The following is a 71426-nucleotide window of genomic DNA, read 5'->3' as shown; positions in this document are numbered from 1 at the left end:
GTGAGAGTGCGCACACATGCACATGAGGCAGTATTAAGGGTCCAGTGACTACTGATGAACTTGCACAGCGAACACTGCAGATTGCCCTGCAAGGCGGGGGATCACATTGGCCAGCGGCAAGCGGCAGTGGCAAGCGTAACGCAATGCTCAGACCATTACAAGTTCTATCTCGTTCCTACTGTAAGTAACACAAACGGTTTGCCTAAACTGACAAGTGAATACGCTGAAAGTTGAACCAAGTTCATAACGCTTGCCGTTGGTCACTGTGATCCCCGCCTAAGTGCTGGGTTGATTGTACTGTAAGTGCTGTGTTGGTATGAGAGAAGGATAAGGTACAGTACAGTATATGCCTAATGGAACATTAATGGCACCTAACGTGCTGCTACTGTAAAGGTGATGATACACGGGGCAACTTTTAGGGCAATAATAATATAATATCCCAGAAAATAGTTGCCCAACCTCAATGAGAAAGTCTTTCTCGTCCACATTGCCTTGTCAACATTGCCTTAAAAGTTGCCCCGTGTATCATCACCTTAAGTGTAACAGATAGTTCTACAAGAGAGCCAAAATAATTGACCCACTCATCATTCATGTTGTCTGTCCTATGTGATATACAAAGCTAAATGATTGTAAATGAAGGACATTTGTAGGCTATGTGTCGATATTACATTCAAGTAGTTCATCTTATTACATCTAATTACATTACGTTATATTCCAACTAATAATTAGAGGCTTGCTGTGTAATTTATTTCAATGTAAGGCTGATCTAAGATGTAAGCCTGCCCTACAGAGATATTGATGGGGCATGATGAAGTGTGCACAGGGCATTGGAGGGTTTGATAAGCGTAGTGATCACAAGGTTGGTGAGAGGGGGAAGAGGTCTTGTACGGGTCATTGTGCATGTTGCCGTAGCTACCTTTCTTGCTGGCTGTGGAGGGCTGGTCCAACTCAAAGACGTCTTCAACACTGCTGTCGCTGGCCATCCGGTCCTTGTGCAGAATCCGCTGCACCTGCTGGACCACACACTCCAGACTCTTCTCCACGTTCAGCCACACCTTCTCCTGAGAGAGAGAGAGAGAGAGAGAGAGAGAGAGAGAGAGATTGATTTATTGATTTGCAACTTGCTGTTACATAATCTACTTTGGATGCTTTGGCAATCTTGATACTCTCAGATTTGTTATTTGCATTTCAATGAGACGTGTACAGAGAGACAGTGGGAATGAGACAATTGAAAATAGAAATAAATACTACATGGTCTATTATAAAACTGCCAACCTGCCTCCTGATGAACTGGTTGAAAATGCTCTGAGTGTGTCATTACCACTTGCCTGAGCAAGTTGCATTACCCCCTCCTCCTCATGCCACTCTTACCCCCACCTCCTCCTTGTCTTACCCCCTCCTCCTCATGCCACTCTTACCCCCTCCTTCTGGTCTTACCCTCTCCTCCTCGTGCCAGTCTTACCCACTCCTCCCCATCGTACCCAGTCCTCCTCGTCTTACCCGCTCCTCATTGTGCCACTCTTACCCACTCCTCGTGCCAGTCTTACCCACTCCTCCTCGTGCCACTCTTACCCACTCCTCCTCATGCCAGTCTTACCCCCTCCTCCTCATGCCACTCTTACCCCCACCTCCTCATGCCACTCTTACCCCCACCTCCTCATGTCAGTCTTACCCTCTCCTCCTCATGTCAGTCTTACCCACTCCTCCTCATGCCACTCTTACCCCCTCCTCCTCATGCCACTCTTACCCCCTCCTCCTCATGTCAGTCTTACCCCCTCCTCCTCATGCCACTCTTACCCCCTCCTTCTGATCTTACCCCCTCCTCCTCATGCCACTCTTACCCCCTCCTCCTCATCGTACCCAGTCCTCCTCGTCTTACCCGCTCCTTATTGTGCCACTCTTACCCACTCCTCGTGCCACTCTTACCCACTCCTCGTGCCAGTCTTACCCACTCCTCCTCGTGCCACTCTTACCCACTCCTCCTCGTGCCAGTCCACATACAGCGAGGCCCGGCTGCTGCGGCCGCTCCACTTGGCGTGGGGAGAGCCCTGGTCATTCCGTACGACCACACGCTCGGGGTCAGGGTTGTGGGATGGCGAGCCGCGAGAGGCGATGAAATCAGGCCGTGCAGTGTTCAGGGCATGGATGGCCAAGGCCAGCAGCTTATTGTTGCACACCGTCACCAGCTGTCTCGTCTGCCAACATACCATGGAGAATCATCACAGGGCTCGTGTTTACCTCCTCAAGTCCAGTTATAATCCTAACCAAGTTTGCCAACATTTACCTCCTCAAGTCCAGTTATAATCCTAACCAAGTCTGCCAACATTTACCTCCTCAAGTCCAGTTATAATCCTAACCAAGTCTGCCAACATTTACCTCCTCAAGTCCAGTTATAATCCTAACCAAGTTTGCCAACATTTACCTCCTCAAGTCCAGTTATAATCCTAACCAAGTTTGCCAACATTTACCTCCTCAAGTCCAGTTATAATCCTAACCAAGTTTGCCAACATTTACCTCCTCAAGTCCAGTTATAATCCTAACCAAGTCTGCCAACATTTACCTCCTTAAGTCCAGTTACTTTCAAATGGTTCAAATCTATCTCTATCAGTTTAGATCCTGTACAGGGAGGGTTCTGTAGATTGTAATGCCTTTACTGTGCATCTAGTACATTTAAAATGCGATGCTTTCTGAGCCGTCGCACCTTTTCTGTGAGAATGGCCAAGGTCCTCTCCAGCGCGTTGGCCGAGCGGTCTTTGGCCGATCGGGACAGCCGTTCCACGTAGTAGCTGACTTGGGTCTTGAGCGTGTTGATCTGAGGGATGAGCTCCCGGGCGCGCACCACATCCTGGGGCACGTAGACCATAGAGGACGGACTCGACTCCTGGCTACTGCAGCGGAGCACATGGGTGCAATCAGAGACGGACTCAAACAGAGGATCCTCAGGATGCAATTTGTTTTTTTTTGGTGCATGCCGCAATACAGAAAACAAGCAGGGGGAAGCTCAGATAACGGTTAGTGACACTGAGGACATATTCTGGGACACGGTGTTGTGTTTTGTGTTGCAAACTCAGAAAGGAACATTGCAGCATCATCATCACCAACATCAGCCATCATCATCATCATCATCATCATCATCATCGGCAAAGAACACTCAACCACGGCTGAAAGATGGACCAGTCACAAAAAGACACAAGGTGATGACCATGCAGTGGTATCAGACTGAGGCTGATGTGAACAAATGAGGTAAAGAAAAGATCTGCTGTCCAAATAACTCACCAGTGCTCCTCAAAAGCTCTGATGAGAGAGCAAACAAAGGACACGTGACCAGCAGCACCTACTGATGAACTCAAATCTAGTTTCCTCTGAGATGAGGAAACCAGCACTTCAACATGACCCAGAGGCCATGGTATCAAATACAGCACAATAAAAATGGAAGAGCAGAATAGTGTTTGGGGTGTGGCATTTAGCCACCTAGCACATTGGACTTACTGCTTCTTGGCCTCCTCAAACTTCTGGATGAGTTTCCGCAGGCCACTGCCTTTGAAGCCCTGGTGGTGAGCAGCTGGCGCTCCGATGGTCACCACGTCGTATGTGTGATCTGGGGAGAGGGGACGGAGTGAGTGAGAGAAGAGGTGATCCAACAAATAGCCCGAGTCCAGCACTCATATGGCTTTAGCACAAAAACCACATACATTTTTGATTTCACCATGTGATGGTTTTCCCACACTAATATTACATGGTCTCTGTATATGTGAATGGTGCTTAATTCTCCACTATTTACAGCAGCAGGTGAATGCAATAATGCACGTCCCCAAATAACAAACTCAAATCTGAAAAAACAGAAACATTCACTGCATTTTAGTGACTTTTAGTGAATTTGGATTGTTAACTAAAGCAATACTGACTACTTAAAGGAGAATTCCGACGATTTTTTACATAGATCTCTGTTCTCGAGGTCACCGAGTGCTGTCGGTACGAAAACATTTTAAACAATCAGTTCTACTTAGCTAGAGTTGCTGCAGCCAACAGCTAGAGCAATGGGGCATGTTCATGAGCCCCCATGTTCATAGCCCCAGAGTGTAGCACACAGGATAGGGTTCACAGGACGTATCTTACCGTATCCCTTCTCTCCTTGCACCCTCATTCTCTGGAGGTGGAGATTCGTCGGCATGAACTCCAGCTTCCTCTCAGCTTTCAGTGTGCTGGATTTGAAGGACGGACCTGAGAAGGAAGAATCAACACATTAAGGCATTATCACATCAGGGTTCAAAGTAAGTACAAAATATATTATACTGCTGCAAAAACTTTTGGATGTCTTATAACATACAAATGGATTCCTTCTTTGCAGTGCTTTGCTGATGTATGTAACATACATTTAGTTAATGAATTTCAAGGAATTGGTCATATGTGCAGATGGTTGTTTGGTTGTGGTTATTGCTGGGTGATGGTGCTAACCCTTGTACTCATGGAGGTCAGTGAGGGTTTCCTGGTATGTGAGGATGATGGTCTGGTACTGGGTGATGATCTGTCTTCTCAGGTTCTCCCAGCAGGGGGACAGCTCCCCTAGCTCCTCCAACTCACACACCCTAGGGATAAGAGGGGAGGTGTTACCACACACACACACACACACACACACACATACACATGCGCAAACACACACACACGCACCCACACACACACACATGCGCACACACACACATGCGCACACACACACACACACACACACACACACACACATGCACCCGCACACACACACACACACACACGCACCCGCACATGCACACGCACACACACACACTCTCAGATGCCACACACACACACATCCACACCCACACCCACATCCATTCACTGGGTTTCATTTTTATTTTCCAGTATAACGAAGTAGCCAGATAGAGAGAGAGAGAGAGAGAGAGAGAGAGAGAGAGAGCTAGAGAATCTCACAGTTGAAGAAACAGCTCCACACAGACGTGTAGCCTGCTGTAAATAAGTGATTATGTGGCACGTGTCCAGTGTGTTGCAACACGTTGCATATGGATGTGCGATACCTGGTGGCGTCCTCCTCCAGCAGCAGTTTAACAAACTGTCGGGGGATGTGGAGAGACAGCGTGCTCTCAGCCATCTGCTCCAGGATCCTCAGGTGGTTGCCATCCGTGGTGGGGAAGCGATACATGCGCGACATGGTGCCACCAAACACTGACACAGAAACAAAGGCATCAGTCCAACAGTCCGTCTATCAATCAATCAATCAATCAATCAATCAATCAATCTATCTATCCAAGATTTGTATTGATCGTATTGTTATTTATTAGTGGATGTTTTTAATGAGTGAATGAATAATGAGTGTTTTTTTCTTATTGACTAAGTGATCTGCACAAGCATTCCAATGCACCTGTACATTGTACTTGGCAAAAATAAACACTTCACTTGACTTGACTATCTATTTATCTATCTATCCATTTATCAGTCTTCCCAACCATCAAGTTATAATGCATCCAATCCACCAGTGAAAATCTGAAAATCTGTAAGGACTCTTAGCTATGGTGAGCAGACCTCCAGAGTCTCCCAGACCTCAAGACCATTGTGGTTGAGTCATCACTGATGACGTCATGGTGGCATACAGACCCTGACTCATACAGTGACAGAAATAATTTCAATCGGTTGCTATGGAGATGCTCAGGCTATCAGTCAGGGCTGGCGATGGATGTGGTTCTGGCTGTTAGGAGCTTGTGTTAGTCGGGTGTAATCTGGGGGGAAGCTTAGCTGGGAGCATTAGGCCTTCACAAATCACAGTAAAAGCATTGTGAGTGCAGCTGACTACTTGGCAGTTAAGAATAAAATGAGTGTGTGATGGACTCATAACTTAATATCTCAAATACTTATAATAACAGAGAAACAGACACTTTGGAGGGGTTTTAAAACAGACTGCAAAAACATCCAAATCTGCAATAAAAAAAACTCACCCCTGGGGCATGTTTACAAAACATCATAATAACTCTTGGTTATTCGCCAGAAACCTAATACCCATCCTCACAATCTCAACCTTCAGGACTTATTTTATTCTCCTCTGCATGATATCTACAGAATATGAACATATTTGTTACTTGAATGTGTTGTGATTCACAGATGCTTTACGGACAATGCTTCATTTCCTCTGAAAGGAATGAGAATCTGTTCCAAGGGAACGATCCTCTACAGTCCCCCTGGGTCTGAGCATGACACTCACCTGCTTTTAACAAGGTGTCTTTGCACAGGGAGGCCGATTTGGCTCTGATGCCCTCAGTCAAGCTCTCGTCCACTGGCAGCACCATCTGAGGAGAAATCAGACCACTGACTGGACTGACGCAAGCCTTCAGATACGTCACTTACAGATATGCACACATTTTGAATGCCACTGAAGTGCATATAGCATGCAGTGTTTCCCCTAGAATTTTTTCCAGCAGCGGTGCTGTTGATCGTAGGAAGCCCCCTCCCCCAAAGAAAAGAGAAAAATTTGAAAAAATTACTCCTTAAATGGTGACTTCTGGTGGATTTTGTGAAAGAAATGGACAGATTGGGTTACAAATTATGACATAACAATCAACACAAGCATTTACAAAGCATGATTATTGCAGTACTTGAACAGGATTATTCATGTTTTTCTTTCACCTTTTTCATTTACATTATTAGTATTAGCCACTGTACAACTGTACACTGTAGGCCACTGTACAAACTATTACTATTTAGAATACAGTGCTGTGCATAAATCCTATTTTTTTTTTAATTAAGACAAAAGGCAAAATATGTTTTTTGTTCCTCCCTTTAGTCAATTTCAGCATGGGTGTCTTAACTTTTGCACAGCACTGTATAAACTATATAAACTTCTCTTTCATGTCATTACACTGTATTGGTGCTGTGCAAGTCGAATTGAATGCCTGTCACTTTAATGCCGTGACGGCCCGTGACGCTTGGTTGATTCTCACGGTTTTAAGCTAACTTAGTAGCGTTGTTGTGCATGGTGCATAAGAATATGTGGATGAAATTAATTATGTTTCCCATGTCATTTGGTAAAATAAATGGTCAAAAACTCGAAGAAAATCTATCTTGGATTATAGCAGATAAGTGTCTTGTATCATATCTATAATTTTGGTGAGCTCTACAGGAATTACAAACTATCTCAGATGTAAATGGTTGCGTATCCTATTACTCAAATTCAATTAAACCCACCAATAGGCTAGCTAGACTTTAGTTTCACAGCCTAGGTATGTTAGCAACACAGGGCTTGAAAGCATTGCCTGTATCACAAACAAAAACGAAACAACGCGTGGAATTTATCTGGGAATAGGCTACTGAAGGTAGGGGCGAGCTATCTCGCTGGCGTGTTTAATTTGGTTCCTTGGTTAACATACTGTAGCCTAAATTTTTTTTTGCACAAAATTGCGTCTGCTAATAAACTTAAACATAAACACAAACAAGCGTGATCTCCTGTGGAATCCCTGACTGCGCCTTCAACGTTAGCCTATTCGTTGACATGAAACCTGAACGAACGGCCGCTGTTCACTTGAGTCTATTTTTTTTTAATTTAATTAGGCAACTTTTTTTGCAGTGGCGCTTGAATTCCAGGACGCTGATGAATACATTGTAGGGGAAACACTGGCATGCCACCAAACTACACAACACAGAAGTGAAGTATGTAACAGATTTAGTTTGACCTCAAGTCAAGGAAGGATCACATATAGAGAGAGCTGGTCGTGAATGGTCGCCCACTCCAAAAATTAAACTGGACTATAACGTGGTGCACAGAGTAGGTGGTGAAAACAAAATCTTGGCAAGTCGTGTCCCACGCATGGTGATAAAAAGATGGCTGGATAAGGCTGTGGGTGCTAGAGGACTGACTCGGCCGTTGATGGTGTCTGGGAGCCTGGACATGGGGGCCCTCTGCTCCCTCTTGTCCTCCATCTGCCAGGCGATGACGGTGATGTTGCCCATGCGCTCACTCTCAGCAGATCTGACACAAACACAGATGGCTAGTCAGGGACCATTTCTCCACTTTATGAGAAAAAGACTGAAACGGAGATGACACATGTGTAGCATGGAAATTCATATAAAAGTATGACACACTCACACACACACACACACACACACACACACACACACACACACACACACTGAAATAAATAAAACTCTTTCGTCTTTGTCTCCAACTTATGGGAACAATTCTTTGTACAATTCTGTCTGATGTTGTGTGATCTGATGTGCACAGTGTTTGTAGGTGTTCATCTAGGTATCTCCTCCTTCATTTAGCTCTCTCTCACCTGACCATGAGGTGTAGTCTATGGTGCTTATCCTGCAGCAGCTCCTTCACAGGGAACATGGCTGAGCCCAGCAGATACATCTGTGAGAATGCAAGAGAGACACAGAACACACTCATCATATGACAAACACAAAACACACTCATCATATGAAAAACACAAAACACACTCCTCATATGAGAAACACAAAACACACTCATCATATGAGAAACACAAAACACACTCCTCATATGACAAACACAAAACACACTCATCATATGACAAATATGACAGACACAAAACACACACCAAAACAAAACAGTCATCATACATCATATGAAACACAAAACACACTCATCATATGAGAGACACACAAAACACACTCCTCACACATCATAGGAACTAAACTGGGCTATGTGGACTGATGGATTACACAACAAAATGGACGGGTTGCTCTTGAGCTTTCTTTGCAGATGACTGTAAATGCGGTGTTACCAAACAACAAAGGGAGAGAAACATAAATGAGGAAACAAAGAATAAGTAAAAAGCCTGTGATATGCCTGCCTCTGATTCTGTTGGATGAAAATGCAAAAATCTTCTCACTTGCCTGTGTGATATGTTGCCACAAAAGAGCCTTCAACACAGTGTGCTTTCATAATTAACCATACATGGTTGACAAGGCTTTCATGTGTTGTTCCAAGATGAATAGTTTTTGTATGGTACTACAATACCCCCCTACCCCCACCCCCGCCCCCACATACACACACACACACACACACACACACACACATACACACACATACACTCACACATACAGTATATATACACTCACATATACACACACTCTTTCAGGAGAAGACTCACAGTGCCCTGAGAGCGATCCTTGACATCGTACACAGAGAGCTTGACCTGCGTCTGCTGAGTGATCAGCGATTCCTGGAAGAAGGCAATACTGCTCAAGAAGATTGGGTTACTTGTTCCCTAGAGAAGATAAAAAAAAGTTCATTAAACATGACAACAATGATAACCAACAATTTTTTAAAACAAAAAGTTTCTGCCTGAACAAGCACCCAAGCATCCTAAAGACCCTACCAGAGGTCAACACAGCAACATTCAACATAATCTAGCCAAGCACCCCCCTATGACATCCTGATCCTCACCTCGATGATCTCGGTCTGCGTGTGCTTGGTCCAGAAGGCCTGGGGAGGGGTGGTGCAGCTCACAGCCACGAAGCTGTTGGGTTTACGGTCCAGCGCAGGAGTGACCAGCTCACTGCAGGCTGATTCACAAGAGCAGAGGGGCCGAGTCAGTAGACATACCCTTGCAAAAATTAAATGTTTGCGGCAGATTTGCAGCACACTTGATTGTGGTGATTTGTGGAAAATAAATGAGTTCACTAGAAAATATTGCCAGAAGTTGGCCGCAAACTTCCAGCAAACTTCTGGCAACAATGAGAAGTTTGCCACTAGTGGCAAATGTGTTCGCCAGTGAATTGCCACCACACTAAGCCAATAATGGCAAACTTCCAGTGAACTTCTGGTGACAAACCTAATTTGGTGCAACATTGCCAAAAGTTAACCGCAACTGTTTGCCAGAAACCTAATTTGCATGAGAAAATATGATCTTGCCGCAAATTTGTGGCAACTATTCGCCAGAAAACCTGACATTTCTGTAAGGGTATAGGGGTGGGGCTAAAAGCCTGACACTGAACAAAGAATAAACAAAATGCTTGATGATCTAACACAGTGTTTCCCAAACTGTGTGCCCTTGTCAAGTCAAGTCAAGTTTTTTATATAGCGCATTTCATACACAGATGTCATTCAATGTGCTTTACATAAACAAAACCAAACAATAATAACAAATAAAAGCAAAGAAGGCAATGTAGTCAAAGAATAGTTCAAAAGGTAAAGATCATAATAAAAAGAAAACATAAAACACACAAGGTAAAATCATTTAAAAATAGAGAATGATTAAAAAGACAAAATAAAAGACACAAGATAGAATATAGAATAATTTTCAAGACAGATTCAGAAATTATAACTCAGTGCATTTAGCAGAAAGCATCTGAGAACAGTTTGGTCTAGATTTAAAACTGGCTACAGTTGGGGCCTTTTTAATGTCATCCGAAAGTTGGTTCCAGAGCTGAGCCGCATAGCAGCTAAAAACTGCTTCACCATGTTTAGTTCTAACAGCAGGTTTTACTAACAGGTTTTTCTCCTGAGAGCTGAGAGGTCTGGAGGGTGTGTACTGCTGAAGCATGTCTGAGAGGTATTTAGGTCCTGCTCCATTAAGTGATTTATAAAAAAGCAGTAGTGCTTTAGGGCCCTATCATGACATTCTAAAGTGCATCGTCACTCGTCAAAAGTCTATTCAAATTTAGTAGGATATCCAGTTCACATTGGGAGGGGTTTCGTTCTCAAAAGTGGAGCGCATGGCGTAACAAGGTGTTCCTAGGTCTTTTAATCAGTCATATGGGTGTGTTTGGGGCGTAACATCATTTTAAACCAATGAGAATGACATCTGTCATTCCCTTTAACGGCGCAACGCGCAATATGTCAAATAAATGCATCGGTATTTTGGCATTCAACGGCGCATTTGAAGGAGGCTGCTTGCGAGACCGTATGGAATAGTCATTCTTAAACCATGCTTTACTAAAATCTAGCATAGCCTTCACGCATTTGCACTCGTCTATTATTTGAACTCATTGGCAAAGTGAAACTAACTTCACCAAGGAGTCAGTCAACGACAAGACAGTTATATGCAGTTACTTTCACTATTGACTGACAATGGGTTACCATCGAAAACATAGGCTGGAAAAAGCAACACTTACCCTAATGTTGCTCAAATGACTGAATAAAACAACATTTATCCTGCAGGAGTTGCTTATATCTCGTGACAGTGCGTCTTCAGCTGTGCTCCATACCTGTCTCTCGCCTCTCCCCTAATCACTTTTAACCGTCATTACCCATTTGCAAATGATGGTGAATAACTACTCATCATGAGATGTACAGTATTTCGTAATATCTTTATTCTAATTATGTTTACCATTGTAATCGTGCAATTTGTAATGCTTTGCATGGACGTGCGCTGGTGTGCGTTCATGAATGATAGAAGGATGGTGCGTGCACCTGCCAATATGACTGTTGACATGCGCTCTTAAAATAGCATATGAACAACTCGCCATTGACTTCTGACCAGGTTTAGGTGGTGTATGATAGCGATTTTTAGACAATGCGCCAGGTCCCTCCCTAGGTTGTTAATTGCCACACCCCTGGGCGCAATGCTTAAAAAATAAAGGTGCAAAATAACGAATTCAACTTCGCGCCGGTGAATAACGAACTTTACGCCATGCGCTGGTGACCCAAAATACAGCCCTTAAAGTCAATTCTGTGACTTATGGAAGCCAGTGCAGGGACTTAAGAATTGGAGTAATGTGGTCAGTTCTTTTAGTTTTTGTGAGAACCCTAGCTAGTGATGGGGACGAGACCGCCTATGCCGAGTCCGAGTCAAGACCGAGTCTTTGAAGGGTCGAGACCGAGTCGAGACCGAGTCTGTTGGTTTTCAAATACAGTCGAGTCCGAGTCAAGACCGAGTCTTTGAGGAAGCAAGTCCGAGTCGAGACCGAGTCCTTTAGGAGTCGAGACCGAGTTGAGACCAAGACCATAAAAACATGTCAGTTTTCATATTCATGATTTAATATCACCCCAGTTAATAATCAACAGTGAGGCCCAGGCTTTCATCATGGAATTTCACCATTTTAGGGGCAAGGCCACTTGACCTTCAGTTGGGCATATTTGGTGGGGGGCACAAAGGCCAAAGTTAACTATACAGTAGTAGGCTATAAAAATGATCAAAGTTGTATTTAGCCTATTCACAGCAGTAGACCTGCATCACTGTATGAAACATTACAAAAACATGCAACATGACATATTACATAGAACTGTAAATCATCTGATCATCTAATATTTATAGGCTATATTTAATCTTTATATTTATTTTATATTTGGCCTGTTATGAAATCATGTATTGAACAATTTAAGCACAGCTCAGCTTTAAGAAACTCAAATAGCCTAGATGCATGCTTAGCATTTTGATCATTAAGGCTACTTTCACAAACCTATATCTAGGCCAGTGTTGTGCCTGAACGCGTTCATTGAACGAAAGTTCATGAACTCGTTCATATTTTGGGCGAACGTGAACTGAACTTAGGCTACTGTATTACTGCCTGATGAACGTTACTGTGAACTCGTTCATTCTGGTGTCTGTGAACTGCACGCTCTCTCAGTTTAACTTCCTTCAATAGGGTGTCATATTTCTATGGAGCCTTCCAGGCGAAAACCCGGCTAAAACACACTGTAAACAGACCAATATGTAGCGGCTAAAACACACTGTAAACAGGCCTTAATATGTAGCGGCTAAAACACACTGTAAACAGACCAATATGTAGCGGCTAAAACACACTGTAAACAGACCAATATGTAGCGGCTAAAACACACTGTAAACAGGCCTTAATATGTAGCGGCTAAAACACACTGTAAACAGGCCTTAATATGTAGCGGCTAAAACACACCGTAAACAGGCCTTAATATGTAGCGGCTAAAATACACTGTAAACAGACCTTAATATGTAGCGGCTAAAACACCCTGTAAACAGGCCTTAATATGTAGCGGCTAAAACACACTGTAAACAGGCCAATATGTAGCGGCTAAAACACACTGTAAACAGGCCAATATGTAGCGGCTAAAACACACTGTAAACAGGCCTTAATATGTAGCGGCTAAAACACACCGTAAACAGGCCTTAATATGTAGCGGCTAAAACACACCGTAAACAGGCCTTAATATGTAGCGGCTAAAACACACCGTAAACAGGCCTTAATATGTAGCGGCTAAAACACACTGTAAACAGACCAATATGTAGCGGCTAAAACACACTGTAAACAGGCCTTAATATGTAGCGGATAAAACACACTGTAAACAGGCCTTAATATGTAGCGGCTAAAACACACCGTAAACAGGCCTTAATATGTAGCGGCTAAAACACACCGTAAACAGACCTCAATATGTAGCGGCTAAAACACACTGTAAACAGGCCTTAATATGTAGCGGCTAAAACACACCGTAAACAGGCCTTAATATGTAGCGGCTAAAACACACTGTAAACAGACCAATATGTAGCGGCTAAAACACACTGTAAACAGGCCTTAATATGTAGCGGCTAAAACACACTGTAAACAGACCAATATGTAGCGGCTAAAACACACTGTAAACAGGCCTTAATATGTAGCGGCTAAAACACACTGTAAACAGGCCTTAATATGTAGCGGCTAAAACACACTGTAAACAGGCCTTAATATGTAGCGGAAAAAACACACTGTAAACATGTAAACAGGCCTTAATATGTAGCGGCTAAAACACACTGTAAACAGGCCTTAATATGTAGCGGCTAAAACACACTGTAAACAGGCCTTAATATGTAGCGGCTAAAACACCCGATCTGGCAAAGCCAGTCACCAGTGTCGCACCGCCGCATGCGTCATCAAAACAAAAGCATCATGTAGGCCAGCATTCCTCTATTGGCCGCGGTCCGCAACGTGGACACTGCTTCATCTGATAATTTGCTGCGCAATTGATGAAAGTTTCATGTGCTCACGTGAAAGTTTCAGGTGAGCACATGAAAGTTTCACGTGAGCACATGAAACTAAACTTTAGATTTTTTTTTTGCTCATGTCCCCTTAGGGGCTCCGTAGGAACGGCTTACTGTACAGGGGACTGCTTTACACCTTTGTGTTCGGTAAGGTCTGCTGTTTATTCTGATATATGGTTTGTCATGTGTTGAACGAAGGGTTCGTGAAGTATTCCACCGAGTTGAATGGGTAGATGGGCGTAGAACCTTATGTAGACGTTATGATTAGATTTAATCATATTACTTACTTTTCTCGCGAACCGTTCACCACAGCAATTAGTGGCTAACATCGTTTAAAAACTGAGACAGCTAGCTCTTTCATGTGATGCGATACATGTGTCTATGTGAGGCTATTTAGCATCGCAAGTATTTCAACTGAAAAGAATGGGTGAATTTGGACGTACTTTCTTTCTTGCCATGCGCTGTCATTTTCTCCACTGCGTAAGACTGAATTAATTTGTGCTGTGATGCTAAGATTATTTTGACAGGCCATAGGCTAACTAAAAATCGCTATTAAACGGATGCAAAGCAGAATATTGAAAGAAGGGGCCACCAAGGCCACAGTGGCCTGTAAACCTTTGATTTTCAAAGGGGCATCACGGCCAACGCAAGGGGCAATGACGGCCATGGCCACCGTGAAATACCTACCCTGGTTAGGCCTACAGTCGGCAGTATCTTTGCATTGCACGATGGGATGTCATTTTCAAATAATGCCCGTCAACATTGCATTTTATTATTATTGTTGTTATGTGTTGTGTGTTTTTTTATATATATTTTTTTTTTTAACATAAAAAATGTGTTGGTCTCGAGGACTCGGTCTGAAATTACGAGTCCTTCTCCTCCCCCTGTGGTCCGAGACCGAGTCAAGACCGAGTCTTTGAAGGAACAAGTCCGAGACGAGTCTGAGAAAGCAGAAATCGGTCTCGAGTCCGAGACCGGACTCGAGTACTACATCACTAACCCTAGCTGTTGCATTTTGTATCACCTGAAGCTGTTTGATAGTCTCTTTAGGAAGGCCTGTGAAAGGTCCATTGCAGTTATCAACCCTGCTGGAGATAAATGCATTAATGAGTTTTTCTAAATCATCTTTTGACATCAGCTCTCTAAGTTTGGCAATATTTTTGAGGTGGTAAAAAGCTAATTTAGTTATCGCTTTGTGGCTGTTGAAATTTAGATCACTGTCAATTAATACACCAAGATTATCCTTTGTATCCTTTGCTTTCAACCCTTTTGTGTCAAGGACAGTGGCAACCCCAAGTATTTTCTCCTTTTTACCAAATATAATTACATAGAAAATTTTGAGACATCCAGGTGTTGCTTTGTTCTATACACTGACACAGAGATTCAAGGGGACCATAGTCGTTTGGTGACAGAGCTAAGTCAATTTTAATAATCTGTTGTCCTTAATAATCATTAAATGTTGTCCATTTAATAATCTAAAATTGTCCTTAATAATCATTAACATGAACTTGCAGGCTTTACATGGACTTGCACCACTGTATTTAACTGAGCTTATTAGCGCTTATACAGCGGCACAAACTCTTCACTCTCTTACAGTAATGCCGTTCTGTTGGTCATTCCATCTGTTAATAAAAACTCAATCGGTCAAAGAGCATTTGCCTTCTGCACCATATCTTTGGAATGGCCTTCCACTAAATGTAAAGGGAGCAGGCAGTGTTGAGATTTTTAAATCTACACTAAAAGCATATCTTTTTTCTAAACATTTTGGCCTGGACTCAAATCCACTAAAATACCCATGTAGGCTAAGGCGTAATATGGTTGGAAATGTTTGGTTAATTCCAATCATTTGTCTTGCATTGTTTTGTTGTTTGTTGTTTGATTATTTTATTTATTGTATTTTATTCTATTTTACTTGTTAGTTGCATGTTTTGTCTTTTTTGTTTTGTTTTTTTGTTTGTAAAGTGCATTGTGACCATGTTGCATGGTGATACTGCACTATAAACAATAAATTGATTGATTGATTGATTGATTGATTGATTAACAGTTTGCCTAACATTGTAGGCTAAATTAAAGCGGGGAAACAGACAGATGCTAGGCTACAATAATTCTTCACGCATAGCTTTCTGACATTACGCGTCAAAATATCAGTTTTGTAGCAGTGGTGGGCAATGAACAGCAACACACTTGCCGTGTTGTGGCTTTTGCATACTTACAGTAATATCATGGTGGTGTGCTGTGAGATTTTCTCATAGTAAACAGTGTGACGCAATAGAAAAATGGTTGGGAAACACTGGTCTAACAAATATGAATGGCTTATCCATCTCATTTCAACCTCTTCTACACACATTTGACAACATATTTGATCATGTACTATAGACCATTTAGTGTGTATTACTGTAGACACAACAAACTCCTACAGACTAATGACAACAGTGACTTTTATGTCTTTTTTTGTCTATTCACTTTTATGTTTCACTGCATATCTGAGCTAGAAGAGACCTCTGATGCAATGTAAATGTCTATGGGCCCTATCATGACATTCTAAAGTGCATCGTCACTCGTCAAAAGCTTATTCAAATTTAGTAGGATGTCCAGTCCACATTGGGAGGGGTTTCGTTATCAAACGTCGAGCGCATGGCGCAACAAGATGTTCCTAGGTTTTTTTTAATCAGTCATATGGGTGTGTTTGGGGCGTAACATCATTTAAACCAATGAGAATGACATCTGTCATTCCCTTTAATGGCGCAAAGCGCGATGTGAAATAAATGCATCGGTATTTTGACATTCAACGGCGCATTTGAAGGAGGCTGCTTGCGAGACCGTATGGAATAGTCATTCTTAAACCATGCTTTACTAAAACCTAGCATAGCCTTCACGCATTTGCACTCGTCTATTATTTGAACTCATTGGCAAAGTGAAACTAACTTCACCAAGGTGTCAGTCAACGACAAGACAGTTATATGCAGTTACTTTCACTATTGACTGACAATGGGTTACCATCAAAAACATAGGCTGAAAAAAACAACACATACCCAAATATTGCTCAAATGACTGAACAAAACAACATTTATCCTGCAGAGGAGTTGCTTATATCTCGCGACAGTGCGTCTTCAGCTGTGCTCCATACGTATCTCTCGCCTCTCCCCTAATCACTTTTAACCGTCAATACCAATTTGCAAATGATGGTGAATAACTACTCATCATGAGATGTACAGTATTTCGTAATATCTTTATTCTAATTATGTTTCCCATTGTAATTGTGCAATTTGTAATGTTTTGCATGGATGTGCGCTGGTGTGCGTTCATGAATGATAGAAGGATGGTGCGTGCACCTGCCAATATGACTGTTGACAATGCGCTCTTAAAATAACATATAAACAACTCGCCATAGACTTCTGACCAGGTGTACAATATCGATTTTTAGACAATGCGCCAGGCCACTCCCTAGGTTGTTAATTGCAAAATACCGAATTAAACTTTGCGCACAGCCCAAAGTTTAGTCAGAGCATATGGCCTACGTCTTTGATTTTGCAAACCCACACAAGCAAGTAAGAAGATTAGAGAGTAAAATATTTCCTGTCCTGATTGGATGTTGATCTGGCGAGTGGGAGCTTGTCTGGTGGTGTGTGTGTGCGTTTGTATGCGTATGTGTGTGTGTTTATGTGTGTGTGTGTGCGTGTGTGTGTGTGTGTGTGTGTGTGTGTGTGTGTGTGTGTGTGTATGTGTGTATCTGTATATTTGTGACTATATTAACAGAATGAGTGGGCAGCAAAACTCTCCAAGAAAGCCCCATGGCCATGCCACACAGTCGGCCTACTGACTCCCTGGTTCAGTGCACACTGTAAACCAAGCGCTATTAGAGTTATAGGAGGCCACTGACTGGTCATTGCTCTCACCCAGACTGAACTCCAGCACTGGCTCGTCAGGGTCCTGGCTGTGGCCTGCAAAAGTGAAGATGACACGACATGTCAGGGAGTGTCTGCCCCTATCATCTTTACATGTCATGTGCCATTGAGTATAATGTAGAAAGTGCTAGACGGGTTCCAACAGATGAGAAAAAGACATGTGAGGGGGAGAGAGAGAGAGAGAGAGAGAGACAAATGGCTCACCTGCCAGAGTGAGGCCCATCATCTCGGAGGAGAGGTCGAAGGTGTTGGCGCGGTACACCGACCACGGCCGGTGGCGGGGACTGCGCTCCTTCCCTGCCATCCTGGGCTGGGACTGACGAGGAGATGGTGGGGAGAGGAGAGGAGAGGAGGTGCTGAGCAGGGTCTGGGAGGAGGAGGGAGGGAAGTGGGGGAGATGAGGCAGAGTGCAGAGGGAGGTCACACTGCAAGCTCTCTGCTGGCCACCTCCAAGTGTCCAAATGTCTATTAGATGACCAGATTAACCATTCACGTCTTCTTAGTCCCTGCATGAGGGAAGGAAAGTCAGAAAGAGAGAGAGAGAGAAATAAAAAGAGAAAGATGGAGAAAGAAAGGCACAAAAGCAAAAAAAGAAAAGAAGGAAATCAATGAATAAGATTTATATACTCATATCTTATCAGACCAGATCAGATCAGAAGAAGGTACATAGAATGTAGACCTTTAGGAATTTGAACAAATAAGGCAACCGACAACATTCGGAAAAAACTCTGGAGGAGCTTCCCACGCACATAGATTTGCCTGCATAATTAATTTAAACTTCAGAATTCAGTGTTCGTGGATGTTTAGGCGGCAGGGGAAGAGAAACAGGAGGGGGAATCCTGGATGAACCTCCGGCTCATGAGGCCAAACCACTCAACTGTCCTCTAGCGAGTGCAAATGACAACCATGTTTGGGATGCCCCACTACAGGAAGCACAAAAGAACTTCAGAAACACCTCATGATTAAGTAAAGCACTGGCTACTAAAACAAAACAACAACCTAAATTTAAAATAGTGGAAGTGGTGAAGCAGCCATACAAATTTGGTAAAGTTTGCATAACAGGGATGCTGTAATTATGGTCTTATTTGCACAACTAATTTGGCTATGTGAATAAAAACACATCTGACAAACAAAACATCCCCGAGGTTTGATAACCATGAGAATCTTTCAATTGGCAGCAGAAAGCCCTTCAGATTATTCTGACTGAGCAGCAATAAAATGTAACTTGATATTGAGCTTTAAATATCCTCTTATATTCTTCTCATATGCATTCCTCTCCACACTCAGAACGCAGCAAGAGCAGTTAATCTTTGATGCCTGCAGCCTTCAGCCTGTCAGTGATGAGTGATACTCCAAACTGCATCTGCAATGCCAAGTGTCTGCATCATCCTTCTCTTCTTTAGTCAACGCAGACCACTCAAAGGTCAAAAGTAGGGGTCAAGTGTGTGTGTTGGGTGGGGGGGGGGGGGGCTCCCTGCAACATGGCAGGTATGATAGATATGAATTGATCAGTTGCACGAAAGGCTCTCGGTGAGCTTGTTTGTTTCCTGTGGAGCCAGGTGTGTTTGAATCTGCCGCTATTCTTAATGTAATTAGTGTCTACGTCCTTCTTTATCGTAACGTGCTGATTCACTAGGTGCATCACCCAATCGGGTCCATGTAGACACTAATTACATTAACAATAGCGCCAGGTTCAAACACACCTGGCTCCACAGGAAACAAACAAGCTCACCGAGAGCCTTTTGTGCAACTTAATTGTTCAGATTGAGAGAACAGAGATTGACTGAGATTGAGCCAGGGGACCCACAGTTTCTATCAACACAGCTATTCAGAAGTACACCTATCACAATATCACAATATTCAAATCTTTGCATTTTACTCTTGTGCCATAAATGCAATGGAGATTGTGTCAGGAACACTGCATGTCAGATTTCAAAGGTTTGAATGTTTCACACCATGGGGTGAGGAGAGAGGAGATGAGATGAGCGTCTCTAACGATAATTACACCCAGAAGCTGAGGAGCCTCCTGCCTAATGAGCTGAAAAGAGGGGGCGACTGACACTGCTTTTACAAAACAGTCCTGCCACAATGGCCTTGGTGCCAGATTAATATAATAGAGCAGACTCTCTTTCTTTCTCTCTCTCTCTCTGTCTCTCTCTCTGTCTCGCTCAAACACACACACACACACACACACACACACACACAAACAAACAGTAGTACAGGCGAGCAGCCTAGTTCATGTTCTTTTGGCCAAACACCACAAGGTGACATCTGCTCTGCCCAGTATGCAAAGCTTCCTAGATTACCCATAATTCAAAGCGCCAACCACAAATCCACAATTCCATCTTTCCCCCATCACTGCTGAGGGCAATGATGAATTTATGCAACACAGCTACTGATTAGTTGATCTGATTAGAAAATAATGAAACACCACATATAGAAACACGTCTCAGCAACACAGCAGAGATCTGCCAATGTGTCCCTGTCTGCCACGTCCCTCCGAATCCTCCCAATTAGTTCATCATAATCATCTAATGAAACACCATCCCTCAGCTCAGACTGTCAGTTTGTGTTGATACCGTGTACTTTAGTGAGTGTAAGCTGAGCTGGAAGTGCACAGTTTCACATCTCACTTCTGTCTTGGTTGTCTGTGTTTCAGTGGCCCCAGTCTACACACACACATCCATGTGATGAGAATTGAATGTGACATCTGTGACCTGCGCTGTTCATGGCTACATGAAAAAGAATCACCCAATCCTGTCTTAAGTTCTGAAACTCTCAGAGCCACCATGCAGTACAGGTTAGAGTCACCATGCAGTATAGGTTAGAGAGCCACCATGCAGTACAGGTTAGAGTCACCATGCAGTATAGGTTATCATGTGAGGCACTAGCTGTTGTAAAGGTTGTAGCAGCAATGATAGTCAATGATCCACATTTCACCTTTGTTCAATTTAAATCCATATTTTATCGATAATTTAATTTATGTTACATAAATAAATTCCATACATCGTCAGATTAAAATCGTTTCTCTGCCCCTCTTTTGTGCAATTACTGCTTTTTGTGAACAACTTAAGCTATATTTCATGAGACATTCTCAGCAGTGAGACAGTCTCAGCAATGTAAGCTTTATCCTGGTCTATGACTACTGTCCTGACAAGCTTCTTCGCGTCCACCAACAGCCTACAATTAGCTCATTTCACATCTGAAGCTAATCACATTATCAGGAGCCATATAGAGGGCTGTCAAAATAAGAGTGGATCAAAGCCCCTGCTCTGCAAAGGGGCAAAAGTTACACAGTCTCTCTCACAGCCAGGCTCAGGGCCTGTGCTGCATTATGCGTAGAAGTTTACTGTGCAGCTAGCCGACCTGAGAAGCTCCTTTCTTGTCTGGCACCTACTGCAGAGCAAGTAATCAAATGCTAGGTGTTGTGGTGTTCAATGATACACGAACTGACTGCAGTTATACACAGAGCTGATCAATGTAGCTCTTTGCAATTCTATATGTATCTTCACTGAAACCTCTCAGGGAATTAGAATGGAAACGCACAAGAAAAAAAAAACAAGACAGAATCTGTACTGCAATGGAACGAAAAATGGAATAAAAATACTGATCTCCTGTATGAGCACAAATGCTCATATTTCTGTGCAAATTACATTAGGTGAAATGTAACAAAAAACAATGCCATCACAAGGGGAAATTAAAGATGTGCACTTCTCTCTGCCAGCATAACATAGTCAAAGAAGTTGAGACTGTAGAAGAGTGGTGGAAGAGAGTCCAGAAGACAGACAAAAAGAAGAACAAGAACTGCACGTTAGGGTTGATGATGCAGCCCAGAATAAGGCAGCAGCATGTCTGCCGTGCCATGGAAACACTTACATTTCCTGCAGCTTGTTCAGCACAGTTGTTGCTTCCTTGAACACACACACTTGCTTTGACCCCCCGCCGCCAATCAAGGTCCCCAGCAGGGGGATCCTGGTTCCTCTCCAGCCAGCACTCATATATCATTCAACAGACTCATTACGCTAGAAAAAATGTGCTAGCGACAGGTTTAAAGGAGAGCTAGAGAGAGAAATCAGACAAGCTCATATTCTGCTTTTTGCCCTTTCACAGGCCTGACACCTGAAACCAGTCCTAGGTTAGCTTCTCTGTAGACAAAACCAGAAGTCTGTTCCGAGAGCCCCACCACAGACAGTCGGTGTGTGAGAATGAACATGTGCAAAAATGTGTCCACAAACCAAATGGCGATGGATGAGGAAACACTAGATGTGAAGCAACAACGAGCTAAACATGCATGAATATGCATTTACAGACATATGCACGTTTGTGTATGTGTGTGTGTGTGTGTGTGTGTGTGTTTTTCAAGCAGAGGGAGAGAGGGAGTCGGTGAGGAAACAACAGTAAAGTAAGCGAGAGGGAGTGTGTATGTGTGTATGAGGGAGAGATGAATAAGAGCCCTGGAACAGGGACTTCCTCTGTGTGTGTGTGTGTGTGTGTGTGTGTGTGTGTGTGTGTGTGTGTGTGTGTGTGTATGTCTCTCAAGTGCGCAGCTGTTTGTTTAACAGAGCTCATGGATCATGAGAACATGCGTGTGCCTGTGCACTCATGTGTGTGAGCGTGTTTCTGCATGAGAGGCTATTTCTACACCACCCGTAGGTCTCCAACCAGAGGCCCTATCCATCTCCTAAAAGAGATGGAAGATGATCGACCATTGTAATGACCGGGCCAGAACTTCCTCCATCTCTCCAGTTGCATGTAATACATAATTCTGCCAGTTTGTGATAAGAGCTTTGCTAACGCCACTCAGCAGACGCTCCGGCGGGCGCACCAAGTCAGAGTGCAGCCTCCAGCATCTCATGCCTAATTTGGCAGATTTCAAATCGCAATTAGAGGAATGGGATCCATAGTAACCAGCCATTCTGAGTGACGATGATTCATTGTCTGCAGGAAGAGGATTCGCCACGCTTTTGCTTTCATCTCAATTTGTGGTGGGATTATTGCTGCCGTCTCAACGAGACTCTCAGCATGAAGTATGCACACATCAAGATGCACTAAGCTCCTCTGAGACAGTGAGCAAATCTGTAACCCTCCCCATCGTCTCTGGAGAAAAACTATTCTGTGAACTTGTAAACAACACAACAAACTTTTGTAACATTAACAGGACAACTATTCCATGGTTTTCATTGCATGTCTCGCAGACTACCTTGCTCATATTTGTATTCATGTCTTTATGGAAAGATCTGTAGTGTCTTGATCTGGGTGACCTGTAGTGTACCTTGGCTGCTATGCTGAGGCCAGACATGGCTCCTGTCTCTGGCACTGCAGCTGAACCCCACTACTGACCACCTCACTGCACACGTGCCATCTGGCCCATCTGCATGGTGCCCCATGCCGGGCTGGGTGGGTACATTTTCACACGAGATGCCCCGTGATCTGAGAGGGCCCTAAGTGCTTTCGGGGGATTATGTTGTAGACGCCTGAGCTGCTCCTTTGTGCTGCAGCTGTGTGGCGGAGAGCTGGAGCGGGCGGCTCCCTCCTGAGCGGAGAGGTACCGGATGACCCAGTTACACCGGTGGTGGTACTGTCAGAACCGGCTGCACTGCGGCTACACTCTCTCTCTCTCTCTCTCTTTCTGTCTGTCTCTCTCTCTCTCTCTCTCGTTTCCTCTGGGTCCTGAGCCCCAAGTCTGTTTCCGTCCAGTTCAGTTTCTGTCTCCCCCATCCTTTTCTTCTTATTTCTTCTCCTGAATCCAACCCCTTATTGAATAGAATAGAATAGAATAGAATAGAATAGAATAGAATAGAAGAAGAATTGTGTTCGTCCTATTCTTTGTTTAACTCTAATTCCTCTCTTTTCCTCCTTGACAGTAACCAACTTGCTTTTCTCTCTTATCCATCACAAACTATTCGTTTAATAACTTTTTTACTGCTGAACTCCATGTAAGATGCCAATATCAAGTCTAAATTGAATTTCAAACCACCTGTTTCTAATCAATGGTTTCCCCACTGATCAATATGTTCTCATTAATCAGCATCAGTGCAGCATGGGCAAAAATGAATGGCATGCTCCAAGGGGCCACCCTCTTAATGAGTAGGCCTACTTGTGTAACAAGTTTTACAGATGTAAAAAAAGCAATTCCAGCAAAGGAATTAAAGGAATTAAATTCCAGCAAAGGAATTAAAATGTTTTCACATTAATTATCACATAAAGATTTTGGCATGCCAGCATTTTTTTTTTGCATCTTACACATGCAGGTAGCATGTCAACACTACAGCAAACATTAGAAGATTGTGCTGAAAATTAAATATTTGTCCAATTCACAATGACACCCAATGGAACACAGGGAAGGATACACACATAGGTCTTCATAATGATACTGCCAGTGGAAAAGTTTCCTTTGTTATTTTTTTAACATTGCAATAGCCTTCAGTAACCTACATCTGACACTTATCCTTCCTCAATGACATGAACCCTTCAATGCAGGTGCAGCACACACACACACACACACAGACACAGAGACAGAGAGAGAGATAGAGAGATAGAGAGAGAAAGAGATTATGAATAATCTATGAAAATCATTATGAATAATTTCGAATTACCATATATTTTTGGAGGATTTTTTTTTGCTTACTGGCTGGATGAGGGACTGCATTCCCTTGGTGCTAGGCTTATATACCGGAATTTCACACGCTGAAACGTAAACAATAGCACCATGATGCTAAAGCTTCTATACAATAATTGTTCAAATGTGAGAAATGCAGTAGCCTAGTAGATCTGTAGAGAAAGAGGTCGAATATGTAATTGACAATCAATATCATCATCACAATGACAACAATGTCAACAACATCAAAATCATTTCGTGCCTACGTTTGGTTTAGTTATGCTATTTGCTCATTCACGATAGGCCATAGCCTACACCGTGAACTCCACTGACTGGTAAAAGGCTGTTCCGCTAAACCCTATAATAATAGAGCATCTCGGAGTAGACAGACCGACCAACACGACAGGAGAAATACATGGAGAAATACATGGCAAAACTCGCAACCGAATCTTCCATTTTACTTTCATTAGTGATGTCAGTGTCGAGACTTAGACGAACCGAAGCCAATGAAGATGCTGAGGGTGTAGGCTATAGCCTACCCTATGTTTATTGCGATGACCAAAGGCGTTTCTAAAACAGTCGAATCCACCCATTTCTGTGACAGCCTGGCTGTATATAGCCTAATTAATTCCTGTATAAACATTCATGACTAATAACTTTACCGTTATCCACTTACCACAGTTTCTCCATGCCAGCCGCGTGCATCGCAATTGTAGAAACGTTTAATGTAGCCTATGTATTGTGGGTGCGCTCAATCCTGCGGTGTATCCACACTCGCCCTACCACTCAGTGACATATTTTGACGTAAGACTTCTGCCGTAAGAACCGCCCCTTTGTTTCGGCACGTTTCGGCACAATAATCAGAGCCAAAACATCAAATGATACATTGTGGCGCTATTTGTTGAGATGCGCTAATGTGCTCAACATTTTAGGGTAACTGACAGTATAACCTAATGAAAACAAATGCCTCAATTAATTTATTAATGTATTGAATAGGTCAAATAAAAACAGCCATTAGATACTACAGTAGGCCTATTGGGATTGTTTGCATGTTAAGCATATAGTCTCAATATTGCTGAATGTTATTTTCCCATGTCACTGTCACTATATACATTTATTCAACTATTATCCTTCAATTAGGCTATTCTTAATTTTTTCATATCCTGCAATTGAGTTTACAGTTGTGGGGCTGTAGCCTACGTCTTCGACGTAAAATTGTGGGCCATATTCTGCCGTGAGGCAGGCATGAATGGCAGGTAGTTTTTGTCTCTGCAAAATTAGCTGTTTTTAGTGTTTAGCGATGCTAGACATCAGTTATGGACCTGTATAATTAGTTATCAGATAGCCTAAAGTAGGTCTTGATGGCCAGTTGAACGCCTAATACCCTGTTGGTGCAGTGTATACAACAAAGAAGTAGGCCCTATGTAAACTGAATATTAGAACATTACAATAACAGAGCAATTCTATAATGTAGCAGGAGACTGGTGTAGGAAAACATGTTTGATAGTGAAGTGTATGATGCTTCTGCCATTATTTTGTGAATTCAGATAGCGCTATGCCGCCATCTCGTGGCTTGACCTACAATAAGATCCATGGGCAGTGTTCAGTGCTTTAAGAAACATTTGCCAATAGCTTCACATTTTCTCATCTGTGACAGTTTTGTAAAACAATTTTACTCTTTTTACTTAGCCTACATACTCCAAAATCAGATCATGTGAAACCCACCATCTCTTAACGCTACGAAACTTCAATGGAACATTTGGCACCTTTTGCTCCAATCAGCACAGGCATCCATCCAAAACGAGCCTCCATCAAAACGGGCGTGCACCTGGCGGGAGGGACTCAGGTAGGCGAAACAGGTAGCATCAAAAGTTTGCATACAGCAGAGCCGAGGACTGTATTGCAATTCTGGTTATTTTTGGAAGCTACACTACAGTTGATGTCTAATTTTCTCGTCACACGGAACGCTGGGGAAATACATTTAAGAACATTAAGAACTTTATTTTTTTGACAACGGACGCTGGATATTTCCATATTAGAACATTCACAGTGATAGGAAAGTTATGACGAAGAACATTCTCTCCACAGGTGCCATATAAAACCTGACCTTGCTGCGTTCAGCATGGGAGGCCTTTGGATTTCTCTGCACTTTTTAACGTTCGTAACAGTTACCTCACTGTTGGGTTTTGGGACTAAGGGGGAGATACCACCGAGACCCAGCACTGCTGCTTCTGTTCCCCCCGTCATTCCCAACAATGAAGCCCCCCAAGCTTTCCCTGATGAGAAATCTTATTTACCTGTGTTCTCTATGGATTATCCTCGCATACAGATTCCCTTCGAAATTACTTTGTGGGTGCTGCTGGCGTCTTTTGCCAAAATAGGTAAGCAAACAATATCTATCAAGTTAAGTTATTATTTATCTATTAAGTCACCTATGTGTGTGTATTTTGTCTGTTGCGAGGGCTAGATTTTTTTTGGACAGAAAATTTACTGTTTTATGAAGCTTGGTCGTCCTGGTCAGTGAACATTGATGCTATGTCCTTGACAATATTGTTCTGTGCAGGTGTGTCACAAAGACAAAGGTAGGCTACATGACGTGCGGGTAGTTCATTATCATGAATTGTTTACATAACTGGACAACATATTTTGTTGTATTATACAATATTTGTATTATTATTTTTATAAGTGAAAACTTAAGACCTTCATGTTAATAATAAAAAAAAAAATATTTTTTATTTATATAGCACTTTTCAAGCACAAAGCACAAAGTGCTCTACAGACAAACAAACAAACAAAACAAAGCAAAAAACAAAACAATAGTAATGATAACAACAATAATAATAGTAGTAATAATAATCATAATAAAAATGATAAAATAGTAAACTACCAAACTACAAGCACAAACTTAACTAAATATATATAAAAAAGAAAATAGAAAAGGTATACAGTATAGTACACAAGACAAAATAAACAAACAGAAATGATAATAATGATAATAAATTAGCAGAGACATGAGTGGAATCATTCACTATTTAAGGAAAGCAATTTTATATAAGTGGGTCTTTAGACTAGATTTGAAAACAGCCACAGATGGTGCAGATTTGATGTTATAAGGGAGGCTGTTCCAAAGCTTGGGTGCTCTAACTGCAAATGATCGGTCACCCCTAGTTGACAGTTTACTTTCTGGAACAACTAAAAGTCCCAGGCTGGAGGATCTGAGGGGCCGAGCTGGACAGTAGGGGGTTAATAAATATGTTAAATAGTCAGGTGCCAAACCATGTAATGCTTTATAGGTAATAAGGAGGATTTTAAAATCAATCCTAAAACTCACTGGCAACCAGTGAAGATTGGCCAGAACTGGGGTGATGTGTTCCCTAAATTTAGACTTTGTCAAAAGTCTGGCTGCTGAATTCTGAACAGTTTGTAAACGAGAGATGGAATGACGATTTAAACAGGTGAATAAGGCGTTGCAGTAATCAAGTCTAGATGAGACAAATGCATGTATAATTCTCTCTGTGTCCTTTAAAGAAAGCATTGATCTGATTTTGGAAATGTTTCTCAGTTGATAATAACAGGACTGCACAAGGAGTTTTACATGTTGGTCAAATTTTAAATCTGTATCAAATAAAACCCCTAAGTTTCTAGAAGTAGTCTTGTTATTTGAGGCTAAATTTCCAAGAAAAGTCTTAGCTTGATTATAGACTTTGTCAGGGCCAATGAAAAGAACTTCTGTTTTGTCAGAGTTAAGCTGTAGGAAATTCTGAGACATCCAGTCTTTCACATCAGCTATGCAATCCTGCAGTACAGTTAGCTTGTTAAGCATGTTTGGTTTGACTGAGAGGTACAGCTGTGTGTCATCAGCATAGCAGTGAAATGATATGTTATGGCGGCGAATTATGTGGCCTAGAGGTAAAATATACAGGGAAAACAATATTGGTCCTAAAATTGAACCTTGGGGAACACCGCAAGTAATAGCTGAGGTAGAGGAAGTACAATTACCTATTGAAACAAAACATTTCCTGTTGGACAAATAGGAGATGAACCAGTCCAAAGCAGGACCCGTTATGCCAACCCATTCTCTTAGTCTTCTAATTAAAATAGCATGATCAATGGTATCAAAAGCAGCGGTGAGATCCAGCAACACCAAAACAGAGTGCTCACCAGAATCAGCTGCCATTAGTAGATCATTGGTTACCCTGATAAGAGCAGTTTCAGTGCTATGCATAGGACGAAAACCTGACTGAAATTTCTCCAGGATGCTATTGCCCTTTAACACTTCAGAAAGTTGCATCAAGACCACCTTTTCCAGAATTTTGGAGATAAAGGACAATTTAGAGATTGGACGAAAGTTTTTTAGAATGGAAGGATCAAGGCCAGGTTTTTTTAGGGGCTGGACACTGGCTGTCTTGAAAAGGTCAGGGACACACCCTGAGGAAAGAGAATTATTTAAGATTGATAGCAGACTAGGGCCTATAGCACTAAACACTTTTTTGAGAAGAGTGGCTGGTAAAATGTCTAAAGGACTAGATGAAGGATTCATTGCTGCAACAATGTCAGTGAGAGTCTGTATAGAGATAGGTCTAAAACAGCTCAGGTTATTAGGGCAAGAAGGGGGGCATGGAACATTAGCAAGAGACATCGGAGATGGGATATTTGACCTAATATTAGCAATCTTATCAATAATAATAATCTTATCAATAAAGTTAAGTGAACTTGAGGCCCAAACTGTTTTCAGTGTCGTCCACAAAATCACAAGTTACAATTGTTCTGTATTATCAAGGTTTCCACGTTTATCACAAAATCACCATCTGGGTGCCAGAGTCCTGCCTGCTCATCGCGGTGGGCCTCATTGTGGGGGCCATCATGCACTCTGTGCACGAGGAGCCGCCAGCCGTGCTCACCAGCAACGTCTTCTTCCTCTACATGTTGCCCCCCATTGTGCTGGACTCGGGCTACTTCATGCCAACGCGGCCCTTCTTCGAGAACGTGGGCACGGTGCTGTGGTTCGCCGTCGTGGGCACCCTGTGGAACTCCATCGGCATTGGCATCTCGCTCTTCTCCATCTGCCAGATCCAGGCCTTCGGCGTGCAGGACATCAACCTGCAGGAGAACCTGCTCTTTGCCTCCATCATCTCGGCCGTGGACCCGGTGGCCGTGCTCACTGTGTTCGAGGACGTCAGCGTGAACGAGCAGCTCTACATTGTGGTGTTTGGAGAGTGTCTGTTCAATGACGCCGTCACTGTGGTGAGTAAGAGAACTCCAGACGAAAAAAAAGGCAGCTTCATGTGTTGTGATTGCTGAGGTCTTCTTTGTGTGTGGTCATTTTTCATCGTCTTTATGAGTATTTGGTGAAACTTCAAGGAACTGATGTGGTGCCACGCTGAATCAGTGGATGACCCTGAGAGGAGTATAAGGCTGAAGAGATGTCAGGACTGAAGGAGTGGAAAGGGAAACGTTTAGTAGATAGTAGATAGGCTCTGACTATTCGAACATCAGTGGTTTCTCTGAATGGGAACTTCAAGGTTTTGGAAATTGTTGGTGAAGCAGGTTATGGAAAGCTGAAACTGATCCCTGAAGAAGACCTGACCACATACTGGCGGTCGCACTTCATGTGTGTGTTTGATATTTCCAAAGCACAGTGGCTCTCAAAGATGACTGCATGAGTCTGCCTGGTCGTTTCAGTGTTTTTTTTTTAAGTTTTTCTTTTTGTTGTTGACTAGCCTGAAAGAACAAATCAGCCAGAGAGCAAATAACAAGTCCAAAAGTAGACAAACAGAGAGGTAAATGGGACAGAAAGGCAGAGGCTTGCGGCTACATGTTTTCAGGTCTGTTTATCTTGTATGCCAAACACGGTTTGTTGTCTCAATATGACTGAGATACAGTGTAATGTCCGTCAGTGTATTTGTCTATGACATTAGCGTGGCACCTGGGATTATTAACAGCATTAACCGCAATCTGTTCTCAATGGTAAAATTCCACTTAGGTGCCGGGCAAGAGTATGGTATTGTATGAGAGATAGTCAGATAATAGCAATCATGTCAAATCAATTTCACAGGCTTTCTCAGTATTTTCAAGGGCTATAATCAATCTTTGTCTACAGAAACATGATGAAGGTTGTTCGGTGAGAGGAATTCAGAGACCTGTTTGGAGACTGCTTGTTCGATACCTTTGGATAGGAAAGGTAGGAGTAAAGCAGGACGGTAGTTCTCAACTTGAGCAGGGTTAAGAGAAGTTTTCTTAAGTAATGGTGTTACCCGGGCCATTTTGAATGCTGTTGGAAATGTGCCAGAGGTTAACGAAGCATTGATCACGTGTGTTAGCTGGTGTGATAGTTGGGTTGATGGACTGAAGTAGGCTCATAGGTATGGGTACAATGAGCATGTGGTTGGACGGCTGCCCGTCAGGTGTCTCTCTCTCGGAGAGACTTAACATGATGGTTAAGATTGAAATCCATTTCTGTTGAATTTGCTTGCTCATATTAAAGCAGTGGCCTCATTCTTTTTTTTCCTGGTATGTATGTTTTCTCTGTTGGAGAAACTCCTCATATTGTTCTGTGTTGTTCACTTCACGCTCAAGTTTCAGTCATCGCCGTGGAATGCCTCAATAGGTATACAAACATCCTGGACTTTTAAGCTTGAGAGACGTCTGCAGACCACTCCAGACTCCGCTGTGTCTGTGGTGGGTAGTGTGTGGGTGGATCATGTGTGGTGCTTCTGTGGTGAAAAATAATGATGTTGGTCTGTGTACATATTTAAATGCCCAGTATTTCAGTTCTGTTTCTGTACTACTGTAGTACTGTCTGTTTAATTTGCCCAGTTCAGTTCTGGTTCTGTACTACTGTAGTACTGTCTGTTTAATTTGCCCAGTTCAGTTCTGGTTCTGTACTACTGTAGTACTGTCTGTTTAAATGCCCAGTATTTCAGTTCTGTTTCTGTACTACTGTAGTACTGTCTGTTTAATTTGCCCAGTTCAGTTCTGTTTCTGTACTACTGTAGTACTGTCTGTTTAATTTGCCCAGTTCAGTTCTGTTTCTGTACTACTGTAGTACTGTCTGTCTGTTTAATTTGCTTTTTTCAATTTCAGGTGTCTTCTTAAAGGAATAGGTGATGGCTAAAACCATTTGTGTCTTGGCCATGAAACCACAGGCTTTTCAGATGTTTGCAAGTGATCAATTGAAGTCTTTTCCCTTAAAATAACTCCCTAACACTCACAGAAATGTATTATCGGTAACCTCAGGAGATTAATCCCCCCCCCAGATCCAATGAAAATATATTGAAGACTGATGCCATTAAAGGAAATGTTGTATCTTTATGTGTCAATTGCAGTTGTCCAATATGGCTGGGTGATTGCTAGTGCAGCCTCAGCATTGTTAGGTTCTCTTTGCTTGACCAATGAATCAAGCTCAGATAGTGCCTAATCTGCAGCTCTACTTGGGTGAAACCCTTTTGTTTTGTACACAGTAGTTGAGAACAAGGGCAAACATCGGGCCGTGTACACCAGCAGGCGTGGCTGTCGCCGGGGAGCCAAGAGTTTCTGTGGGACAAAAGGGACAGAGGAGGACTAGAGTTGTGTTGGGGGAGAGTATAAACACTGCCACAGGGGACTAGAGCTGTGTTGGGGGAGAGTATAAACACTGCCACAGGGGACAAATAACAGCCTCTGTCAAGTCCTAACTTGACATAACTGGATCAGTTAAACTTAATTCACTTTGATTAGTTGAAATCAAGCAAAGAGTACAGAAGAATTCAGAATATGATCTACCCTGTAATTTAATGGCGTTCCTGTGAAGTATTTCTCAATGGGACAATGTTAAATTAAACACATGCACTTTGACAAAGTACAATAAACAATTAACATTTAAATGACTTTATTTAGTAAAACACATTTTGTTTTTAACAGGGAAGAAGAGATTAGGAAGTAAAACACATTTCCACTAATTCAGTATGATTGACAATAAATAGGGATATAAAATAAATCTAGGTTATTATTGTCTGGTTACATTGCTAATCGGATCATAAATGGCCACAGCAATTAAGATGAATGACCAAAGAATTTGTTGCTATTTGTTGGCATAGAACCAATCATGAGTGCGAAGTGGGGTGGGTATGGGACGCCAGATACCACTGTTAAGTGGTACAGTAGCCCTCTGGAGGCTAATTCAATAAAACACCCATGAAGGAAGGTGCCTGCTTGATAACCCCAGTGAATTGCTCTTGAAGGCGGTTCTGTTGTAATGTTTTCCCCCCACAAAAGTTGATTTGTCAGTGATTTTGTTTTGACAGTAAATAGGCTTGGTTGATGATAGGCTGCTGTGTGAAATCCCCTACCTATAGCACTAGGACAATAGACAATAGCCAATACATAAAAGACAATAGCCATACATAAAAATAAAGAAAACAACAACTGGGGCATGTGTTGGTGTGTAAGGCCATTAGTGACCTATGAACATTAGCAGCCTAAGACTAAAGGCCCATTCACACCAAGAACGATAACGACGATAGCTATAAATAAATATCGTTCTCGTTAATATGAATGACGACGTTCACACATAAACTATAACGATAACGAAATGAAGAACGATATCGTTGGGGATCATTTTCAGAGCGATTTTCAGAACGATCAGAACCCATTGAATTTTAACCGTCACATTCATTAACACAAGGAGAGACTTTGTTTATCGTTGTTCAGTGTGAACGCTTTTATCGTTATGGTTATAGTTATCATTAACGTTCTTGGTGTGAATAGTAGTTGGGTCATCTATAGCAGTTCCGTGACCGTGGAGAGCGAAGGTTCGTTTCTCACTAGATTTGTCATCTATAAAGGTTAAAGAAAAAAAATAGCCGGGGTGCCCCACACAAAAATGTGGGGACATTTTGTGAGAGCCCTATATCCAAAATGTCCAAAATATCCAATTTTTGGCTCTTTAAATGTCAATTTTTCAAAATTTTCATAAAGCTGTAATATTAGGCTCAAATGGAAGATCTGCTCAAACTAATTATTTATTTGAATGAACTAAAAAGATTCTCCATCTGAATCTGTTGAATCTCCACACTGACTCATTACACATTACATTACATTACATTTGGCAGACGTTTTTTTAGCCAAAGCGACTTACAACATGGTAAACAGTTTAAAGCTTTAGAACAATTCTTTCAACAATACTAGAACAATTTAAAACAATGTAAAAAAAGGTAGAGCACAATAAGAGTGAGTGCTGTTTTTATACAGTCATGTGTCAGTTGTAGTCCGGTGGTAAGTGCTAGAATTAGCTAGTTGTAAGTAGTGTTACGAGAGCAGATATTCTCTGAAGAGCTGGGTCTTCAGGAGTTTTTTGAAGATGGAGAGGGATGTCCCTGCTCTAGTAGGAACTGGTAGTGCGTTCCACCAACAAGGAACAACAAATGAAAAAAGTTTGGATTGACCTGAGCGTACCGGTGGCAGAGCTAGACGTCGTAAGTCTGAGGAGCGCAGCGGTATGAGGGCATTCAAGTAGGTGGGAGCAGAACCAGAGACTACTTTGTAGGCAAGCATTAGAGACTTGAATTTGATGTGGGCGGCCATAGGTAGCCAGTGTAGCTGGATGAGCAGCGGGGTAACGTGCCCTTTTGGGTTGTTTGTAGACCCGGCGCACTGTCGCGTTCTGGTCTGGATCATCTGAAGGGGTTTCACTGTGCAGGCTGGGAGACCTGTCAGGAAGGCATTACAGTAGTCGAGTCGTGAGATGACTATAGCCTGTACCAGGAGCTGGGTAGCATCTTGAGTCAAGTAAGTCTTGATTTTCCATATGTTGTAGAGTGCGAAACGGCTAGTTGGTTGTCGAGAACGACTCCTACATTTCTTGCAGCCCTGTAGGTATAACAGACAGGGAGTCAATTTTTATGTTGATGCCATGATGTATAGTAGGTTTAGCTGGGAGGACCAGCAGTTTGGTTTTTGAGAGGTTTAGCTGGAGGTGGTTTGCCTTCATCCATGTAGATATGTCTGAGAGGCAATCCAAGATCCATGCCGAGACCAAGGGGTCATACGGTGGAAAGGACATATAGAGCTGTGTGTCGTCTGCATAGCAGTGATATGGGAAGCCATGCGAACAGATAATCTGTCTCAAAGAGGTGGTGTAGATAGCAAAGAGAAGAGGGCCCAGCACTGAGCCCTGGGGGACCCCTGTGGTGAGATAGTGAGGTGCGGACAGCTGTCCAAGCCATGATACGTTAAACGAGCATTCTTTGAGGTAGGATTTAAACCAGGAGAGAGCAAAACTGGAGTTTCCCATGTTTAAGAGTATAGAGAGAAGGATGCGGTGATTAACAGTGTCAAAGGCAGCCAATAAGTCAAGTAGAATGAGTTCTGATGACCGAGCGGTCGCCTGGGTTCCTTTAAGTCTTCTATTACAGACAGCAGAGCCGTTTCGGTTGAGTGGCCCCTCTTGAACCCAGATTGATTTAGATCCAGAAGGTTGTTCGGTGAGAGGAATTCAGAGACCTGTTTGGAGACTGCTTGTTCGATACCTTTGGATAGGAAAGGTAGGAGTAAAGCAGGACGGTAGTTCTCAACTTGAGCAGGGTTAAGAGAAGTTTTCTTAAGTAATGGTGTTACCCGGGCCATTTTGAATGCTGTTGGAAATGTGCCAGAGGTTAACGAAGCATTGATCACGTGTGTTAGCTGGTGTGATAGTTGGGTTGATGGACTGAAGTAGGCTCATAGGTAGGGGTACAATGAGCATGTGGTTGGACGGCTGCCCGTCAGGTGTCTATCTCTCTCTCGGAGAGACTCCTCTCATCATCACTGCTACTCTCATCTGAGCAGTCATGAGGTGTGACTCAAAGAGTCATCATCAGGTGGGAGACGGATTGTACTCATATTCTTCAGTTTGTGCCATTTGGAAACTCTGGTCTGGCCTGCTGAATAAGTGTACAATCCATGTCCCACCTGATGATGACTCTTTGAATCTTCATATGGAAAGGACAAACTACCTTCATATTTCCAGCTCCATTACAACCTGCAAAAGCATCTTGACAATGGAAAGTGTCGACCTGTGCGTCACACCCCCTTGCCCCAGCAGCTCACACCTCATGAAAGCTCAGATGAGAGTAGCAGTGATGATGAGAGGGGTCAATGTGGAGATTCAACAGATTCAGATGGAGAGTGTTTTTAGTTAATTCAATAAATAAATCATAATAAATAAATAATAAAAAAATAACAGACATCTGATGACATACAGTATGTGTATGTTGTAATTTTACTGCCCATAACTGAACTCAGTGTGAGCAGAGCTTCCATTTTTCCATTTGAGCCTAATATTACAGCTCTATGACTATTTTGAAACATCAACATTTAAAGAGCCAAAAATTGGCGGCCATCTTGAATTTGAAGGTCAGAAATAGGTCAAATCAATAAATCTACATCATTTATGAATTTCTTGACCCAAATAGTCTCAAAAACCATGTGTAATGCAGCATTGTGGGCAAAACCATTAAAAAGTTCATATCCAGCTTGGCTTACGGCAGCCATATTGGATATAGGGCTCTCACAAAATGTCCCCACATTTTTGAGGGGCACCCCGGCTAATTTTTTTCTTTAACCTTTATAGATGACAAATCTAGTGAGAAACGAACCTTCGCTCTCCACGGTCACGGAACTGCTATAGATGACCCAACTATAGGCCTTAACATCTGCTTTTGCTGATAAAAACGGTAGCCTGCACTTCTCATAAACACTGGGAAAAACGAATAAATAGCTTAATAAATAACACATAGGCCTACTGCTCTATTCCCCGTAGCCGTAAGGCCCCATGGTCAGCTCTGTATGTTCAGTGCGTTCTGAAGAGAATAAACATTCAGGCACACCGGGTATAAACCCGTCTGCTGCAGACGTTGTGTGATCTATAATGGTAAGTTAAGGTGAGTGCTATGCTAGCACAGTCCCTAGCATTATTCGTAAATGAGTGAGTAATATGGCAGCATACTCGCTAGCTCATTTGTAAATTTAGTAACACGGTAACATATTTGCAGGCCTTTCTGTAGCTTAGAAAAGTTACCTGTGTAATCTCCTGGCAGCATATACTCTGCCTCAGTTGGCATTGCCCAACAATTTCCACAGGCACACTGCCTTGCGCGCGATTTGATTCACGCTGCTAAGGCAGCCTGGAGACCATGGAGCAAATTTTCGTCTGAGATAGGGAACCAATCACAGAACAGGGGGAAAGCAAGACGATGATGAGCTATGCACAGACGCATTTGATAGACATCCGTGGCACCCAAATAAACGGATCTGGGCATTTTTTTCAAATTGACCTCTCCAGAATAAGTCCCGCCTCCGTAACTTCCATATCCATCCAACTTCCGGGCATGGATTGTCTATGAGAAATAACATGGCGTTTCGAAATATCATACCGGTAAAACATCTGTAGGTAGCGAAGTTGAAAAAGCTGGTGGGCAGATTGGCCTACACACTTCTGCCATATAGTTTCCACTGGATTTTTTGATTGTCGGTGCCGTTTAAGTAGTATACTATAGACTATACTACTTAAACGGCACCGAAAATCAAAAAATCCAGTGGAAACTAGATCGCAGAAGTGTGTAGGCCAATCTGCCCAGCAGCTTTTTCTACTTTGTCACCTACAGAGTTTGACAGGTACGATCTTTCAAAACGCCATGTTATTTCCCATAGACAATCCACGCCCGGAAGTTGGATGGATACGGAAGTTAGGAGGCGGGATATATTCTGGAGAGGTCTATAGAGAAAATGAACATTTGGTTCCCAGACCATGTCTCATTGAGAAGTGGTGGCGCTAGCCAGGCTACAAGCACACCTATATAATAATTAAAATAATAATAATAAAAGCTAATCAAGTGCTGTGAATCTAGTGAAGTTTCAAATACAAGCAAATGTTAAATATTGTAAAAAGACTGGCTTTGTCACGAAAAATTACATTATGTTTACTTCGTAACAGGCTGAACAGGGTAAAGGCTAATAGCCAAGACTAATTTGGCACGTAGGAGAGATAGCAAATACATTGATTTAAAAAGTTAACAGACCATTTAGAAACTACTTGCAGCATTCGTGAAGGTGTTTCTGCAGGTGGCTCCTCTTCATCTTGATCTGGGTCGAAAATGTTGGGCTAGAGTGCGCCTCTGTATTCTGTCATTTTCACCCAAGCAGTGGAGATTTTCACGTGAAGAAAACGAACAGCGTAAACATCTGACGGGTGGGCGTGGCCAGCAGTAGCTTATTTGCATAAAAGTGACAAAGTCCTTAAACGGCCCATTCTGAAAGGGACTGAAGCGGGCAAGAATAGAGGCTGCAGAGATCTCTTTATGTGAGATTGATTTTGTGCAAAAAACTTTATGAACATGTTTTGTATAGCCCATAGACCTATTCTAAAAAGAGGTATAATATGTCTCCTTTAACTTCTCCGCAGTGTATATTTAAAAAAAAAACTGCTGAACCATGTGTGTCTGTTTGCTCGTTTGTGTCAGGTGCTGTATAACCTCTTCAACCATGTGGCTGAGTTGCCAGTGGTGGATGCCCCTGATGTGTTTCTTTGCCTGGCGCGGTTCTTTGTGGTGGGCCTGGGAGGAGTGCTGTTCGGTTTCCTGTTTGGCGTGGTGGCCGCCTTCACCACGCGTTTCACGGGGAGGGTGGGCGAGATCGAGCCCCTCTTCATCTTCATGTACAGCTACTTGGCCTACCTGGTGGCCGAGTTGTTCTCCATCTCCAGCATCATGGCGTGAGTAGTGGTCAAGTGATGTTTGGCAACAGACACAGACACAGAAACAGACACAGACAAACTAGCCATGATGTTTCACTACCGGTTAAAAGTTTGTAAACACATTGGTTTATGTAGTATGTTTGTAATGTTTATGTGATGCTTGGACTGTATGAATGAACTGTATTCTGTGTGTTTGAATTTCCTTTCCTCCATACACTCATACACACATTTACATACACCTTAAGACACATGCCTACAATGGCACCAGGGACGGATCATGGCTTGTGCCAAGTGTGCACGTGCACAGGGGCCCTCAGCCAATGGGGGCCCTCGGATTTAAAAAAAAATTGCCATGAATTTAGGCTTGATTATGCCCGGTGCTTCTGTCTGTTAATTTGCAGCACAACTGAATGGTGTTATGGAACCGCGGACCGAAAGAAAAATAAACTAAATGTTTTCCTGATCAATAAATACTTCTTAATTCATAAAATATAGAGGCATAACATTAGGTGGAAGTGGTAGGCTATGAGTGCTCATTCAATGTGTATGCGTGTTTGCGAAAGTGAAACTGACCCACTCGTCGGTAGGTGAATGAAGTGGATTCCTGCAATGTTCATGAAAACAGCATAGCGATTGGATAGCCTAATAAATCGCGACTTGTTGTAGGCCTAACAGTAGCTTATATCGTAGCAAATAGCCCATGGCGATGCCGATGACAGATAGGCCTACACTTATTTCACTCGTCTCGCTGGAGTGAGCGCATAATGTGGGCTGTTGCGCAAAGAAATTAATTAGGGAGATGATCTGCATCTCCATTTACCAAACGCTATAGTTTTGCTAACATCTCCACTGTTAACGTGAAATATGTCTCCATGCAAGGTAGTGTCAAGCAGCAGTGAAGTGAAAACCTTATCATGCAGGTAGCCAATGTTCACGTCACCTGAGTCAGACAGAAAACGGGCCCTGCTTGCTCTGTTAAAGTTTGTATGCCCCTTCCAAACTGCGTTAAAAGGGTATATTTAACAGCCAGAATTTCGAAATTTCAGAAACGTTTTCTGAGACACCCCCGAAGCCCCCGTAATATGATCAGCACCACCTCTCACAAAATACTATCAACGTCCCTGCTACCGGTCCGTCAGATATGACAACTGTGTCCGGTCCGTTTAGTGAAAAATGTTGCTGTAGACTGTTTGGACAGCAAAGGGAGATTACAGCCTAATAATAAAAACAGCTGCTGGAATTAATTTCTGTGTGGGCCTGAGTTATAATATATGACATAATGTACTACATTTTCATTGTGTGCACCAGCCTGCACAGCGACAGCAAAGAGAGAAGCGCTGGCGCGCGTCGCGGTCAGGGGGAGGGGGGGGCTTTTTTGGTGGCCCATATTTGTTTAATCCGTCCCTGGTTGGCACACACTACCAAGCTCAAATACTTCAAGGACCACAATGGAAATAAGCCTTGTGGCTTTATTGTGTTTATCCTTTTGACTGATAATGTACAAAGACATTTTTTTACTGCAACCAAGGATACAAGATGACCTCAAGAAACAGAGATCTATGTGAGTTTTTCCTTAAGGTGGTTGAGAGAATGCAGTCATCATAGCAAAAGTTGGCTGCTCTGAAAGCCTAAAATAAAACATTTTGCCTTGTTTACCAAATAACCTCACATGTATTGATTCATACTTTTGAGTTGATCTACAATGTAAAAATAGAAAACCCCTTAGAAAAGCAGATGTTTCCAAACTTCTGACCGGTATAGTGTACTGTCCAAACGCTAGCCAGTAGGGTAAAAAAGTCCTAGCATTAACTGCCTGCCTCCTAAATGTAGCGTTGCAGCATTGCAGAGTTTTACATCATATCCCAAACCCTGTAAACCATTTTGATTCACAACCTTATACATGTCTTTTTGGTTCTTGTGGGTCCACAGTATAGTGACCTGTGCTCTGACAATGAAATACTACGTGGAGGAAAATGTGTCCCAGCGTTCCTGTACCACAATTCGCCATGTCATCAAGATGGTGGGCACTGTGTCGGAGACTTTGATTTTCTTCTTCTTGGGCGTTGTCACCATAACAACGGAGCATGAATGGAACTGGGGCTACATCTTATTCACCCTCCTCTTTGCTGTTGTCTGGCGAGGCCTAGGTAAGGTGTGTGTGTTTGTGCGTGTGTGTGTCTGTGTGTGTGGGTGTGCCTTTGAACTTGATATCACATTTTGTGTTGTTGGTTTTTCCCTCAGGCATTTTGGTCTTGACTCAGATTATTAACCCTTTCCGCACCATCCCTTTCAACCTAAAAGACCAGTTTGGTCTGGCCTACGGTGGCCTGAGAGGAGCAATTTCCTTTGCCTTGGTTTTCACCCTTCCAGAAACCGTTGTCCGCAAGAAACTTTTCATCACAGCCACTATTACCATCATCATTTTCACAGTTTTCATTCAGGCATGTACACATATTTTCAAAGTGTCAAAGTAAAGTGTAAGATTTTCCCGTTTACCTTCAGAATAGATAGTTGTAAATACATTGTGATGTTTTAGAGCAGTGATAAGAATGTATTTGTAAAAACAGGACATGCAACACTCTCTCTGTACTGTAATACTATTTTGTGTGCTAAAAAAAATCTCTGAAGAATGTTGACATAACATTTGTGAAAATCACTCATGTCAAGTGCCTTAATCTGCTGGATCCAAACAGGGGATCAGTATACGACCTCTCATTGAACTGATGAACGTGCGTAAAACCAACCGTAACCTGGACACCATTAATGTGGAAGTCCACACAAGGGTAAGCTCCCTCACACAAACATGTCATGTCAGACGTAGGTCTTACCATACTCTGTCATTTGGAAGTATCAGGTTCAGTGGGGATTCATGCATTTAATACCTCTTTGCTAAGTGCAGTTTCAACAATGTGAGTGTAGGGGCAGTTTCTGAATTTTGTTTCTTCTAGAGACTTAAGTCATTGATGCAAGACTTCTTTAAAGTTTAAACTATTTAGTAATGTTAAAAAGGACATTACAGATATTCTGTAGCAACTTAAAGATACAGAAATATAAAATTCTGTCTAGTCACAGTCAAAGACTCTACTTCTAATGCATCACTGTCAGTTCTTACCGCTCTAAGGGACGTCAGGCAGCTGCCTGTAATAAGCAATAACAAATATGCAAATTTAAACATTGCAATTTTACAAACACACAACAATCATTATTTATATATAGACATTACAAACTAAATAATTTTACATTCATTTACATTGTGGCTCTAGCAATGAGAATTTTTACAATGTCAAATGAAATCTCCTGACCCCTAGTGTCTTTTGCTATCCTACGTCTCCTCAGCTTATGGAGCATACCATTGCTGGCATAGAGGACCTGTGTGGACAGTGGAGCCACCACTACTGGAAAGACAAGTAAGAGCAATGTCTCCACACGGCTTTCCTGACTCATTGTTTTGGAGAGCTCTGCAGAGGCCCTGTCTTCAGGTGTCAGCTTTCAGCGAGGTTTAGTTAGAGAGTGAGGTGAAAATGAGGTGGTGTGGGGGAATGTGGTGTCATATGTTTACTTTATTGACTTCCTCCTTGTATGGCCTGCTTCTCCATGCCGCCTCTCCATCTCCCTCCCCACCGTTGTGTGAGAACTGGCAGAACTGGTTAGGTTTGTCTGGACACTTCCCTGATTATGCTCTCCCCGTGCCGGGGGCCATGTGTGGTGGCTGTGTTACAGAAGACCTATGTATCATAGTATTATCAGGAAACATACATGTATAAAGACAGGGCTCGCAGCAGCAGTGCTGCAGCAGTGAGGTTCCTGGTGTGAATTCAAACACGCAACCATGATGCAGTAGTGATGGAGCAGAGACAGAACACACATACTGTAATGGACCATGCAGTAAGCTATCTGTACTCGCAAGGTTTTGTCCATTTTAGAATTTCTTTTTCTGTCCCTTTCACTGTACTTAAACATTGACTCTACCCCTCTAGGTTCATTAAATTTAATAACCGCGTTATCCGAAAGATCCTGATCCGGGACAACCGAGCTGAGTCCAGTATTGTAGCACTGTATAAGAAGCTGGAGCTTCAGAATGCCATGGAAATCCTGGATTCAGTCACTCCCGATTTCAGCGATATACCATCAGATGCATTGCTACCGTATGTAGTCCCGTTCACACTTTCAAGTGTGCTGAAATCTTTAATTGCTGTGTTTTTCATGCACTTAAGGACATGGAAAATGCCTCTCCTGTGATGTTTGTTTTAAATATTTGTCTTCTGTTTCACCCAGTGACACAAAGCCTAGCAGCAACTCCAAGAAGAAGTTCCTGGCTTCCGATCTCCGAAACATGCATGACATTCTCTCCAAGAACATGTACAAGATCAGACAGAAGGTGAGGCAGCAATCCAGTGCGTTCCCTTAAGCCAAATATTGTAAACCATTTTAACTGTTAAATAGCCCTTCACTCAGATGACACATCTCAGTGTTTCATTGGTGTTCATATCAGCGAGTATCAGTATCAGCCATGCCCTGCTCTCTCTCTCTGGTTTCTCTGCCACTGTTTTGAGAAGCACAAAAGCAGGGCTCCTTGAGCACCCTGGCTCCAGTAGTTTTCCACTAATTATCTAATCTGCTGGAACGCTGTACCCAAGACCAGGCGTAAGCCTGTTCACCATCCACTCCTTAGCACATGACACTGCAGAACACAGGCATGGGGGCAGGTGTAAGGTGTGTGTGTCTGTGGGCATGTGTGTGTGTGTATGTGTGTGTATGTGTGGCTTTGCGTTCTGACATTTGCAACAGAAGCCAGGTGAAAAATCCCTGTGACCTATATCATGGTGCCATGCTCCACTTCCTGTAGCTGTCGGCGGGGCTGATTGATGACCAGTGAGTTAGCTGGACTGGGTCTGTGAGCTGTAAGTCCTCCTAATAGACTCCCGTGTTTGTTCTCTTGGGAGTTTACGATGTGTGAAGAGCCTGGCAGGTCGTACGAGGTGAGACCTTAGACGTGGGAGAGACACAGGAGACGTGGCCCAGATAGCTGAACTGGGATTGTCTAATCTGTCATAACCACAGTTGGGCTTCTGTGGATGCCTGGACGCATTTGAGTGGCTTGGAGAAATGTATTGGAGAAATTAGTGGTCAAATGAAATGGCCACGCCCTAGCAATGAGTGGTCATGAACAAGCCCATGTAAAACTGGAACAAATTCTTAGTCCTGAAATGGAGAATGATAAGAGTAGAATATTCTCCAATAGAAATGGAGAATAGAGGTGCACATGTCACATATCTGTTCTGTATTTTTGGTGTTTTTTAGACTGTTGCATATACCAGCAAGTACTCCATGCCCAATGACTCCAAATCCAAGGAGATACTAATCAGACGGCATGCCAGCATCCGGCGAAGTCTTCGTCCTGGGAGCCTCCAAGGCCCGGTAAGCTTGGAGAATCTGGGAGCATTTCTGAGGGCTTTTTAAATGCAAAACAACTTGCACTAACTTGGTTTGCATAGGCAAAACAACAGTGCATATTAGGGCCTGAGACTGATGGTAACACCAGAACACATTCATATATTTAGTGTAGTTAAGTATTGAAAAGAAAAGTAGCCATCAATCAGCTAGACCTCAGTCCTTTATGGTATGGATGGTAAGTTGAGGCAAATAATTTGGTGTTCAAACTGTTTTGGTTTATCTTTAGGAGGAAGTTTGCTCCTTTACTTTGGTCTACCATATCCCTCCATCTCTCATCATCTTTTCTCCTCTCATTCTTACTCCCCTTTTCTCAGGATGTAGCGAGATCACACAAGTATCTTTCCCTCCCAGCTGGGCAGAATCTGGATTCTAGATTCCCTCCAAAGAGAATGAGTCATGTTGGTAGGTGCTCTTTGTGTTGGATCAGTTTTCTATTGCCATCTAGTGGTCAACTTAGGTAACACTACACAATTGGACAGCCTGAAACCCCATGGTATAAGTATATAAGTATATTCTCTTTTGATCCCGTAAGGGAAATTTGGTCTCTGCATTTATCCCAATCTGTGAATTAGTGAAACACACACAGCACACAGTGTACACACAGTGAGGTGAAGCACACACTAATCCCGGCACAGTGAGCTGCCTGCATCAACAGCGGCGCTCGGGGAGCAGTGAGGAGTTAGGTGCCTTGCTCAAGGGCACTTCAGCCGTGCCTACTGGTCGGGGTTCGAACCGGCAACCCTCCGGTTACAGGTCCGAAGTGCTAACCAGTAGGCCACGGCTGCCCCATGTGCCCTGGTGAGTGTGTGAGGGCGTGCGCATGTTAAGGGGAGCATATTTACCAGCGACCTCTTGCTTTCTCAGGTGATGGTGACACCATGTCAGAGATTGGATACCCAGCAGTCAGGGCCCGGTTCGGCCGGCCACAGCGGTCCTCTTCCAGCGGCGGGATGCCCCTGCACAGGCTGGACACCCTGAAGGAGGCCCCCTCGTCAGTCAGCGTGGTGGACGAGCAGCAACCGCTCAGGGACAGCCATAACCGTGGCAACGCCCGCAGAGCTCCTCAGCTGAGCCCCACGGCGCCAGGCCCTCGTCTGCCTCTTCCCCACCGGCGGAACGGCTCTTCCGGCGACTACGATGGCAAGGCCAGAGGCGCCGTCGAGGAGGAGGAGGAGGAGCGGCAGCCACTGTCTTCCCCTCCAGCCTGGGCCCTTGAGGCCCAGGGGCAGCATGAAGAGCAGGAGCAGGAGCCTGGCAGGGGTCGGCCGCCACAGCTCAGGCCTCAGTGGAAGCCACGACGGCAGCAGAGGCCCTGAGAGAAGCCCACAGGCCCTGGGACAAACAGCAGGACTGCACAAGGGGTCATGAGAGCGTCCACTATGTGAAATGGGCTGCTTGCCCCAAAGGAACCTTCACCAGTTGCGTTATTTATGTTTTCTCGCCAAATGGAGTACCCCTACATACCTTATGGCTGTTCCCGTTTTGTATCTCAGTACTTCCACATTTCTTCCAATTTTAGTAATTTTCTTCTTTTTAAGAAAAACTTTACTTTTTTACTTTAATTGACTTTTTATGGTAGAATGTTCGCTTTGATTGAAGCTCTCTGCATAGACACTGTTGTAATATAGTAAATTGTCGAAGACTGATTTTAGATGTATCTGTCTTTAATACAGGCAAACCTGATGTTCCAGGCATCTCTATGGAAATAGAATAGTCTGCTTGATGTTGAGGGCAGGTTATTAGTGTTGAGTAGGGTGTATGGAGTCAATATTTTAATGTGGTGTAATAAAATGTAAATAATGCAGGACTTTAAATCTGTGCAACAGTATGCATTTATTGGCCACTTATGTTTGATCACCAAGATAAGTCACACGAGTGAAATACATAAGTATTATAGATCCATTGTGGGGATGCACAAAAGCAAGAATTAAGGCGCGCGTGTTGTACCTGTATTTATCACGTCACTATCAGACCACCATCTTGCCCATCGGGTCAATGACACTTTGCAGAGACTTGAGAGTCGTGTTTGAAACTTTTAATTTTTCCATCGTCAAACTGGAATAATTTATAACGGCGCACTAGGATTTTCAATTATTTCTATTTTTCATTAGGTTCTCATTACTTTACTCATATGCATAAACCAAACGTAATAAATAGACTTTGATACTGATAAATAACTATCAAGTCAATAGATAGTTGAGAGTTTCTATGTCTGAAATGATTATACAGAACTACAAGTAATGCAAACGTCCATTACAAAACCAGTGCCATCTTGCTTAAAATTGCTATAGATCAATCCCATAAAATTCCTGAAACTCAAGGATTTTTCTGGAATAATGTAGTGGATTTTAGAGAAAGGGCAACACAGGCTTTAATGTGGCCTGCAACCTGTAAACTTAAAAAAAATAAAAAGTGGTCAAAACATGGAATGGAATTCATAAGAATGTGTTTGTGTTTTTTTCTTAATGCCGCCCCATTCGAGGGAGATGTCCTCTTCCTTAAACCTGCTTGTAAGACCGTGTGCCGTGGCGTCTCTAGTCTGGGTGGTTGATGTCTCCTGTTTGCTAGTGCTGCTGCAGGCTCTCGCTGCCCGTGGTAAGAAGAGGAGCAGGCAGCCATGGCTTTTTTTCAGCACAATGATGTCATCACTCTGAGACGAAAAGCCATAGACAGGCAGCGCGAGCCCCTTGTCGAAGCTGACCCTGCGATTCTTGTCCAACATTAACACTTAACACTTAAGTCCAACTCCTGACAGTGCTGCTGCTGCTGCCGCTGCTGACAGAATGGACTCTTCTCTCCGAGATGGGCTTCGTATCCACGGCGTAACACCTGTAAGGCACACACACACACACACACACACCCTGGCGCACCACTCGCGTCGGCTCAGTTCTTGTTCTTGGTCCTTTCCTTGTGGGCGGCCGAGTCCCACTTGGGGATGCGCGCCATCAGGAGGCCCACGGCTGCCATGGCCAGCACCACGCCCAGGCTGGGCGGCCCGCACGGGCTCAGCTCCTGCGCCAGGCCCGACAGCAGCGGCGCCAGCACGCGCCCCACCGCCGTCACCGACTGCCCAGCGCCGATGAGCGTCCCGCTGGCCCGGGGACCTCCCGCTCCACGCCGCAGCTCCAGGTCGGTGATGCACGTGCGGCCGATGGTGGTGGAGATGGCGAAGAAGGTGGAGGTGAGCAGCACCTGCCAGACGCTGGGCGCCGCAGCGTACAGGAAGATGAGCGAGCCGGTCAGCACGGTGGAGTGCAGCAGCAGCGCCGACATGTCCTGGCCGTAGAGCTGCGTGACCGGCCCCACCAGGCAGCCGGCCAGCGCGCCCAGCATGCTGCTGTAGCTGATCAGGTAGCCCGTCACCTTGGGCTTCAGCTGGAAGCGCTCCTCCATGGCCAGCGAGAAGTTGCTGTAGTACAGCATGATGGCCACGGCCATCAGCAGACGCACCAGGAACACGTCCCACATGTCGGACGAGGCCACGTGGCGGATGCGCGCCACCATGGACGAGAGCTGCCGCCACGCCGGCTGCAGCAGGGACACCTCGGCCCAGCGCCACCTTCGGCCGCGGTGGGCCGCTGGGCAGGAGGAGGAGGAGGCTGTGGAGGCCGGGTGGGAGTGGTGGTCGTGGTTGTTGTGGTGGTGGTGGGGGTGACAGAGGTGGTTGTTGCTGTCGGAACAGTTGTGCTGGCTGTGCTTCACGCCGTCGTAGGCCCGGCTGGAGCTGCTGGGGCTGCTGTTGGCGTTGGTGTCGGTGCGATGGCTTGGCACCCCGCTCCACGGCAACATCCACACCAGGCCTAAGGAGAGGAAGAATTCATCATTGAGCAGACTCATCAATGTGTGCGCTTATGTTTTGGTCCATGGTGTTAAATTAGCAAATTGATTTTGCTTATCCGTTCAATTAGCTGCAGTTAAACTTAAAAGACTTTACACTTCACCTATCATTCCAATTAGGGCCCTTATGTTTGTGCTTGCCTTAAAAACCTTTGACTGTGCATCACTTCCTGTTCCTTGGACCAATAGTGTTGCAGAACATAGATTTTTTAACTAGATTTGAAAACCTAGAGCATAAAATGACTAACAGTCATCTATCCTATTCACCACTTACTGTATCATGGCATTTGTCTCCCATTTCGAGGCGTACTCCATCCTCTCCCTTTCCCTGTAACACTCACCGGCGTTGAGGAGGAAGATGGCGGCGCAGACGAAGGAGGAGGTGTAGAAGCCGCCCTCATGCTCGGTGAGGTAGCCGCCCACCACCGGGCCCAGGATGAAGCCCACGCTGGAGGCCGCGTTGAAGTGGCCCATGACCAGCGGCCGCTCCGTCTCGGACACCAGGTCAGACAGCAGCGCCCGGCAGATGGACAGTGAGTGTTTGAAGAGCCCTAGGAGACACACACACACACACACACCAAATAGCATCAGTAATAGCAACACATTTCTGGTTCAAATGTTCAAGAAATCAAGAAAATGCATATATTTAATCTAAAATAAGACATACTTAACTTGTACCAAACTATGTTTGCGATCATTAACTCATTTTCTATAATCATCCACTGGGTGACGAACACACATTGAAAGCACTCTTCATAAGAGGTGTTGTGGTGTTGACTGAGTGAGCAGTGAGTTTAGTCCAAATAAGGCAATGGCACTAATTCTGACCCAGAGACAGCCTGCTGCCTGATGGCTGTACATGTTACCTACCCACAGGGATGCGGGCCAGCACAAACAGGAAGATGCTGCTAGACATGCCCAGCAGTGCGTAGCCCAGGGCGCTCAGCAGCAGGCAGGTGAGCAGAGAGTGGCGCCGGCCTACAACATCACTCCAGCTGCCCTGCCGACCACAGCAACACAGCACGCCGTTAAACAGGAGAGAGACTACAACACGTATAGCTAATACACACGCATAATGTATATTAGCTATAAGATACTATAGTGTATACTAGCTGTAAGAAACTATACATGTATAGTATAAGAGACTATTCATGTATAGTTTATACTGTCTGTAAGATTATAGTGTCTAACTGCAAGAGGCCATACATGTATACTGTGTATACCATCTAGTACTGGAGACTATACATGTAAAGTTTATACTAGCTGTAAGAGACTAATTATAATAATAATAATAATAATAATAATAATAATAATAATAATAATAAGCTTTATTTGTATAGCACCTTTCATACACAGAATACAGCTCAAAGTGTTTTACATTTGGAGCATTTAGCACAATAATAGAGAGAAAAGAAACAAACAAAGCAGTAAATAAAACATCAGAGATTTAGAATTAAATAAAAATGACATTTTAAAAGTGATAGATACAACAACACATACAATACAATTAATGCAGTGAAAATAGGAATACCCTGTAAATAGCAGTACAATGTAAAATAATGTGAAGATAGGCTACAAGATAAAATAAAAATAGGTTACAAGGAATAGTGAAAATAGGTTACAAGATAAAAGTGAGTTAACTACAACCTCTCATATACAGGTATGTTTTCAGATCATTTTTAAAAATGTTTAATTTGCCTGTTTGATGTACAGAGGCAGGGTGTTCCATAGCTTTGGTGCATAATGGATAAAAACAGCTTCTCCGCTTTGCTTGTGGAGCACTTTGGGCACAATTAAAAGATTAGCATTGGAAGATCTAAGGTTCCTTTGAGGTTGAGAAGATATTAAAAGATCAGAGATATATGAAGGTGCTATGCCATTTAGAGCTTTGTAAATCAATAACAGAACCTTGTGTGGAGGCTATCCTATAAGCCTCGCATGGATGGCATGGTGTTCTCAACGCGTAGCAGAAAGAATCCTAGGTCCAGGCATTGGCTCTCTTTGGGTGGTGTTCCCGTTTATTATGAATGTATCAAAAATGTATTACATAAAATGGTACTTTGCCCAGTGCTGATTAAAAAAGTGCTGTTGTGCTAAAATAAATTGCTGTGGCTTGCTGTCGGTGGAGTGGGTGCTCACGGCTACGGTAAGAACCGTGTGTTCCCCGCCATCCACACCTTTGCCTAATTGATTGCCACACCTGTAAATATACCTAATTTCCAGTGACGTGCCACACCCAGTGTAATACTCCCCCAAGTGGCTAAAATAAGTAATAACTAAATTAACCTAACTAAAAGGTGGATATAAATGGCTCCTACACCTTGACTACACGCATAGTGTATACTAGATTATACATGTATAGTGTACATACATGAACCCACTGACCTATTATATGACTAAGTTTTGACTTCCTTGGGAATGTGCACTTAATGTACCTACTTATGCACTTAAATTGGATCTATATCATTATAAAATTCTACCTCAGTACAGGTCAGATGACCTGTAATGCAGTTTAATGAAGCAGCATAAGTCTTTTTGACAAAATTAGTCTCAGCTTCTTTAGTTGCAATTAAAGGGAATGTCCCATTATAAACAAACACAAGATGTGAGAATGTATCCTCATTGCCATGGCGGAGAGAGAATGCATGGTTAATTTGGGGAAGCAAACCAGACACAGAACCGAGAGCATAATTGTTTAACAACTGCTAATTCAGAGGTATTTAGAAGATGATCAATACAAATAGAGTGTGTTGTTGAGGTCTGACCTGGACTAGGCACCTTCCCTAATGGGACAGTGCTGCCAAAGTTGACTGAGTGGATTATCACTGAGGGTCTCAAGCTAGAGCTGGCCTTCAACCTGCCTCAGGCGCCTGCATCTAGTGTCTTTAGTTAAAAGGCGGATTAATAATCCAGCATATTATCAGGCATGAAATGAGGAATTCCGCAGTTTTGTCTTGGCGAAAGGCGTCTGTGCTTCGTCTCTCATTATGTGGAGGTATGAATGGCACACACACACACACACACACACACACACACACACACACACACACACAAAAATATTCAAACACACTCCCTCTATCCCTTTTCCTCTCTTTATCACCCACACACACACACACACACATACACACGCGACATTATGGCATAATGAAATCAGGACCAATTGAATTTGCTATGTTCTCCCTACAGCCCGCGGGGAAATCATAGAGACCTGGCTGTTCTGTCTCCGTGCTAGGCAACAGCGGAGGACAAACGAGTCATTCTCCTTTTAATTTGCCTTGTGACCCCGACGATCTAAACCAATTTTGGGGTGGGGAGGCTGGGCAGGATAGAAGCTCTCTCCACCCTGTGAGCCACTCCCCTTAGAGGAAGCTAGGCCAAAAACATACAGTGAAGCTGCTCTTTCTTTGTGGAGAAATGTAATCTGCAGTATGCAGCCTGTCCTCAGAATTTGATTGAGGTATACACGATCAGAGCCATACTTGTTTACATCACCGTCAAGACTTTGGAGCCAGCGACAAAACATAGTGGCCCGAGAGCCCTTATGATCGGACTGGATGTCTACATGTTTGTTTGTGCACGGGTGTGTGACTTGACTGTAAGAGTAGAGGATGCCAAACCAACCCAGGTTTCCAGATAAACTACACCTGGCCTACATTCCCAGCTCAATAGCCTCTATGGTAATGTGATCATAACATTACCTATACAGGCATGCCCATTGCAATTATGCAGTGAGAAACACTTACCACTACTGTGCTGGAGAATAGCTGCAATACTCCATACGTGGACCCTGTGGTGGGGGATGAAGAGGAGAGAGAGGTGGGTAATGTGGTTATATAAGCAACTGTACACACCACGCAGACGTCATTCCAAATATTAAATATGATTAGCCGCACACGATATGCACCCCGGCAGACTTCACTGGAAACCTTGTGATGACAGTGAGCAAGGGAAGCTTAACTAAATCAAAAGATGTTTTCTGGACAGAGAGTGATATTTGATTCTGAACAAGGTGCTGTCAATTTACAATTTACAAAACACTCCCTTGATGGACACAGTGGGTGAATGTGTTTGATGCGGAGCTGGCCAGTGCTAGCTGAGAAAACATGAAATAGTAGGCCTGCTGTCCAGAGGTGAGGGCTTTTAATACTGTAGGTTGCTGATTTCTTTAGCCTCCGTAGGCAGGTTGATAACACATACCTACGATTCCGGCGACAGTGGGACTGGCTCCCAGGTACTTTACATGATGACTCAGGAGAGGGATGATCATGCTGACCCCAAACAGGTCCTGTGGAGACAGCCAATCAGGGGTGAGAAAGAGAAATGTACTAAGGGCGGTGATGTTGAGATGCTCAAGGTTTGACTCTGATTGTTTCAAAGTTGGAAAATGTTAAAAAACCTGCATTGATGGGGTACATTATGGGATACACAGAGTGAATGTGTGTTTTTATATACACAATAAAAATGAAATTCTGTGAATAAAAATGAACAAAACCTAAATTTTCAAATCGACTGTCTGTCATTTATATGAGCCACGTGTACTGTTGGGATGGAGTAGTAAAGCACATAATTGCAATGGGTAACAGGAAGTCATTGTACAGTAGGAGACACCAATGTGGACCAGTGAATGAGAAGTTAAGTTCTCATTAATGAATGAATGAAGCAATGTGGACCAGTGAATGGGAAGTTAAGTTCTCATTAATGAATGAATGAATGAAGCAAAAAAGGTCAATGTCTGTTACCCCTCCGAGGCACAATGGTCTTAGAAATGTATAGATAATCTGCACATTCAATCTATTTCTGTATTTTAGATGTTTCTGCCAACCAGAGTGACACAACAAATGAAATGGGACAAACTAATAAGGCAAAGATAGGAGGTTGTAGGCTGAATGTCATAGCTGGTTGTCTCTCCCTGCTCTGAAAGAGGTGACAGGTATAGGGGACAATAGTGACGCGGGCAGGGGGAGGGTGTCTAGCATCACACAGCAAAGGCTTCAGCCTTTACAACCTCAGAAGCTGTTTAGCAGCATTTTTCAGACCATCTCTGCAGTCTACCCAGCCAGGGACTTGATTAAAGTCACACTGTAGCTCTACCCGTGTCACGGCACTTTCTATTAAACTAACAGTTTAATGCTGGGCATAGCTACTCTAGAATTTGCACAGGGAACAAAGACATTGGGTTGATGTGGTTGTGTGGGTGTGTGTCAGTGTTGGTGAGAATCAAGGCTTTCAGATGGTGTTTCAGATGGTTTCAGGGGGTTTCCCTCAAATATGCTGCTAAGGCAAATAGGAACAGTGGAAACCTGGAAGGAAAACCTGTGACAGCAAATATATTTATCTACACCCCTATCTTTTTATCTATAGGCTACTAGTGTAGATACTGTGACATTACGCTATAACAACAGCAAACAGTTTAATAATGGACTTCTAAACACAAAGCAAGTATATTCTGTGGCAATGAAATACACATTACTGTATACTCCACCCTTTTGCCAACATGTTTGCCTAAAGCCAAATTGACTTGTATTATAATATGTGTGTGTGTGTGTGTGTGTGTGTGTGTATGTTACTCAATACACATGCGTTACGTTACGAGGCACATCAACACACTTTTAATGTGAAATCAACCTTAAGGACCACTCTAGCTGAAGGAGATTGTACTTCAATAAGTCTAGGCTACGCGACAGTGATATGAGAGTCACTAACAGCTGACACTTATTGATTTGTCCAGGGTCCAGCTCGACTGACTGCGCGTTTATCTTGACAGACTTTTAACCGGCTAGGTGACATCACTAAATAAGACTACTGCGCAAAACCTGTAATCTCCATCACCTGCCGCAAGAAGCAAACAAAACTTATGACAGGACTAGACTGAATGACAGACAAACAACACAACACGCATACAAATGTCACTCACCATAAATCCAACCACATAAATGCATTGTATAATCCGTGTAGGGCTCTTTGGTTTCTGAAAAATGCTACATTTTGAGTTATTCATTCTCCCGCACTGACAGTACAATATGCAGTCAATGCGGAAGCGTACATTACAATAATGTAGTGGCTGTATTGCAAAATACCATCGTCAGTTCTGGCCTCCTGTAAGCTTGTAGTATCTTAGGGGGCGCTGGTGATTATGGTTGTAATTGATGTTACGTATTTCAATTCAGTTTATTTTTAGACACGAAATTACAGGTAAAAAGTACATGTATATTTTTACTGTTTTATTTGTGATATCTCACAATGGGTTTTATTTGGCATACAAACTCCTGCAGCATCCTCATACCTTTCAAAATCCCACCAGATGGTATCATCCACAATGTGCGTCACAGCGTCGCAAATGACAACAAAGCGCCACATTTGAAGATTCTGATTGTGTGTAGGCTACAGAGCATTTTTTTTAAACCATGGCTGATTCTCACAGGCAAGCTGCAGTCATACTTTCCATAATTTGTTTAATGTTGAGTCACGGAGCATTTAACTTATTTATTGCAAACGCATTTTTAATTTATGTTTCTCTGTAAGTTAGAAAAGGCCTTACGAGTACTGAATTGAAAGACTTTCAATGAAAGTAACAGTAGTAGGCCTACCCCATTATTTAATTGTCCAACACTTCCCACTGTTGTGTCACCCTATGATGTGTATAGTTAGCTTCTAACACGTCTGTTCATCACAAATGTGTGCCTAGCCTACTTGTTCTATATGTGTCACATAATGTAAGTTACGGGATGCCTTTTGATCTATCTATCTATCTATATCTATCTATCTATCTATCTATCTATCTATCTATCTATCTATCTATTCATCCATCCATCCACTGCTAAGAACAAGAGCAGAGTAACACGATAGCACCACGGGCCTCCAGGACTCTTACTGTAAGCTATCCTTACACCAGATTCAGAAGACTTTGACAAGATTTGGGAAAGATAGTCTTTTGAGTGGGGGCATTACTTACAGTAAAAGACTCCTATCTTTCAAGAATGTTTTCCCAAATCTTATCAAAGTCTTCTGGGGTAAGGATGGCTGTAGGCAAATATGGAAGATTAGGCCTGACCCTGCTCAGGATAGACAAGAAGTTGTGCTCTTTGGCTTCTCTGGCAAGAAGTTGTGCTCTTTTTGGACTAAGACACACCACAAGAACGGTTTCTGTCCATAATCAATTACAGTTTTTCTCAGTCGCTTTGGTGCTTTTCTCACATCACTATTAACATTTGCACAGCAGTTCTCAAAACAATTAGTGCAAACTGCAAAACCTAGTGGATAACCTGCAAAAGCACGTCACTTGCTCAAAATGGATAGTCCATTCCTCAAAAGCAAGTATTTATGTCAATGAAACTGCCAGTGTCATCAAAATGAAAAGTCTTGACACCATCGTTTATGAACAAGATAGTCAAATGGCTTTGTCATGTTTTCATTACGACAGTTTATGCTCTCAGTGTTTTCCCATGCAAAAAAAGGTCAGAACTCGGTGACACTACCTGAAAATGCTCAAGACAGCACTATACAGTACTTGTACAGCAATTTGAAAACTACAGTAAAGTTACAAATTGCTGTAGTTAGAGGAGTAAGTGAGTACAAGACACTGAATATGTAAGTTTCACAGTTTTACTGTATATGCTCTTTTCAATTCTACAGCATTGTGACAGAATTTGTCACAATGAATAACTAGTTCACCAATTTTGTATGTAATGACTCAAGCAATGAAACGAAGACTATTAGTTTTATTGGGAACGACTATTCAGCATCCATAAGTATAGTTCATTTTGACTGACATGACAAAGCAACTGATACATGTTCAAAAGCATTTGCAATTTGTTCAGAGGAAGGAGAAATTGCTACTATGATGTGCACAAATGACTAAATGTTGTGGAGGTTGAACTAATAGTTATGAGAATTTTCATTCTGATCTGAGAAAAGCACCAAAGCGACTGAGAAAAACTGTAATTAAGCAATCAAGTAATAAAGCACTGAATTAGTTAATTAATTACTTAATTAAAGATGTGTTACTATTTTTAAAAAACAAACACTGGTAAATAATGGTGGTAGAGGAATGCCCCCCTCCCCCCCAACACACACACACACACACACACACATGCAGCCACCTGAATCTTTCATCTCCACTCCATGACGGGTGACAGGGATGTACCACAACCCAGCAAAAAGGTGTCTCACTCATCTGACTGTGTCAGCCTCCCACTGTGGAGCAGGGCATTATCTTTGTTGTCAAGAAGAGGGAATGACTGAGTAAAGAAAAGGTCGCTCTTTCAGTGTCCTGAGGGACAGACCAAAAGTGACCCCTGAGGAAATGATAACAAGCGCACTGCCACCACCCAGCTGTGGCCAGCAGTATTTGACAAAAAGGTTTCAGTGTGACACGACATGCAACCACTTCAGTTGGGTGCAGCCTCTGTCACAAAGATCATGTCATGTGATCACTGCTAAAGATCACAGCCATGTTCATACATTGAAGACAGGGTCCAAAAAGTAGGCCAATCAAATTACACCCCTCCCTTTCATGCTCCTGAAGAAACATTAATTGTTTATGGCTCAGTCACAAGCCATGATGCTGTTTCCCATCGACAGTGCAAGGACTGCGTAAAAGCACCAGGGTTTTTATAAGCGCACACACTGTACAGCTACTAGAGCCAGGAGCAAATAGCTTACAAAAGTGTATTGGATTAGCATTGTGGACTTTGCCTTTAAGTCCTAACGAACAAAACTGGTGCTGCTGGCTACATGGACTTGAAATACAGCTCTTACACACATTGCATTCTCACTTCTCTATCTCACTCTTTCCTAAATCTTTTTAATCTTTCTTTCATCTTTTTTTCCTATTTATCTTTTATAAATAGTTGGTGATCCCCCAGGACACCATTCCACTACATGTTTTACAATAGTATCTCCATGTAAATGTGACAAATAGAACCCCTTGAATCCTTGATATTTCTAAGAGAGTAGGGAGAGGAAACACACACACACACACACACTGTGGACTGAGCGAGGTTGTGCATTTGTTTTGTTTTCCTGTGGGGCCACTGACTCCATTGGCAGCAATGTGCTAATAAGGTGCTGCTTTTCCACCGTCTCCGCTAAATGCCCCGCTGGGCAGATAATGAGCCCAGTTTGCAAAGTCTGCATCCCTGCTTTGGTAGATTTTTCCAAATGTCAGGTCAAAATCAACACATTTCTGTTAACCCCAAGCACAGTTTTTAAGGGATAACATTTTGTCGGTAGCTATTTGTGTTATTTCTAACCCCCTGTCTCTACGAAATTAATTCAGCCTTAATGCTAAATGTTGGCTCAGCTTGTCACAATGTCAGATGGCTCAAAAGCCTGAGCAGAGGCACGTAAGGACAGATCATATTTAGTTAACTCCATCCCCCACCACACACACTTAGTTCCCCATGTTTCCCACTAGGAATTGGGGAGAAGGTTACTAGAGCAGGATAAAACAGAGTGTGAGTTTCGTTGTGAGTATAACTATCCTGCCCATTTGAATGGTGGTGGAAGTGTTGACGGTAGGGAGGGTCTCCAGTTGGTGGGGAGATATTTCAGTACTAATCCCCCACCACCACCAACACCCCCCACCCCCTGGCCGCCTTCCTTTTGCCCCTTGGCCACACCTCTCAACAGCAGCAGTCACCTTCAATCACCAGTCCAAAATAGCCGGGGAGGCAGAGCTCCTCACACCACTGCATGCTCTCGCCCCGGACCACCCTCACCGTGTCACTGGACCCTCACACAGACTGACGGCTGAAGAAGGGCCGCAGAGGCACTGGGAGGAAAGGGAAATCAAAGGACAGACAACTAAGCCGATACACAAGGCGCTCACGCCAAAAAGTCGCACAGACGAGGGGGGGGGAAGAGAGTCACAAGGGGAGAGTTGATGAGCAGAGGTTGGGGGGAGGTTTGGTGATTAGTTTTTAAATCAGTCTCTCGCACACAGCGACACAAACACACACGAAGAGCAAACAAGAGCGTCATTCAGGACTCTGCCATGAAGCTGAGAGTGGCGTTGTTCTTCGCCGGCCTTTTCGGTGCTCTGGCGACCATCTTCATCCTGCTGTCCTTTGGCACAGATTACTGGCTCATAGCCTTTGAGACATGCCCAGCTCCAGAGGGCACAGCAGACCTGGTGGAGGTGAGTTGGGCTTCACTTACTTTATCCAACACGCTTGTGGGGTTTTATCTGAAGGCTTTGCCTCAGTCATTTGGATATTTGGTGTTGTGTGCAACTGCACCAAGTAAAGACTTTAGTTGTCAGAAGTGAGAATCTCTAAAGCAAGTTGTCTGCTGGACTTGAAGTTGCACAGGTCTAGTCACAAGAGGCTGAAAGGTGCTTAGTTACAGCGATATCAGGCACTGGCTTTGGCAGCGGGTCTGCATCATGCCATGATTAAGACGCTTCAGATGGCTGGGACGTCACTTTTTACAGTCCCAGTGCAACAGCAGGGTAGAATATCACCTACTGGGAGAAGATTTGTTTCTCGATGGTATGCAATGAAACTGGAATCACAAGGCAGGCCTGAGCTTTGAAACTATCTTGTCAATGTACCAAGGGAAATGTGGGAAAGAGACAGAGACAAGAGTATGTGTTGCAATGAGGAACAAAAGACATGGCTGTATGTGAACAGATGGAGGGAAATCAAGTTTTGTTTTTTTAATCGGCAGACACAGAATATTTTCAGAGCAAGGTTGAAACTATGAACAGCTGTGCTCTATGACCAAGCTCTGCTGTCCTGACAAGGAGCACTGAAAGTCAGTGGATATTTCTTGATGCTGAATCAGCAGGGCTATATGACCTCCTGGTCGCTAGGGTCTCTGTCATGCAGGGTCAGAGTTCATCTGACGGAGCTGTAGTGTAGTGATGATGGGAGAGCTCTGCAGGGATGGCCCCTTTTTCATCACCGTCATTATTTTCTTAGATCCCTGAGTGAGTTGAACCTCGGTAGCATCTTTTATACAAAGAGGATATAGAACTGAATCTGTGTGTATGCCATATGGGGTATGTTTATTTAACACAACATATTTGTTTGTTTAATCATATTTTGAAGTCCCTTGCTATGTACAACAACTGCTAACAGTTTGACTTATAGCTGTTGAGGTGTCATTGAGGTTGTATAATTAGCATTCCACCGACACATTAACACGTCTCCCACGTTCACTTCCCCTCTCTGACCCTGAAACAGCGGGGGGACATGGTGGTGAACCAGGACGCTGAGGACCCTACTGTCTTTCACCATGAGGGCTTCTTCTGGCTCTGCTCCTTCACCGGGAGGCTGGAGGCTTCGGATGGAGAAAACCTGCTGAAGTTCTGGTTCAGTAAGTGAAATCCTTCCCTCAACTTCACAAGAGAGTCAAAAGAGTAATAATGACGTGATTGTGAACTGGATGTATTATTTTTAGGGCCTTAGTTATTTCACCATCAGCAATTGTTATACGGAGCATTAGCCTGGATGCCAGCCGAGTATGACGATGTCAGGCTAATGGAACATATGTTGAGTGACTAAACTTGAGTCAGAGGAGAAGTGTTTTGGTTGTAAGATGACTATCATCAATCTTGCATGCTGGTGCCAAATAGTTGCATTGTCACATGGTAATGGCATGAATCAGGGTGTTTCTGAGAGCCTGGAGGATGTCTTCAGTCTGACAGGGAAGTCATGTGATGAGGTGCTAGGCCTCTTGGTCAGTATCTCTGTCATCTGCACACTTGGTGAATCTCTCTGGCATCCCTCCCGACAAACACGGCCCGCAGACCGCTCAGGAGGATGAAGTGGGAGTTGGTCATGTGAGGCGATAAGATAAAAGGGTGATGTTTGTGTTCCATCATCTCCCCTTTCAACATTTTACATAAATATTTTTACACCTCAATGAAAAATATAAAGCAAGGTTCATGACATTAGTGGTATTGACATTTCCCCCTTTTAAATGTGTGGTAACTGTTGCTCTTCTCTTTCAGCCAATCAGCCTCACAGTAAGGAGTGCAAACATGCTTACCTGTTCCCCTACCCAGTCTCTGAGGTGTCACATAATGCCACCACCTACGACTCTGCCATCAGTAAGTACAAGATACACTGACTGTTGACGGTCACTAAAGGGTCATTTCACTATGTCACTTCACTGACTATAGATATAAGTATCCGGCACCGACTGGAATGGCTTTTGAAGAATTCTATTTCCAGTCAAAAGGTCAACTTTTTCAAATCTTGCACAGATAACCTCTAAAGACTAGAAGTATACAAATGTCACATATTTTGCACCAGAGCGTTTCTATGGTTACCAACCCCAAATGTGATATCAGTCCATGAATTGGTCATATGGCTGTCTGCATTTGTAACTGTTACTTTTTAGCTGGAGAGCCTCTGATTGTGGTCATGTCACTGTGTAGTCTATAGGGGTTTCTGGAGCGTCTTCATGCTGGTGGGCGTAGCAGCGGCTGTTCTGGCTGGATTCCTCATTATTTGCGCCGCCCCATTCTCCAGTCATTGCCTTTACAAGGCCGGGGGTGGACTCTATTTGATATCAGGTAAATCATGAATTTGTTATGCTGTTCCGTGTGCCAACGTTCACGTTCAGTTGTGTCTGTTTGTGGAATGTGCTTCAATTTCATTATAGTCTTAAAACTGTCCTGAAGAAATATGTGAGTATGTATATCATACCCATGTCATAACACTGCAATATTTTATGTTGTGAAGATTCCAGTTTAAAAGTTTGACATTAACAAATATCTTGCCAATAAAAATATCAAGTGAAATAATTTTTAATAAAACCGTCATAATGACTAGCTGTTAACTTTCATTTATTACTGACAAGCCAGAAATAAATTAAAGTGCAAGCAAACACAGTTGCTAGCTAGTGGTCAGCAGTAACAATACTGCTGGATGCTCTCAGAGGATCCTAAAATTAGAGCTCAGTATATCATCTGTTGACACCGGACACTCTATGAATAACCCAAACAGGCACACCACCAGCTCAGCCTCTGGGTATACTTGGTCTTACTGCCATTGTCTCTAAAATGGCACGGCATGTGTCACATTTGTCCAGATGTGTTCATTTAAATTAGTTAGATTAGTTTAAGTGTCACATTTGTCCAGATGTGTGCATTGAAATGAGTTAGATTAGTTTAAGTGTCACATTTGTCCAGATGTGTGCATTAAAATTAGTTAGATTAGTTAAAATCAGACGAATTGGGCAGGCAATGGACACTCTTTTGTCCATGACAAGAAACACAGATCCACAGGTCTACACATATACTCTACATCCCAACACCTACTCCACAGGTCTACACTTATACTCTACATCCCAACACCTACTCCTGCACAGGTCTACACTTATACTCTACATCCCAACACCTACTCCTGCACAGGTCTACACTTATACTCTACTGTACATCCCAACACCTTCTCCTGCACAGGTCTACACTTATACTCTACTGTACATCCCAACACCTCCTGCACAGGTCTACACTTATACTCTACATCCCAACACCTACTCCTGCACAGGTCTACACTTATACTCTACATCCCAACACCTACTCCTGCACAGGTCTACACTTATACTCTACTGTACATCCCAACACCTACTCCTGCACAGGTCTACACTTATACTCTACATCCCAACACCTACTCCTGCACAGGTCTACACTTATACTCTACATACCAACACCTACTCCTGCACAGGTCTACACTTATACTCTACATCCCAACACCTCCTCCACAGGTCTACACTTATACTCTACATCCCAACACCTACTCCTGCACAGGTCTACACTTATACTCTACATCCCAACACCTCCTGCACTGCTCAGAAAGGCCACAGACATTTCTGTGGAGTCTTGGCCATACAATATTCTCTTTCTGTCACTTTCAATAACTGTAAAAAAACAATTGAAAGTAGCTAGCAGACTAGACTCTGGCTCCAGTTTAGCCAATATGCCCATTTTGCCAATATGACAGACCAATTTTGGTTGCAATTTTGACCCATTTCTTCAGAACGGAAGTGCATGATGCACAACACGATCCATTTGGTCACTCTCCCGATTCTGCTCTTGTCTCTCTCCCTCTGCCCCCTCTTCCTCCTCCTCAGCTCTCTTCCTGCTGGTCGTCACTATCATGTTTGTGATTTGGAAAGAGGTCCTGGACGTAGTGCCGCTTTACAAGGAGTACCAGAGCGCCAGGTGTCCGGACTTTGACATGTCCATGGAGTACGGGATCTCCTTCATGTTCGCACCCGTCGGGGTGTTCTTCTGTCTACTGGCTGGCCTGCTCTTCCTCCTCATCGGTCGCTCGGTGCAGATGCAGTACCGATAAATGCATGTCTCGCCGCAGTGTGTGTGTGTGAGGACACATGACTTGGGCTTCACTGATCCCGCTTAGGTTGGGTGACTTGGCCGTTTACGACCTCCAACGACCTAATTTCGCTCCAGTGGTGCTGATAAACTTGCCAGAGACTTTTCTTTTGCTCACCGACGATTTTAGCTGCCCCTGCACCTATGGTTGGGTTTGTGAAGCCCCAGGTCACTCCTGTACTTGACCCACCCTCATTGGCAACCTGATAAGCTGAGACCGGGGCCGGGGATGATTTCACAAGCACTGTTATTGCCATGGGGATAAACTAGCATCAGTATGAGTGTGAGACTTGTGCCTATTTTAAGTCTATGGTTGGTTTTAATGGGCTAGCATGGTTTGGGATCACATGATATGTCTTAGGGCTGAATGCTGACAAGTCATCCCACAAACGTGTCTGTTATGACACAATTGATGACTGAAGGCAGTCTATTTCTGACTATCAGACCATTATAGGGCTTTATAATTGTTATCACGCTGTATCATTGCCTTTTGTGCATATATTAATAGCACATAGAAGTAGATTAGGCACAATAAAGCAGCCACAAGTATCAGATTTAAGTATGTCACTGTTAAAATTCCTGTTTCTCAAAGACATTTTCAATACACAAAACATTTTGTATGTATGTATGTATTTTAAGATATGTATGACTTCTGGTTATTAAAATATTACACACATAAACAGTATTTGATGTCATTCAATGTACAATAAATGTCTCTAAGACTCAGCTTGTTTTACATTTCTGGCTCAGTAATGACAATTTCCTTTGGAAATAAACATTGTATATTATTATTTAAATATATCTAAACATATTAAACTGATATTAGACAGTTAAACCACATATATAAATGCTTGTTTACTGTCTTGTTCTGCATACACCTTTAAACTGACCATGAAGTAACTACCATAGAAATGTAGCAATGCTAATTTTAGCCCCTCAACACAGAACCCATGCTGGACAGCTGAGGGACAAGTCACTGGCAGGTGCTCCTAGTAAACCAGAGTGGAAACGCCATGTGTGTTGGCAACCCACACACACACACACCACTCACAGAGAGAGAGAGCGAGAAAGAGAGGAGGTGTAATATGGAACATTTAATAGGGCAAAGGCATTTAGTAATTTGATTTCTTATTTTAATGTTTACAGGTTTTGTTTGTATATATGAACCTTTCATGTTGGACTGGATTAACTGTGTGTGTGTTTATTTTTGGTGAAGTATGGTATCTGAATTACATTCTGGTTTTCTTACATTACTCCACTCTATTTAATGTACTGCTCTGCTCACTGAACTCAGATTTAAAAAGCACTCATCTTTATTAAATTAACAGACGACTGGACATAATGCACTGTGTGTCTGTACTATTACTGTTTGATATTCATACACACACACAATGCATCATACTGTCACGCGGGTCTATCGGCTTGGTTTACCCGTGACCAGGCAAACAATTTAATCAACAGCAGGGAATGTGGTGGGCAGGCGAAGGATACCAAGACAAGGATTTAATATTATTTTGTTCAATTTATTAATCAGTTATGTTCTAGGCAGAAGATATTAAAACATCACAAGTGGATTATAATCCCATTCATGTCAGGATGGCAGTCACAAATTCCTAAAACAGTCTTCAAGTAAAACAATCAAGAGTCAAAACCGCGTCTAGCCACTAGGAGCGCTGTACTCCTTCCGGCCACCGCACCAGCACAGTGAAGCGTAGAGCAAACGATCCCGTTTCCCAAACAGCTGACGGTCAGGTTGACCACGGCTAGCAGTTACAAGCTAGCGGCCAAACTTCAAACACCCACAACTAGCATAGCGTGGCAGCAACAGACACAGCGGCAGGAGTAGTAGTAAGAGGCAAGCAGAGCAAGCAGGAGTTCCGTCCCCCAACGGAGTAGGCAAGCAGGCGGCCAGTAGAGCAAGCAGGAGTTCCGTCCCCCAACGGAGTAGGCAAGCAAGCGGCCAGCAGAGCAGGCGGCAAGCGGAACAGCAGGGTAGCCTACCGTCCTTCCGTATGGTTCGTCCTCCGTCGGTAGAGGTCCCAGCCGCCTAAACCGGGCACAGACATAGTCTGAGGCCCGGAGATGTGACGAACGCTCGACTCTCTAGTACAGCAGCCGGATATTCCGATCGCGGCCTCTCATCCAGGATCAACGTGAAGGGAACGATGCTATCACCCTGGAGTTTCTCTGCCGCTGTTGGTGCTGGGTGACTCTCCAACTATGGTACTTTTCGGACCACAGCTGGAGAATCACCCTGCTACACCCATCAACTCGATGCTGTCGCGTCCCTTGAGCATCCCTGGTCAGGGGATAAAGTAGGAAAGCCCCCTCCCCCAACACACCTGTCCCAAATCTCATTTAACCAGCCACCCGCCAGGATTGGTGGAAAGTTATGGGTCCATTATCCCTCATTATCAGTCAACATTGGGAGCACCAGGGAAGGGTAATACACAGCACACAAGAACACACATGTGAATTGACACAGCACACAAATAAAAGCACAGAAAAATAGTTCCTAAACAACCAAAATATTCACACACGTGACAATACTGTAATATAATTGAATGTAAAACTGTCTGCTAAATACAATAACCATAGCAGAGACAGGAGGGCGACTTCTCCATGATGACACCATGATGTCTTATCATCTTCCACCGAAGTCCTGCCAACCAGCCACTTGAGGTCAGTATTGCATTAAAACCCCTTTTGAATGATGCCGCTTTTCTGTAGAAACTTGCACATTGAATGGAATTTCATGCATTTGTTTGATTTATTTTTTTATATGTTATTTTAGACACTCTTGTGGTATCAGTGTAACAAAGAGACACACACACAGAGAGAGAGAGAGAGAGAGAGAGATCAATATTGTTTACGTACTATTCTTACTTAGTTACAACACACTATGAAATTTAGATGAAACTTAATTCCAGAATTGCTTTTAAAAACACCTTATTTTTTGAGTACACACCATTATACTTTTTATATAACATACTTAACATACTATACTTTGTTTATAACATTGGAATGTTTCACATGCACCCAATTTTTGCAAGATCTTGGCATAGCAGCACTGTGAAGTAAAAATAACTCAAGGTGCAATTCAAAAACTGTGTGTTGTGTATGTATATGTGTGGGTATGTGTGTGACATCTGTGTGTGTGCGCGCGCGCGTGTGTGTACTGTATTTGAGTCTGTTTGTGTATAACCATGATTGAGTATGTATAGTTTGTGTGTGTGTGTTTTCTACATCAATATAACACTGCATCTGATAAAGGATTTCACACTTTTTGTGTGAAAGACAGATGTGACAGTGAATTTAACTGTCAAAACGGACAAAACCAAACATTTTGTATATGCTCTAAACAGGAAGCAGCTTCAAACATTCCTGGAACACACAGTGATAAGATGGAGGGATGTACAGTATGTTGGGAAGAGCCTTTCACTCTTAGCAGATACAATACATCAGAGAAGTACTGAATACTTACCATCCGCTTTATTGCATGAGAGTGAGTATGTATTTAGTGGGAAGATTAAAAAAGCAGCACCTTAATTAAATACAAGGTGGATGTGTCTGTGTAAATACAAAGATGAATATACTGCTTGGCTTCTCATAATGCAGCATGGTGAATTTTAATAGGTTTAATAGAACTATACACAATGATTTATTAGGGATGTAACGATTACCGGTATAATGGTAAACCGCGATAAAAATGTTGACGATAATAATTACCGTTTTCATTTCAAACATCATGATTATCACTGTTGATACCGCAGTGTGGAAACCGTGTGTTTAATCCTTCCCAGCTTCATCCGAGCCTGCATTTGACATACAGTAGGCCTGGTACAGTGGAACAAAACTGGTACCCTACTGATTCTGTTGTCTAATTGATGGTTTTAACTACACCTACACCTAAAAATCAGGCTACACCTGATTTTAAAAGGCAGAACTTTTTTATTTCAAAGTATCTTTGTAGTATTTTGAATGAATAATATTTGGTAGTAATGCTGCAATGGTATTTAAACAATCTATGTAAATATTAATACACATTTGGGATTCATTGAAGTGAAGTGAAGGTAGAAACTCAAACATCTATCTCAGGACCCTAAATGCACAACTCCTTCCCTCTCATGATAACATGGCTACCATAGAGAGTAAGTAAAATGTTGAAATACAGTGATGGGATCCAGTGATTTAGGATCATTCCAGTTTTTTACATGTCGTGACCACATGGTGGCTAACATGGTGCAGGAATGGAGGTGTTAATCTGGGAGCTGATGTAAGTAAATACTTACAGTTTTACTGTTGAACATGTCGCTCACCAACCAATCACCGTAATTCTGTCTGTCACCATGTGGATAGAATTTCTGTCACCAATGTCAGTGTACCTACTGATCCATGTTTATTTGTCACTTGATTAAAGTTTTTGGTAATGGCATTCCTGATTATAGCATGTTTAATTGGTTTAATTCTACTTAAAGTCTTGGGAGACAAAAAGCAAATTTGCTACTCGAAAGGAAATAGCTGACAATACCCCAAAGGCATGCATGAATGAAGTGTTAAATACAACCATGACAAGCAAAATTCTATGCCCACCTTATCATAACCCAATAAGTGACTACATCATACGTGTGTGTCATAAACTTTGTATCATTTTTACACGTTTTTGATTTCAGCTTTTCCCACAATCAGCCAAGATTCTCTGTGCAACCACCAGCTGTCTACACGTATCCCCTGCGTGTCATAACATGACTCAACATAATAAACCACCGATTATGAACATTTAAACACAGCACCGGTGTTAACAACACAAATCAAACTGTTTGTGAAGGCATGTGTTTATGACAGCAAAACTATGGAGGCAAGGGAACACAAAACAAAACAGTGAATGAGGAAGAAAGATGTAAAAAAAAAAAAACACACACTTGCTGTCACTGATGTCGCCCTCTGTGTCAAATAGACTAATATTCACATCTCTATCTAGTGGTTGATAATGAACTGGAGGTGAAACCTCCTGCGATCTGAAAGGGCTCAGCCTATAAGTCTATCTGCAGTAAAAGTCTAAAAGAGTCTAAGGTGTTTGAGGTGCCAGAGTACATTTGCTGATGCTTTTTAAACAAATTAAGTTTTTTGAGAAAGCAGACATTCTTCAAGTCGCGTAGCAAACAGAAGTGTCATCTATTAGAAAATGTCTGAGATGTGGTCAATATTTTATGAGGTTTTACTCATCGTACTTGTCTTATTTTCAGTGACTAAAACTATCTACTTTTCTAAAACGTACAATAACTGTTCTAGAACCATTTCCCATTCCCATTTCCTCATGCAAATATTATTGCAGAATAAAAATGAACTTTAACATTATAGTCACTTCCAGTTTTCTTCTTACTGACTTCTAGTCTTCTGTGCTGTAATATGTCATGACATTCATTTCCAACTTTAGACATAAAGATGATATTATTCCTGCCCCTCAGAAACCAGCATGTATTTGAATTGCATGAAGACAGTGGCAAATCCGATTACACACCAAGCAGTTGTTTAGAGATGCTTTTACATAATTTTAAAATGCTTTAAAATAATTAATGAACAATGGCCTATGTAAATACATGAATTTGCTATTCAAAACAGGCATTTGAATGTATAAGACCCTGGGTCATTTCCCCCTTTCTCTCTTATGAAACTTTTAGCATATCCTTAATCTTCCTTCAACACACACATGTAACTATAAATTCACAGTGGAGTAAGTACTATTTCATAGATAATTAGAAAAAATATCCATATTGGTAATATAAGTTCCTTGGATAAAAGCTGCTTATTATGTGACCTGCATGTGATGTTGAATTCAATTTCATTTGAATTGAATTTGAATTTGGGGAAATTCAAAAATCTTCAAAAATCTTGAATTTCCCCATGGGGATCAATAAAGTATCTATCTATCTATCTCTATCTATCATGTGTCAGACTATTTTTCGAAACTTTCTGCATCACAAGCTTTTCTAATAATTGTTATGTCAAAATGAAACTAGATTTGAATCACTAATCCATATAAACAATAGATGGAAGACTGTCTGTAAACTGAGATCACCAATTACACCCCAAAAAAACCTGCTAAAAGTTCATCACGTAAACAACTCTAAACAAGCCTGATTCTCATCCGCATCTTTCATCTACTGATGATTCATGGAACCATGATTGTGAGTTCTTCAAAGAGGAACAAAGGAACCTCCTCGTCTCCCACAGCCTGAGTTCAGAGTTGCTGGGCGGCTCCCCTTCACCTTGTGTTGGACAAAGGGTTATTGTGGACTGCCCTTCACCCTGGCCAGGGCTTTTGATTTTAATAGCAGCGCCGGACGCACTGCCTCACTTAAAAGCTCAAACGCCGGGGTTTGAAACGTGGCCGTGTAAGGGGATGCACTCTGTTTTTCAGCATCTCTCTCTCCCTCTCTCTTTCTCTCTCTCTCTCTCTCTCTCTCCCCCTCCTACTGCCACTCAGCACAGGCGCTGCATTAAAAGGTGTAATCCCTCTGAAATGGAAATTGCGCTTCTTGAAAACAAACGAGGAGGGGAAGATGGCTTGGCTGGGGTGCAGCGTGATGCGGTGTGGTGTGGTGAGGCGGCCATGCCGGATCAGTGGATTTTTCTGAGGGGGCTCCTCTCTCTCTCTCTCTCTCTCTCTCTCTCTATCTCTCTCTCTCTCTCTCTCTCTCTCTCCCCCTCTCTCTCCCTCTATCACTCTCTCTATCACTCTGTCTCCCCAGATTGTGCCGGCCCTACTGTAGTGGGTAATGGTGGAGCTGACAGGCAGGTTGATTACAAGGTTATTGTAAACAAGCCTTTTCGGCTGCATAGGGGCTAAATTACCAGTTGTGTGTGTGTGTGTGTGTGATGTGTGTGTGTGTGTGTGTGTGTGTGTGTGTGTGTGTGTGTGTGTGTGTGTGTGTGTATAGGCAATGTAGGCAAGGTTTATGTCTAGGTATAGGCAAGGTATGCAATGTGTATGTCTGTATATCTTTTTGTTTGTTTGTTTGTTTGTTTGTTTGTTTGTTTGTGTGTGTGTGTGTGTGTGTGTGTGTGTGTGTGTGTGTGTGTGTGTGTGTGTGTGTGTGTGTGTGTGTGTGTGTGTGTATGGGGGGCTGGTAGAGCTTTGATGATGAATGTCAGATGGGTAGTGCTGGGTTGGGCAGAGGGATGTTGGGTAGCTATTACAATCAAACAGAGCAGAATAGAGAAGAGAGCGTGCATGTGTCTGTCATCGCCTGCATCTGCTCAATCAAATCAGACAGTCATCAATTATTTACTATTTACTTTGTTTTTTGATGGTCAGTTGGCTATTACAGCATGATTCCCCGTCAGCCATCAGGCGTAATGTTAGGGCATGAGTTTTGATGTGGCTACTTGCACATGAGATTCCTCTATACATTTTGGTTGTTGTCTGGATATCAGACTCTGGTCCTGCTCACACAAAGGAAGGGGTCTCGCTACATGGCCCAAGGAGACAGTGTGAAGGACTGTTATCATATGCACATATAAAATATGTTGTGCATATAGGGCCACCATACATGTGGTATTTACTGTGTTAAGAGATCTTATCAATTGTGGCTCATGTAAATTAGATTTAGAAGCTGCCAACTTGCATTAGCACCTCCCTCCTCAAGTGAAAATGTAATTGTTTTCATTTTGTTTTTGGAGCAAAACAGAGAGGTGGTGTTGTGTTTGAATCCAAGGTTAGGTTAGTTTTTACCGGGCCAGACGGTATTCTCACATATATAAAATGAAAGTGATTGTCCATGTGGAATGATAATTTGTGGGACGATTAAGGTTGCAGAGGGCTCCTAAACCACCAGATCATTAAACTAATCAAACTATTTCCTTGGTCCTGTTCAATATAATCAACTCCAAATGAGGAGTTATTTACAGGCATATGCACCTCATATATTGCAGACTTTATATCGTCAGTTTTATCTATACAAGGAAGGACTCAATCAAAAGTTTTATATTTAATTTGCTTATTGAACTCCTACATTGCACAGCAGTTGTTTTGTCACTTTACTCTTACAGATATAATTACAGTTATATTAGTACAAAAGTAATATGCTTCTTGCTTTTAAAGCCTCTTATGATATGGTGAAGTTCTTTCAAGCCGGTCATATTGGTGTTGTGTGTTTTAATTATAGCGTCTGTAGGGATGTGGCCTAGATCAGTATTCAATATCAGTAAACAATAAGTGGAGAACAGTGTTGCTTTTCTTGTCTAATTTGTGTTGGAATTGCATATGAGCTCATTTCCAGCATTGGCAAATTTCTAAGTCTGCACAGAAATAACACAAAACAATCAAACAAAACAAAAATTCTATTAAATATAATTGATCACCTGCAAGGCATTTTGTCTTTGATTAGGAGGACTGCAAAACGCATCAGAGGCAAAAGGATTTTTTTTTTTACAGAATTCACAAACATGAAGATAATCTGGTTCATTAATAAGAAAAACAACTTTTCTCCCCTCCAGTCCTTTATGTTAACAGTTCAAATAGATCCATTGTTGGGCATAGTGCAAGGAGAGAGAGAGAGAGAGAGAGAGAGAGAGAGAGAGAGAGAGAGAGAGAGAGAGAGAGAGAATGAAACATTTGTGGTCTGGTGTTGAAATAATTATTTTGATTTGAATCTGCTCCCATCACAGCAGGTATAGGCACAGAGCTTGGCTTTGCTGCAGGGCGTTTTGTGAAGCAGGCTGAAGGGGTGCGATGGGGCTGTGGGGTTGGTGTTGGGGGTGTTGGAGGTGGAGCAGGGGTGGGGGCACAATCATGACACTGGGTCAGCCGAGCTAAAGAGAGCTTCAGGGGGGGAAAAGGAGGGGTTGCGGGGGGTTAGGGGTCACACTTGGGGAAGGGAACGGGGAGCGCAATGTCACATTTCACCCCCAGAGGCCTTTGGAGTACCCAGTAATATGTTCCCTGACACAAAGCCAAAGCAAAGTAATCAACTCTGAATGGCATATTTGCCAACCCCCATTACTGGTAGCAGCGCATTCAGAGGGGTCTTAACTGGCTGGAGAACTCCCTCCTCCTTAAGATGGTGCTCCCCTGACATGTGCTCTCAATCACAGCTGGCATATGCCCACTGGCTGAGGAACAGTAAACACATGATTTGAAAACAGATGAGATATGCTGGAGTGAAAGCGAATCAAGATTTCAAATCAGCACAAAAACTGCCTCGGTCTGGTCTTTAAAAAGCACTGCATCTGGTTGGGGTTGGAGGCTGTGTGTTAATGGGGGACTATAGCATGTTTGTATAGCTGTACAGAGGTGCTTACTTACTGTCTTATGCATGTTCAGGCAGTAATATGTGACAGGTCTGGGTATTTTAAGTCCAAATGTCTCCTTATAAAATCTGTAGATACTAACAGAGAACTACTGCTCTTGATAAACAGTGATGGCTAGTCATCACAAAGAGTCTGGAAATGAGGATATCACAACACCACTCCTGTACTCATCAGACAAATTTCTACTTTAGTATCTGGATTTGGGTGAATCCAAAACTAACTCCACCCTACATTCTGCAAGTCATTTAATGTTCTCCGTCACTGCCAATTAATATGTGCAACTGAGAGTGCTTGAGATGCATCAGTGGCCTTCAAATGCATGCTTGGTTCCTTAGTTAACGAGGTAATAACCCAG

At 42.9% G+C, this 71426-nt stretch overlaps 4 protein-coding genes across 4 annotated transcripts in view; 2 read left to right on the top strand and 2 right to left on the bottom strand.

Annotated features, from left to right (window-relative positions):
* The window catches only part of inpp4aa (inositol polyphosphate-4-phosphatase type I Aa), a 32345-nt gene extending 10458 nt beyond the window's left edge, over positions 1-21887 (bottom strand). The window contains exons 1-16 of the mRNA XM_076264344.1: positions 21695-21887; positions 18023-18324; positions 17810-17854; positions 9428-9546; positions 9132-9248; positions 8292-8371; positions 7873-7984; positions 6224-6308; positions 5046-5193; positions 4456-4586; positions 4117-4221; positions 3490-3598; positions 3277-3294; positions 2702-2888; positions 1974-2195; positions 917-1061 (exon numbers count right to left, since the gene is read on the bottom strand). Of these exons, the coding sequence (XP_076120459.1) occupies positions 917-1061; positions 1974-2195; positions 2702-2888; positions 3277-3294; positions 3490-3598; positions 4117-4221; positions 4456-4586; positions 5046-5193; positions 6224-6308; positions 7873-7984; positions 8292-8371; positions 9132-9248; positions 9428-9546; positions 17810-17854; positions 18023-18122 (1723 nt within the window). The 5' untranslated portion in view covers positions 18123-18324; positions 21695-21887. The remainder of the gene's footprint in view (positions 1-916; positions 1062-1973; positions 2196-2701; positions 2889-3276; positions 3295-3489; positions 3599-4116; positions 4222-4455; positions 4587-5045; positions 5194-6223; positions 6309-7872; positions 7985-8291; positions 8372-9131; positions 9249-9427; positions 9547-17809; positions 17855-18022; positions 18325-21694) is intronic.
* A 4379-nt stretch (positions 21888-26266) lies between these two features.
* Positions 26267-45392, top strand: slc9a2 (solute carrier family 9 member 2). The gene is made up of 12 exons (XM_076264341.1): positions 26267-26797; positions 29197-29660; positions 37892-38142; positions 40054-40271; positions 40366-40565; positions 40818-40907; positions 41461-41531; positions 42102-42269; positions 42400-42502; positions 43426-43542; positions 43893-43980; positions 44443-45392. The coding sequence occupies exons 1-12, from the start codon at positions 26539-26541 to the stop codon at positions 44892-44894; spliced, it is 2481 nt and encodes an 826-aa protein (XP_076120456.1). The 5' UTR covers positions 26267-26538; the 3' UTR covers positions 44895-45392.
* slc67a2 (solute carrier family 67 member 2) lies at positions 45387-53440 on the bottom strand. The gene is made up of 6 exons (XM_076264342.1): positions 53330-53440; positions 51613-51700; positions 51159-51202; positions 48286-48415; positions 47757-47966; positions 45387-47378 (listed from the first exon to the last, which is right to left on the bottom strand). Exons 1-6 carry the CDS (start codon positions 53411-53413, stop codon positions 46462-46464), a joined length of 1473 nt encoding a protein of 490 aa, XP_076120457.1. The 5' UTR covers positions 53414-53440; the 3' UTR covers positions 45387-46461.
* A 3897-nt stretch (positions 53441-57337) lies between these two features.
* tmem182a (transmembrane protein 182a) lies at positions 57338-62408 on the top strand. Its single transcript, XM_076262717.1, has 5 exons — positions 57338-57553; positions 58602-58734; positions 59372-59470; positions 59801-59938; positions 61498-62408. Exons 1-5 carry the CDS (start codon positions 57410-57412, stop codon positions 61719-61721), a joined length of 738 nt encoding a protein of 245 aa, XP_076118832.1. The 5' UTR covers positions 57338-57409; the 3' UTR covers positions 61722-62408.
* The last annotated feature ends 9018 nt before the right edge of the window (positions 62409-71426 follow it).

Source organism: Alosa pseudoharengus, unplaced genomic scaffold (assembly GCF_046254945.1).
Source record: "Alosa pseudoharengus isolate Yale_2024_CS ecotype anadromous, Long Island Sound unplaced genomic scaffold, YU_APseudo_1.1 YU_APseudo_1.1_scf_3, whole genome shotgun sequence".
Taxonomy (NCBI): domain Eukaryota; kingdom Metazoa; phylum Chordata; class Actinopteri; order Clupeiformes; family Clupeidae; genus Alosa; species Alosa pseudoharengus.
Note: the sequence above shows the minus strand (reverse complement) of the source record. Positions and strands in the feature narration are given on the sequence as shown.

Excerpts from the sequence above, each read along its gene's own strand:
- slc9a2 (XM_076264341.1), top strand. The coding sequence starts at position 26,539 with ATGGGAGGCCTTTGGATTTCTCTGCACTTTTTAACGTTCGTAACAGTT. Across the intron at positions 40,566-40,817 it reads TTTTCACAGTTTTCATTCAG|GGGATCAGTATACGACCTCT; the intron begins GCATGTACACAT and ends GGATCCAAACAG. Across the intron at positions 41,532-42,101 it reads CACCACTACTGGAAAGACAA|GTTCATTAAATTTAATAACC; the intron begins GTAAGAGCAATG and ends CTACCCCTCTAG.
- tmem182a (XM_076262717.1), top strand. The coding sequence starts at position 57,410 with ATGAAGCTGAGAGTGGCGTTGTTCTTCGCCGGCCTTTTCGGTGCTCTG. Across the intron at positions 57,554-58,601 it reads GCACAGCAGACCTGGTGGAG|CGGGGGGACATGGTGGTGAA; the intron begins GTGAGTTGGGCT and ends ACCCTGAAACAG. Across the intron at positions 59,471-59,800 it reads CACCTACGACTCTGCCATCA|TCTATAGGGGTTTCTGGAGC; the intron begins GTAAGTACAAGA and ends GTCACTGTGTAG.
- slc67a2 (XM_076264342.1), bottom strand. The coding sequence starts at position 53,413 with ATGAATAACTCAAAATGTAGCATTTTTCAGAAACCAAAGAGCCCTACA. Across the intron at positions 51,701-53,329 it reads TTTATGTGGTTGGATTTATG|GACCTGTTTGGGGTCAGCAT; the intron begins GTGAGTGACATT and ends CTGTCTCCACAG. Across the intron at positions 48,416-51,158 it reads TATTCTCCAGCACAGTAGTG|GGCAGCTGGAGTGATGTTGT; the intron begins GTAAGTGTTTCT and ends TGTGGTCGGCAG.